The sequence below is a fragment of the Cebus imitator genome, unplaced genomic scaffold (assembly GCF_001604975.1).
Source record: "Cebus imitator isolate Cc_AM_T3 unplaced genomic scaffold, Cebus_imitator-1.0 Scaffold129, whole genome shotgun sequence".
Lineage (NCBI taxonomy): Eukaryota > Metazoa > Chordata > Mammalia > Primates > Cebidae > Cebus > Cebus imitator.
Window position 1 is genome coordinate 4,310,430 of NW_016107444.1, and position 71,452 is coordinate 4,381,881.

General features: G+C 41.3%; 2 protein-coding genes and 2 long non-coding RNA genes across 15 annotated transcripts in view; 2 read left to right on the forward strand and 2 right to left on the reverse strand.

The window, feature by feature from the left end:
* Window positions 1-1,126: 1,126 nt before the first annotated feature.
* On the reverse strand, window positions 1,127-5,134 carry LOC119473036. 2 transcript variants are annotated; one of them, XR_005202206.1, is made up of 2 exons: window positions 4,769-5,134; window positions 1,127-1,671 (listed from the first exon to the last, which is right to left on the reverse strand). It is a non-coding gene; the product is annotated as an uncharacterized LOC119473036 (long non-coding RNA). The 2 variants fall into 2 exon arrangements; XR_005202207.1 differs by lacking the exon at window positions 4,769-5,134 and adding an exon at window positions 4,192-4,760.
* Window positions 2,616-5,218, forward strand: LOC119473035. Its single transcript, XR_005202205.1, has 3 exons — window positions 2,616-3,221; window positions 3,905-3,985; window positions 5,130-5,218. It is a non-coding gene; the product is annotated as an uncharacterized LOC119473035 (long non-coding RNA).
* A 2,411-nt stretch (window positions 5,219-7,629) lies between these two features.
* CTNNB1 (catenin beta 1) lies at window positions 7,630-48,664 on the forward strand. Of its 5 annotated transcripts, XM_037742910.1 has the most exons (17): window positions 7,671-7,871; window positions 32,823-32,883; window positions 32,991-33,122; window positions 33,322-33,549; window positions 33,754-34,007; window positions 34,134-34,372; window positions 34,461-34,662; window positions 35,970-36,114; window positions 41,649-41,752; window positions 41,837-42,175; window positions 42,427-42,585; window positions 44,009-44,128; window positions 44,656-44,806; window positions 44,892-45,013; window positions 46,282-46,342; window positions 47,361-47,581; window positions 47,886-48,123. In XM_037742910.1, the coding sequence occupies exons 4-16, from the start codon at window positions 33,330-33,332 to the stop codon at window positions 47,567-47,569; spliced, it is 2,325 nt and encodes a 774-aa protein (XP_037598838.1). In that variant the 5' UTR covers window positions 7,671-7,871; window positions 32,823-32,883; window positions 32,991-33,122; window positions 33,322-33,329; the 3' UTR covers window positions 47,570-47,581; window positions 47,886-48,123. The 5 variants fall into 5 exon arrangements, with proteins under 5 accessions (XP_017396454.1, XP_017396453.1, XP_017396452.1 ...); XM_017540965.2 differs by lacking the exon at window positions 32,991-33,122 and having other exon boundaries at window positions 7,630-7,871; window positions 48,046-48,664; XM_017540964.2 differs by lacking the exon at window positions 32,991-33,122 and having other exon boundaries at window positions 7,630-7,871.
* Window positions 48,665-54,814: 6,150 nt separating this feature from the next.
* The window catches only part of ULK4 (unc-51 like kinase 4), a 620,462-nt gene continuing 603,824 nt past the window's right edge, over window positions 54,815-71,452 (reverse strand). For 6 of the 7 annotated variants that reach the window (XM_037742908.1, XM_017540957.2, XM_017540958.2 and 3 more), the window contains 2 exons: window positions 57,427-57,512; window positions 54,819-55,023 (listed from right to left, as the gene is read on the reverse strand). In XM_037742908.1, coding sequence (XP_037598836.1) covers window positions 54,960-55,023; window positions 57,427-57,512 — 150 coding nt within the window. In that variant the 3' untranslated portion in view covers window positions 54,819-54,959. Of the gene's footprint in view, window positions 55,024-57,426; window positions 57,513-71,452 lie in introns of all 7 variants that reach the window. The other variant, XM_037742907.1, reaches the window with a different exon arrangement.

Here is a 71,452-nt window from a genome sequence, read left to right on the forward strand (position 1 = left end):
GGCTCCAAGACCCGGTTACCAGCCCTAATCAGTGTTCACGCACTGAAAAATGAGTCTTCCACATTTGTTTGCAAATACTATTGAAAATCAGATGCCACTGAAATTAATAAACATATTTGTTCAAAATCAATACTGAATTTATAGCTTTTTGTCATTATATAGATTTTCAACAAATAGCTGCTAAAAGTACCACTATTATTGAGGTCCTTTGAATCTTTTGACATTGAACAGGCATACTTATTCTCTTTAATTACTTTTTGTTAAAATAGTCTGTGTGTATATATACATGCACACACACACACTGTCTTTTGTGTGTATGTATATGTCAAGAGAAAATGGTGATGCAAGAAACTCCACAAACCTGTATATACTTTAGGTACATTTGCTAGAAAAATGAATGGCAGTTTTTACCAAAGGGAGTTTATTTAAAGTCAGTTAACAGAAAAGATCAAGGTATAATTCCCTACAGGATTCTGCAATAATCAGTAACTATAATAAATCAAGCTCTGGTTTACTTTAAAAAATGAATTTCACAAACTCAGAATAGGTGAAATAATGCTTTAAAGCTAATTATGGGAAAGATTTGAGAGTTTTAGAACAGTGATCTTGAGTGGAGTGACCATAACCCAGAAGGCACATGAGGACCCACCGGAATGAGGGAAAAGTTACTACAACCACTATATTTATTTTTTTAAAAAAGAAGAAGTCAGGCTTCACTGATATTTAATATATGTAATTGGCAGCTGTGCATATATATAATTTTAGTAGATATGTGTCTGCGGGTGCACATACAAAATTATTTTACTAAGAAGACTGTACCATTAAAAATCTTTAGAAATGCTTGTCAGAAGAGAGGCAGCACATAACCCGCAGTATGATGTGATTATTTAGAACAAGACAAAATTTGAATTTTCTTTGTTCTATTACTTAGCTTTCCTATGTAACAAACCACCCCAAAACAAATTGGCTTAAAACAACTACCATTTTTAATTGTTTAGAATCAGCACAATGTCACTTGTACTGACAATCTATGAATAAGGGTTCTGAAAGGTAAATCACGGGAGAAAGGGTTGAAGGAACTGGGATGGGTTTGCTATGAAAAGAGAACACTAATAAGAAAAAGGAGTTTGTGTTAGACATTTACTATCTTTATTTCTTATAGCTTAGTTTCCAATACAATTTATAGTGGACAGAAAAATGTTTTGAATGGATAATCCCTTGAAGCAACAGAAATTAAAGCACTTTTTTTCTTTTCCCAAATCGATTTTATAATTATAGAACTATATGATTTCAGTGAGTTCCATTTGGTAGAATGACACAGTCAGCTGACATGAAAATGACTAGAAATTCCCAGTGGAGATGTGTATATTTCATACTTGTCCACTTTCCTCATTTTTATTATGAAATTGGCCAGTTCTTTCTCCTCTTTTTAAAAGAAAATCAATATGACCTTTACTTCTTTATCTTTTTCCCCCAACTCAAATTCTACAATTGTACATTCAAAACATGAACAGATTTGAAAACAGATTATGAAGAAAAAGCTTTAGTACAAACAAAAGAAAAAGATGGAGTAAAATGCATGTCCATTGCTGCATGGGAAATGGTGTGGCAAACGTGGTACCTCTCCACGGAGAAAGGCACAGGTAGTGACTAAGAAAGTTGCTTGTCCACCTAAAAAGAGGACGCAAAATAAAATATATTTTAAAGAAAATCCATGCAAATACAGTGTCCCTTCTGTGTATGGCTGGAACAGCGCTCTGTTTGAATAATTTTATAGCTTCACCTAGAACTAAAATTTCTGCAAACTTATACCAAAAAATGCTCTTAAAATTTATGCATTGTATAAGCAAATACTGTATTATAAGATTTAGCATTAAATGTTAAGATCATCCAATATAATAAATTTTAATAACCAATAACCTTGAAAATTTGGCCATGATAAAATTTATTTATTTTGCTTTTTAACAAACAAAAAATTAAGACTGCAATACAAACAAAAATGTCGTTTCTTTTGGCAGCATTATTAGAAGAAAAATCGGAAATGACTACATCCTTACCCTAAGAATGTTTTAGCCAAGTAGTTAAAAAAATTTCAATCTGTATGTTCTTCCACTCTTCTAGGCCCAAAGTTAATTTTTACTGAGTGGTACAAAATAGAAAAGGACATTTGCTTCTGGCACTGTGACCTTCTCTAGGCCCTGCCTGCGTTACTCTGATACAACATATTTCTGTCACACACTTGTGATTGATATAACCAGCAACCATTGTCCTTAAACACTCAACTTGACAGCAGGTGAAAGGGAAAAGAAAATTTTCTTTTGCATCAATAAAGAGTGCTACACTATAAACACACTTCATTCTTTGATAAAATGGATGATTTAAAAAATTATTTAGTTAGGTAATTGCTCAACTTATTTTTTTTCCAGCTATACACATGGAAACATCTAATTTTTGCTCTGAAACCAATGAAGCTCAAACATATTGTAAACAACTTAAAATTTTTTAAAAGAAATATATAGCTGATCCATATGTTTTCCAACTAAGCCACAGTATAAAACCTCTATGTTTAAAAATGCCATACCGTCCATAGATACTCACACATACATATACACACCGATGCAACTCCACACTTACCCACTGATGACTGAACCTTTTAGCATGGATTGGTGAAGGGCAGCGGAAAAGAAATGGGGAGAATTTTTTTCTCAATAGGCATGTTTACTAAACAGGACATTTTACCCAGTATTTTGTTTTAGTGTGGGGGGGAATCCTAATTGTATTTAGACTTTATATGGCATGGGTTACTCAGTTCACAGCAGAAGCACCTGCAGCAAATTAATTTGTTGTAGCACATTAATTATCTCATAGCTTCTATTTAGGCCGCAGCTGTTGCTATTATGTTAATAATATTTTTATTACCACTGTATACAACAGGTTATGTCCATAATAGAAATATCTCTTTCTCTCTCTCTTTTTTTGGCATCTCCCCCCCTTGTTGTTTTCATTTTTCTATGTCAGGAGGGGAGACTGAAAGAAATTTAGGCAAATTAAGCCCCAAAGCGCACTATAATTTTCTATTTCTGAACTGATTTGTAAGAGAATGGATAAGTGAAATTAGCAAAGAATCACCCCACACAAAGATGGCGCGTGCAGAATTTGTGAAAGCGAAAAAGAAGACGAAGGAGAAGCAAAGAGGGACGGAACACGGCAGTGCCAGGGTGGTGAGTGTTTGGATGGGGGCGGGGAAAATGCTGCAGTTTTCATGAAATAATAAGGTGGGGGAAAAAGGCATACAAAGAGTAGGTTTTTCATTGTTTGTAAAATATAAACACAGACGAATTCTGTCTCTGGTTTGTTCATGCTTTTCACTCTGCACAGCAGGGATGTTCTTAAGAAGTTGCCCTCTGCGAAATTTCACTAAATGGGAACCGTGGACCCTGCATGATGGGATTATAATCACACCAGCCACTCCTTTTACATAATTTTTTGTTTAAGATCCAGTAAGACTCCCTGTTTTTAATACATATAAAGCAATAGACATGTATATGTCGATAAACTGAGGGTGTGCATCCCTATTGCCTAGTGCAAGCTAAAACAAAAAACCGGTGATATCACATCTACAAATCTCAATGGATTCAAAAACAATATGAAAATTTTTAGCTGACAAGAACATGTCTGCTGCCTGCAGTCCCTGCAATAGCTCACCATGTTGCCTACTAACCAAAAGATCAAAAATTATCGATTTCATGGCGCTGCGAGGTCTGGAAAGAAAAGCTACTTTAAAATTTGCATTGTTTAAGAAATGACTTAAAAGAAAAGAATCATTTTTTTCTGAACATTTTGGAAGGTGAAAATGACTTGTTTTAATCTTATCCATGATTTGCTATAATTCTATTATTTTTAGCAGCTGGAGTCCAGAAATGATTTTTTTTCGGTGAATTTAGGATTTTGCCGCAGTATACATCTGCAGTCCCAGAATCCTCCGGTAAGTTAATCCTTCTTGCGATGGGAAACGCCTTTAGCCTTCTTGTGAATGAAATATCTGCAACCATTTTGAAATTTTTAATAGAGGGGTGTGTGTGTGTGTGTGTGCACGTGCGTGTGTTGCGGGTGTGTGTCTCCGAAGCATGATTTCTTAGAAATGCAGCGGTACTTGTCTGAGTTCTTAGAAACATTGAGAAACGTATATACCTTCATGTTCTTTGCATATCATGGATGAAGTCTCCATTGCTTCTCCTTCACACTTTGCACGGTAGCCATTAAAATATACTTTGTCAGTATGGCAAACCAGTGAAGGCCTCGAGAACACATACCTCCAAACATGTAGGGTGTTCCTGACATAACTGAAGTGACCAGGCCACAGCAACCACCATGGCCACTGCCTCCCGCCACCTTCACCGCCCCTCCCTCGCTCTGCAGTGTACATCAGCTGCAGGCTTCCACAGCGGCTTTCCGCCGAACTTGCCCAGTGGGTTCCTAGATTACTTCTGTGTGCGAGAATAGCCAACCATGTAGTCTGACAAGAGGTATTTACAACTACTTAGCCTGTTCAGCTGGAAAGAAATCAAAAGATAACACCGAACCCTGAGACGATGTATTACAAATCAGAAGTCCCAATCCATAAATAGCCCACTTGATGAACTGCTGAATGAGAAGCTGATCCTGACTACCGTCCAGTGTTTTTACATTCTCATAAGAAATATTCTTAACAAGCCTTCTTAGAGAGTTGGGATTGATTGCTTTTAAATGCACGGAATGTTATTCTTACCTTTCCGCTGGGTGGGGAGCCTTCCGAGGGGATTCGGATGTAGAGTCCAACAGAGACCACACCCTAGGTTCACAGCTTGTTTTCCACCGTTTCTGCTTCTCTTAAAATAGGGTTAACAGTTACAATTTTACATTAATTTAAGAGACCTAATCAAAAGGAGCCAGTCATCCGTTTCCCTCTAAGGGAAGCTCATTGTCTTAGGTGCTCAATAAATGTTTAATTAATGGATTTGATAGAGTTAAGCATCCAAAAAGTGAACGAACCTTCTTTACAATGCTGGCGTGATTCATATTTCTGTTTGAAGTGTGAAATAATCTGGGCTGGTTTTTTGTTTTTGTTTTTTTTTCTCTCTCTCTCAAAGGTAATTCAAAAGCATCTGTTTTAGGGAAGGGATACCTTACATTCAGGTTCGGTCTTCTACTGCATGATATGCCAGTGGCCTGATAGCATGACACGAAATATCTTCTCTCTTAAACTAGCTGGAGACACTTGGTTTCTAAGAATACAGATTAAAAATTAGAACCACTTGTCTGTCGCCATTTCATAAAATTAATTTATGTCAAACCCAGGATGACTGGCTCTAGAATGAAAAGGCAAAAAACAGATAACCAACTGTTTTTTATGAAATGTATTGTCCAAGGTCAATCTTTAAAAAATTATTTAACAAAATTTCTTATTTCACCAAACTCAGGTATTCTGATACTGTATTTTTCCTTGGTTTAATGATAGTATTTGTCTTCATTCCATAGAAGTTATTCATCTCATATTTTTGGTGAGACAACTAGAACAATTTCTGCCTTATGAAACATGCAAATAAAAATTAGGAGCAATGTTAAGTTTAACTTGCTTTAATGTTAGTAAACCAGTAATTCTTCAGTCAACTTATTATGACAGGAAAAACAGCATGTTGCATTGTTGCAAATTTTACCTTTTTAAAAAATAACATGTATTTGTTTATGGTGTCAATAGGGATTAAAAATCCTAATTCTAAATTTAAAGTATTTGTAGAAAAATGATTCCATTATTTTGGTAACGGAACACAGAAACAGAAATATAGAAATGTTTTTTTCCTTTAGATCTTCCAATGGTGCAGATATTTCTTAGCCAATTTCAAGAGTGCCTTATTCAACAACAAAAAACACTGCATATAGAAAAACATTTAAAAAAAACCCTGCAAAAGTGGTGATTCTGTCGTCTGATTTTGAATGTATGACTTTAATCACGTCAATTGCATATTCCTTAACTCTACAAATGACAATTAAAATTAGGAATCAGTATCTGAAAACGCCATTTATACTTCTGACTTTATATTAGAAACATGGCTTTAATGAAATACCTTTTTTGGTTCAATCTTTTTGAATTGTGAGTACAGCCAATAGCTACACTTAATTCTACAGAATTACTAGGGAAGATACTAATGAGAAGGTTTTTCTAGACAATGGATCTCACTGAACGTCATCTCAGTGTGTGGACTTTTTCCAATGCAGTGGCCCACATGTGCTATGGTGACAGACGGCAGTTGGCATTACCATTTATATAGTAAAATATATTTAAGACAAAAATAAAAGTTATTTCAAGAATATGTTGTCCCTGAAACACGAGCTATGCCTTAAACTACCTCCATGAGTGAGTAAGCAAGTGGGTTTCCTGCCTGCATCTATGTGTAAACAGCTATTGTTTGCATGTATTAATTGCGGTCCTGGGATAAAAGCACAGAGGTAACTTTCACTGCTGCTTTTTGTACTCTCTCCAGTGTTTTGGAGGAAAAATAAGCACAAACAATAGACTAGAGAAAGTGAAGCGATCGTCATTGCTGCAGCTTTGACAAATGCCAATTTTGCTGCATTACAATGGGAAATATTTTTCAGCCTATCAAAATTAATTACAAAACGTTTTTGAAAGTCAGTTAAAAAAATTACAGGCTGCCTAATCGATCGCTTTTTCTATAAACATACTTCGATTTCTCAAGTAATACCGTAAAAATCTTCTTCTCCAAAGAAAAATCCCCACAAATAAATCTACTGATACCCAGTGACAAGTGGAACCAGATAAAAATGGAATCTATGAGAATTAACCTAATTGACAGCGCTCTGGAGCGAATCCGTTTCCATTAGCTATTTGTTCACAGTGGGTACTCGGGAGGACTTGTTGAACTGCGGGCTTGGCGCCCACTCTTCGGGGAGTTCACAGCCCTCGCGAGTGGGATCGAGGGCGGCTTGGCCCGGCGGTTCAGGTCGAAACTCAAGCCGAGCCGCCTGCCGAGCCGTGGGACCACCATCCGGAGAGCGGGGGGCCTCCGGGCGCCTGGGACTGGGCCGCCAGCCAGGGCCGGCAGGGAGCGCGCGGCAGACCGCAAGGTCGCGAGGCCCCGTCACCCGCGCCGGGCCGCGAGTCCGCAGACGGGCGCCCAGGAGCGCCCCGAGCCGGGCGGGCGCTGGCCCCGAACTTCCGCCCTCCCGGGACCCGTCCCGTCCGCCCCGCGCAGCCCCCGAGGGCCGGGGCCGAGGAGCCACCTTCCGCAGGCCGCGGGGAAGGCTCTCCGGCTCGGGAGACGCGCGGGGCGGGGGCGTTGGGCTTGGGACGGGGGAGGAGACGGGGCCCCCTTCGCGCACCCAGGCCTGCAGGGGCCTGGCCGCCCCGACGCAGACCCCGGCGCCCTCCGGGGCCGCCCTCAGGTCCCGCGCGCCGGGCAGCCGCCAGCCCGCGCCCCGGGGAGCGTCCGTGGGGAGCGTCCGCGGCGCGCGCGGCCCCCGCCCCGGCCCCGGCCCGGGGCGCCCTCACGGCGGCGCACGGCTGGCGGCGCGGGACTACTTTCCCCCGCCCTCTCGCGCCCCGCCCCGTGTCCTCGCGCGGCGGAACGCTCCGCGCGGCGCCGGCGGCGGCAGGATACAGCGGCTTGCGCGCGACTTATAAGAGCTCCTTGTGCGGCGCCATTTTAACTCTCTCGGTCTGTGGCAGCCGCGGTAGCCCGGCCCCGGGAGCGGAGAGCGAGGGGAGGCGGAGACGGAGGAAGGTCCGAGGAGCAGCCTCAGTCCCCGCCGAGCCGCCACCGCAGGTCGAGGACGGTCGGACTCCCGCGGCGGGAGGAGCCTGTTCCCCTGAGGTGCTTGGGCGCTCCTTTCCTTATCCTTCCGGGGCTGCTCCCGCTTCCTCTCGGAGCCAAACTTCGTCGCTGGCGCGCGCTCCGGGCGGCGAGCTGGGAGCCGGGCCCGGCGCAGCCCGGAGGCCTGGGGTGGGGAGCGGGGGACTCAGGTGGGGGACGGCGGGTGAGGGCCGCGCCCCGGGCGCGGAGGGCGGCGGCCGGGCCCGGGTTCCGGTCGCGCTGCCCCTCGGGGGCCCCGGGGGCATCGCTTGCCGGGGGTGGTGCTGCGGGGTCGCGGCCAGGAGCCCGGATGGCCGGCGGGGTGGGGGTGGGGGTGGGGGGTCTGTGGTTTCTGCCCGGGGCTCCGGCCTTGGCCGAGTTTGGGGGAGGGACCCTGTGCCTCGGGATGCGCCGGGACCGGGGTGGGGGGCGGGGTGGGGACGGGGGGCTCCGCCTTCTCAGCTCCTGCGGCGAGTTGGGGTTCGGGGGCTCAGGCCGGAGCGCCACGCTAAGTTCCATCTGTCCTGGGGATCCGCCGACTGGACTTTCTGTTAAGGTTTCAGAAGAATAGAAGTGTTCATTTTTTTTTTTTTTTTTTTTTTTTTTTGGTAATGCCCTGCCTATGGGAGTTTGAATCGAAGCAACTTTAAACCTTAGAGTTACTAAACTCTGAGTGCGGTCGGTGCGATGCGTCAGTAGGGTGTTGCACGTAAGAAATCCATGTCTTGCACCTATGTTGTAGCGTACCTTGCAGGTGAGTGAAAGCAGTGGATAAAGTAGGGGAGTCTTCTGGATTTATGGTAGTGGGCATGAGACCCTGGTGAAACGCGGGGGTGGAGGAAGGCGAAAGTGATGGCTGTTTGTTAACCACGTTAACTGCAGGATTCAGCCTCTGACTCGGACTGCTTCGAGTATTTTGTTCGTAGAAATAATTTAAATTTATTCAAATAGTTTGATGGCAGCTAAACTTGATTTTTAGAGCACGTTTTCTTTTCAGCGGAGTGAATTTTTCCTTCTCTGCAAAACGGCCAAATGCAATTCAAGCGGTTGAAACTTGTCTCAGTGTTTTGTCTGGAGAGAGGACTTTGAACCGAGACTTTCCGAAGTTAAGTCCCTATAGCCCGCTTCTGAATCTGCCAAGCTGGAAAGCTTTGGCACTGGGTGTAGTTGTTCCCTTCGTTCTGTTCCCGTGTGGAGGGACATTGTCTCATACTTTGTATCTTCCAGACATCTGTGGTCTCCCCCCTCCCCGGCCCCCCCACCCCTCGAGTTTGTGAGTGGTGAATGAAGAAAGACTAGGGCTGCTGGTATGCAGAGGTCGGCAAAAGGAAATCGAGGAGTGGTTTTAGTGAAATGAGAGCTTTGTATCGTGAATAATGGTGGCTTAGGCTAGACATCAACTTGAAGAGACGGCAGCATTTCCTTTGATAATGTCTAGGCTAATGTTTTTCAAATCGCCAAGTTGTAAAGTAGTTTGTCTGGAATTTAGGAAGCCATTTCAGTGTTTGTCACTTGGTGAACGAACATTCAATACCTTCAGATGTCTTCGTGTTGATTTGTATCATCCTAAGAAATATTAAACATAGCCTCAAGTGTTATTTATATTATACTGCTGGTTTACTCTCTGCTTAAATTATTGACATAAATTTCTACTTTGGAGTCTTTTCATTTGAACTAAGGCTGCTGCGACATTTATTTTACTTTTATATTTATATCTTTGAAAAATCTCTGATTAAAAAAGTACCCTTAAGGGTTTGAGGATGTCCTTTCACACCAGACAAAATTTGGTTAATTTGCGCCCAATATTCATTAATTTGACCTAACCTTTGTTCCGAAGGCCATGTACAAGGACAAGGCCCTGAGATTACTGCAACAATAACTTGAAAAACTTTCAGAAGTCTATTCTGTAGGATTAAAGGAATGCTGAAACTATTCAAGTCTGAAGTCCTGGGGGTGGGGAAAAGTAAAAACCTGTGCTAGAGAGCTTAGTATAGCATGTAACTTTAGAGTCCTGAGGAGTCGTCAGTCTCCCACAGACCAGAGCAATCATTTAAAAGTTTTCAGGAAAAACCAACTTTAAAAAAAATAAGGTGGCTAATAAAAAATGAAGCATTTAACAGTGTTCAGGTTTCAGAGTATCGAGGGGTTTTTAAAACTGTTACTGGATTATTTCCTTTGCCAAGATGATGATATAGAAAAGTGTATTGCCAATATTAAAATTTATCAGACTGAGCTTCTTACTGTTCCTGTTGATGACTGGATAAAAATTGGCATAAATGAGGGTCTCTGTGCTTGTTTTCATAACATCACCACCAAGATAGAAAATGAGGAGGCAAGTTTAAGAGTATTTTGAAATGTGTTAGCAAAAAAACTATCGTAGATACCCTTTTTTGTTATAGGGCGTGGTGGAGAGAGGTGCGTGCTAAGTATTGAAACTAGGGATGTGGAGAATTAAAAGTTTCAAAATCATTATTTTGTAATAAGTAGCAGTGAAATTAAAACTCCTGCAATAGACTATATACTCAGTTAAATGAAACTTCAGTGTTATTTAAATGAAATAATACATCTGTCCTATTACAAGATTACTTTATTTCTCTTTGGTAGTTTCCTAGCTGCTGATAACCAATAATTGTAGATGAGTAGGTGGTAAATTTTAAGTTTGTACTTTGAGCTTAGTCGGAAGCATGCTTGACTGCCAACCCAGGGCACAAAGGATGAAGGCTTTTAGAACTGGACAAACGTCTAACAAAAGGTATTTACAACTCTTTTGTAATGTGGCATGTTGATTTGTGACATTGTTTTTGGAAATACTGTGTTAACTTAGTTGTTTTCTTGGAGTCCTCTTTTTATTGGAACTGTGGTATCTACTGTTGAAACTGCTTGACTGAGAACATTCTTATATTGTAAAAGTAAATAGTAAACATAGCCCAGGACTGCTTCTGATTCGTCCATCGTATTTAGCCGTTGCCTCCTACACCCTCATTGAGAAGATACTGATTTGCAGATTCAGTTATTTTTCTTTAACAGACTATGTAATGTTGCAGTTGTGATTGTGATAGGTAAGTGGGCCAATCGGTTAAAATAAATACATACTTCTCAGGTTTCACGAAAGGAAAATAAATGATTGTGTTGATTGGAAAGAGTAGGTGTTAACTCCTATAGTTTTTCATCACTTAAACTCAGGAGAAAGTTATTTATTTCCTCTTTACTTAAGAATGCTGCTTTTGTGTTTCATGCAAGGCTGAGCTTGACTCAGTTTGAAACCTAGGCTCATCTGTTGAGGCCTGAACCCTGCTGTCCTTGAGGTATGCATGTAATTGCTTCCTCCCTAAGGAAAAAGCAGCTCTTGAAAGATAAAGTCAATCACGTTAGGAACTCATTTTTAGGGTTTAACCACTTTTTTTTTTTTTTAAACTTATGGTCATCTTTTTTGTTAAGAGACATTCCCCACTCTCAAAGTTTCCCTCCAGCCTGAAGCAGCAGAGTAAGTAGTGTTGGAGCAGGTTCATTCCATGCTTGGGTCATGTTGAGTGCCCTCCAGTGGATATATTATAATGCTTGTGTTTTTTTTTTTTTTTTTTTTTTTTAAATTCCAGACAAGTTTATGTGGAATTTATTTGTGAATATCTCTGATGAGGGAGAATCGACTAAGAAACCTTTGATTTCTAAAATAATTCCTTCATATCATTACTGCTAATTAAAAGACAGGCTTGAGAAAATGTCATCTCAGCCAATATTTGCAGAAAAGTAGGGAGTTTTTTTAAGGTCACTTTGAATAGGCAGTTCTGCTTAAATATATCATGATAATAAACCTGAATCTCAATGTAGTACTTTAGGAGGTAAAGGATCATAATGTTTAGCTATACTGATGGATTAGAGCAACTGAAATTCTCATAAAAAATTAAGATGTGAATTGTCAATTTGTCTAAAATCAGTCACAGAGTAAAAGATGAGTAAGTGCTCAACTTGATTATATTAGGAAATAGATAGAAATAAAGGTAATTGAGCCAGTGTGTGTGACCTTAGTGACCATCGGGTTGGTCTCATTTGTACATAGTGGTGGGCTATGATGAATTGTGTTTTGCCCTTTCAATCTTTCCATAAAAGCTTTCTCCAGGTTCCTGTTTTAAAGTTCATGGTTTTTCTATTAATAATATTATTTTCTATAAATACTTGTTTCACATCAGAATCTTAATTACCAACCGGAATGAAGCCTATTCTCAATTAGCTTTTGGAAGTCAAATGGTCAGCTTATGGAAATTTTTCAGGATTTAGATTTTTAGAAATTTGTTTTTCAGAATATGTTTCTGGAATGACATTTAAATGTTAGTGTAGGGAGGGAAAATGACAGCTATCAGTGATTGCTTTACTTTGCTTTTGTAATTCAGTGTAATTTTGTGGAAACATTGGTATATGGTTTTTCATTGGTATATTACATTTCAAGAAATGTGTTATTGCTATGTTTAGTTTTTTCTTAACAGGCAAGAACGCCTCAAGTGCTTTATATGAATGATTGTTTCTGGATGGATTAAATATTCCTCCATCAAGGACCATACTTGTAAATTAGTGATTTCCAAGTTGGCGCTTAGTATTTGCAGCGTGTTTAAGCTTCTGTTCTGATTTTTAAAGAGTTTTCTGAGAAATGAGAGTAGGTTTAAAAGTTCTTTGGAAAATCATGTACATTCAGCTTATTGAAAAAAAATTGTTACTGGGGATTTAATTTGTCTCTTGAAATGGGCTACTTGCCTTCATTAATGTAGGACACTACAATTTGTTGTTCAAGATATGTTACCAAGAATAAGATTGCTTTCACAAGCCTTACAGGATTGGTCTTTATAGTGGGAATGGCTACTCAAATGTCTCCAGAGCCACTTAGGTATTGGCTAAATGGGACCATGTGGACTACTACAAATTGGAGTGCAAATGTCCCGTTTAAGCAGCACCAGTCATTGTGTGGGAATGTAGTTTATGTTGCCAGATCATCTGATTTTTTTTTTTTTTTTTCCCCTAAGAGGAGTAGGAAATCCAGATGAATGTACATCCCTTGATTTGCAAGTGTCGGTGAACAAAATTCATATTTTAAGATGATATATTCAGCACAAATTAAATACACTTACTGGCTGAATACTGCAGTAGTCCTATTTGAAGTATGGTATTTTCCTAATGATTCTGTGAAATGACTGGCTCTGTGAATGTACATAGTTTAGCAGATAACATTAAGCTATTAGGTTTGTATTTAGGCACTTGGAAAATACCTTGTGTTGATAACAGATTAGGAACTTAAGAGCAAGATTCATATTACTAACTTATTTGTGAAGACTGGAAAACTCACATTTTTAAAGTTAGGAATTAAGATGGCCTGATTCAAGGAAAAGGGGGAGAAGTAATTTATTACTTGACCATCTTAAATAGAGTTTTTTAAGTGTATTTTTAAGAGGTCTCAAAACTTAATCTGTGAAGGCACTTGAAATGCTGGGCAAATTAAATTCTGTATATACAACTCATGTCAGCCTCAGATATTACTGGTCTTTAAATCATGTCCCTTTTACCAGAAGTTTGCATTTCTAAGCTAAACTGTTACTTTTAGATTAGATCCAAAACTTAAAAACAGTTTAGGTAATTAAAAATTAATTGATATGTTTTACTTAAATTAATGGTGTATGGCTTTTTGGCCAATATAAGTTTATGCAGGCAGTTAAATAGATTTTGGTTAAATCTTTTGCTGCTAACAAGGAATTTCCAGAATTTGAAAAGCGGGGTGGCCGAGTGTGGTGGCTCATGCATGTAATCCCAACACTTTGGGAGGCCGAGGCTGGCGGATCACCTGAGGTCAGGAGTTGGAGACCACCCTGGCAGACATGATAAAACCCTGTCTCTACTAAAAATATGAAAATTAGCCAGGTGTGGTGGCAGACGCCTGTGATCCCATCTCTGGAGGCTGAAGCAGGAAAATCTCTCGAACCCAGGAGGTGGAGGTTGCGGTGAGCTGAGATTGTGCCACTGCACTCCAGTGGGGCAACAGAGGGACACTGTCTCAAAAAAGAAAAGTGGGGTGTTTAGTCTTCAAACTCCATGTTTAAATGGACTAAAAATGCAAATCATAGGCCAGCATTGGTTTAAAAAGCATCATCTGAAAATAGTACTGTATGGTCTGCAGTCATTTTTATTACAGTATGATAGTGTTAAATACAATCAGCTCAGTGAACCTTTCATGAAATGTTAATCCTAGAGGTGCCCTGGCCTATCTCACAATCTCCATGTTACTCTTCATGGAACCACTGTAAAGTTTCTTTTGTAATATCCTAGAAGTTTCCTACCTCTGATATCTTTTGAATTTGTTTTTCAGGCTTTTTTCCTCCCCTCTTGATGAGGTTTTGAGGAGTATGAACAGCTGAATAATGCTTGGGTGAAACCGCTTCATTGTACTTCCATTTTCTCTGCTATTTATTTCCATCTTTTAATTTTTTCACTAATATCTCCACGGTTTTACTCTGATTTAGTAATTCACATGTTACTGGACTAATATTTTCTTTTTAACTGACTTGTAACAGATATGTTAAACCGTTTAAAACTTCAGGAATATATTTAACCTACTTTAGTAGGTTAATTCGTCTTTCAAGTTAATTGATCTATATGGCATATAAACCTTATGATTAATAAATTTAAATGCTGGTAGCTGAGTTGCAAGCCATAGATGTACAAAAAAGCTGAAGGGTTAGGTTAAGCTTCTCTTACAGGGTTTTGTAATCGTGGAAATATATATATGTGGATATATATAGCATACCTTATTGGACATCTGTATAAAAATGTAAGAATTTAAATTTACTGCAGATTTTCTTGGGAGTGCAATTTGAAGATGACCTTAAGTGGTGATAGTAATTTGCTATACTGAGGAATAGTTGTTGCAAACGGCTCCCAATTTTGTGTTACCATGGAGTAAACCGAACAGCTGTAACAGGGATTAGGAACTGCTCACTTTTTTTTTTTTTTTTTTTTTTTTTTTTAGTATAATTAAGTGGTTTTGGGGTAAGGGTGTAGGGACTGAGTGTCTTTGAAGTTTTGCATGTACTGGATGAATGCCACCTGCATAAGGGAGGAAGAAGGGATTCTTGGAAATATTTTTCAACCTGGGTAACTATGGAGGCTTCCAAATGGAGTTCCATTCCCCCCTGTAGGAAAGTGATGAGGCAGACCCTTAAATTTCTTTCTGAGCCACTGAAAGAATGTCCTCAAACTTTGCTTATACTTTATAGTTCATTTAGGTACAAAAGTACAAACTAAATGTTACTCAGGAAACATAGTGCTCTTTAATTACATTATAAATTTAGTATATCAGTTTTCTGGCATTTTGCTGAATTTTGTGAAGTTTGAAGCCCACCTGCTTTGTTAGTTTATGTTTCATGTTGTCCTCTGCTGATCACTGTTTTCCTGCTTTAATTGTGCTGTCATTTTTCCTGGGTTCTGATTGAGAGTGCCAGCCATTCTATTCCCCATAGAATAAGAAATAAGAGGCTAGAAAGTTTAGAGATGAGATGCCTCTGAATGCCAGAAGATCAGGGGTCACCCTTGAGGCAGAGTAATAATAGTTAAAATGGTATTGCTGATAAGTGGATGCTGGGAAATATTAAAATTTGATTTTTTAGAAGAATATTTATTTCTCATGCTTGAAGAATGCCCTGACTGTATGCTAAAGGGCCTTAGGTTTTTCCTCATCACCATTATACCCCAGATTCCATTACATTTGTCTGAAATGTCTAAGACTGAACGGCCGTTTCATACCTTCCCTTTTCTCCTCAGCTTCCCCTCTCTCCCCCATCAGGAGCTAAGTAGGAACTCCTTCACCTTGTTAGCATCAAGCTTCATCAAGGGTCTGTCTTTACATGAAGGAAGAGGTAGTACTGCATTCTGGTCAGGGGCCAATCCTGAGGCTGCCTTTTTCAAGGACATTGTTACTTTAGTTACACTTGCTCTTCTTTGTTAACTCATCCGCCAGACTCTAATCCTGTTGCTTTTTTTGTTCCCCGTCTCCCACCTTTCATCATCTGAAATCCATTCATTGTAACGTCTAGAACTCCCTCATCAGAAAATCCTTTCTATTCTCAATCTGTTGTGTGAATGTTCCTTTCTTTCTTACTCCAACTGTTACCTAGCCTTCTCCCTGAGAATGCTACTTCTCTTGCAGCTCTCTCGAGTGGTGAATTTTTTCCTGCTTGCACACCTTGTAATACTGAACTAAGGTGTGTACACTAAATGTCTGCTTTTGTTCCTCATTGTCAACTTCTTGACCTTTCTTCTTCAAAATTTAAAGCCTTGACTTTCATGTGATCAAATTATACCACCCACTGACCATCTTTATTTCAAGCACTTACAAACGTTCCTGGGTCATTCACATTTTTCCTTGATCACTTTATTAGCTCTTGGCTCATTGTCACTTCTCTTTTATTTCTGTCATAATTCTTGGGGACATCAGTATCCATGTAGAGCAGTACTAGTCAAGACTTGGTCTGGTAACTGTTTGTAACCTGTATGAATTAAGATAAGGAAAAGTTTATGCCAGAATATAAGTCACCTGTGTCACTAAGTTTACGTTTAGTTCAGCTTACTTTTTTTGTAGCAAGATTTTGATGAAGCGGTATGCTGATTTACAATCTGGTACAAACTTTGTTGTAGAAGACGCTTCCAATATCCTGGTCTCTTAGTTCGTTAATTTCCTATCCTCCAGTGATCTTGTTTTCTACCCTAACTACACGTTCCTATTGTCATATCCTGGAATACTTAGTCTTTTATCAGTAAGTGTGCGCCCTTCCCCCAATCTCATTTCAGACACCCCACTTTCTAATTCCTTTAGTGAACGTATCAGCTCCAGCAACCCATCAGTCCCATTGGGACCTACAGTTTATCCACGCTTTTCCCTGTTCCTCATCCTCACTTCTACACAGCTGAAGTTTCATATTGAATTATAATCAATTTCTTATATACATGTTCAACAATCTTGTCCCTCCCTGGCTTCATGCCCAGTGATCCCTAGCATCTATGACCGTGTTCTTTATCCTCTCCCCTGTCACTGTGGATGAACTGTAGCCTTCCAAGATAGGGCCACCCAGTTCATTTGTACACCAGATCCCATCCCCTCTTGCTCTCAAGAATGTTACTGTAGCATCTCTCTTCACTTGTATCAATGGTTTTTCCTATTCTTCTGACTCTTTTTTATGAACAAACATGCCGTTATCCCAGTATAAAAAAAATGTTTCTCCCTGTCTCTCCTTTCTCACCACCTCAGTCTCTGCTTCTCTTTCCAGCAAAATACCTTGAAAAGTTGCTTTATGCACTCCCTTTTTCTTTTGAACCCGTACCAGTGACCACCGTGTTATAAATTTGTAGTTGTCATCTCACTTGATCTATTAGTAGTATTTGGCACCATTGCTACAGTTGCTTGAAATGCCTTTTCATTGGTTTCCAGGCCACCATGTTTGTTAGGAGGTTTTCTTCTTTATTGGCAGTTCCTTCTTTTTTTCTTTTTTTCTGTTATGTCTCTGACCTCTGTTGGAGTGGCCGAAGGTTTAGTTTCTGAATCTCTCCTTTTTTGTTGTGCATATTTACTCCAGTATCATAGCTTCATAAAGATGGTATTTACATCTGTTTGCTAATGACTTCCAAATTGACATCCTTAACCTGATATCCAGCTATTTTTTGGTCAGCATTTTGAATGTCTTAAGAAGCTTCTCAAACTTAATATAGATCTAAAACTGACCTCCCAGTTTTCCCCAAAGCTGCATCTTAGTCTTTTCTGAAATGCAGTTCTGTCTTTCCAGTTACCTAGCTTAAAACCTTGGAGTTGTTAACTGATCTTTCATACCCCATATCTAAATTCTCTCTGCAAACCTTGTCTGTTCTCCCTTCGAAATATAGTCATGTGTCATTTTATGATGGGGATACATTCAGAGAAATGCGTCGTTAGGAGATAATGGTTGTGCGAGCATCGTGGAATATACATAGACAAACCTAGGTTGTTTAGCTCACTAAACATCTAGGCTATATGCTATGGCCAATTACTTTAATGAATACTGTAGGTAATTGTAACATAAAGATAAGGAGTTTTATCTAAACATATTGAAACATAGAAAAAGTACAGTAAACATACGGGTTGGAAAATAAAAAATGGTCCACCTGTATAAGGTATTTATGATGACTGGAGCTTGCAGGACTAGGTGTTGCTCTGGGTGAGTCAGCGAATGACTGGAGTCATTGTGAAAGACGTGGGACATTACTGTACACTAGCGTAGACTTTATAAACATTGTACACTTAGGCTGCACTACATTTTTTTTTAATAGGTTTTAAGAGACTTTTTTCAATAATTAGTTTTAGCTTACTGTCACTTTTTTACTTTATGAATTTTACTTTTTAAAATTTTTTGACACTTGTAATAACACTTAGCTGTTATTACACATGTAAGCTGTTATAACACTCAGCTGTTATTGCATGTACAGCTCTACAAAAAAATTTCCTTTATATCTCTATTCTATAAACTTTTTTCTATTTTTAAAATTATTTTTTAACCTTTACCTTTTTTGCTAAAAACTATGAACACATCAGCCTAGGCCTACAGAGGGTCAGGATCATCAGTATCACTGTATTTCACCTCCACATCTTGTCCTTCTGGAATGTTCTCAGAGGCAGTAACAGAAATGGAGCTGCCGCCTCCTAGGAGAAAAGTCCCTTCTGAAATACCTCTTGAAGGATCTACCCGTGGCTGGCTGTTTTAATAGTTAACTTTTTTTTTTTTAATTTAAAGAAGTAGTGGAAGAAGTGCACTCTAAAATAATACCTGTAATGCAATCATTGTCACTATCAAGTAGAGACAGGGTCTCACTCTGTTGCCAGGGCTGGTCTTGAATTCCTGGCCTCAAGTAATCCTCCCACCTTGGCCTTGCAAAGCACAAGGATTACAGGCATGAGCCACTATGTCTGGCCCGCTGTACTTTTATACAGCTGAAGCGTACAGTAGGTTTGTTTACACCAGCATCACCACAAACACCGTGAGTAGAGCATTGTGCTGCCATGTTATGATGGCTACATCATCACTAGGTGATAGGAATATTTCAGCTCCGTTATAATCTTTTGGGACCACTGTTGTATGTGCAGTTCATCATCAACTGAAGTGTCCTTATGTGGTGCATGTCTGCATATCCAAAAATCTTATTTCTCACTGAAGCCATGCCATGCCATCTTTTGTTTGTATTATTTTTCAGCTTTTATTTTAGTTTTCGGGGTGTGCATGTGCAGGTTTGTTACAAGGGTATATTGTATGATACTAAAGTTTGAGGTACAGTTGAACCAGTCACCCAGGTACTGAGCATAGTACCCAATAGATAACTTGTCTACCCTTCCTCCTCCTCCCCTCCCTGCTCTTGTCCGTGTCTGTTGTATCTTTATGTCCGTGTGTACCCAGTGTTTAGCTCACACTTACAAGTGAGAACATGCGGCATTTGATTTTCTGTTCCTTTGTTGATTTGCTTACAGTAAGTAGTCTCCATCTGCATCCACATTGCTACATAGGACCTGATTTTGTTCTTTTTTTATAGGCTGCATCATGTTCCATGGTGTATATATACCACATTTTCTTTATCCAGCCTGCCGTGGATGGGCATTTGGGTTGATTTTATCTTTGCTGTTATGAATGGCTTTTGTCTGTATTATTGGAAAGGCCTTCTAACTGGTCTCCCTGCTTACACCTTTTTCCCCCTTAAATGTGCTTTCAACATGTAACCAGAATGACCCTTTTTATAATAATAAATCATGTAACTTTTTTGTTCAGAAACTTCCAGGGGCTTAGCATCTCATTCAGTAAAAGCTCAAGCTCCTGTATATTCAGACCACATCCTTCATCACCTGTTAATTTTCTCCTCTCCCTCTTTAGCCTTTTTGTTTTTCCTCAGACTGATCCAGCATTCATGGCTGATGTCAGATATTTTGTCCATTGAAATCTTCCTTGTTTGCTCAGTTGGACTTGGTCATATTATTTTCATTTGTTTGATGTATCTAATCACAATCTAAAAATTTGTCTACTTGCTTATTTTCCCCCCTGTGAGGGCTCTTGCTCTGTTTTTGTATCCCTGGTAGCTGGACAGTATCTGGAACTTAAAAATGCTCGATAAAGTTTTGTTGAATGAATATTCTAGAATCACCCAACCTTTTTTTTTCTTCTTTTCACAGACTGAAAGATACCATCTGTATATGGTTCTACTTTTCACTCTCATCCCAGTTTGTGATGTATTATTCCAATATGTTATTGTTAATATAATTCCAATGAACATGCTCTTGCTGAGTTCACCACTGGACCTACATGTTGGCCAACCAAATGCAGACTTTATAATTTTAGTCTTGATGGACCCCTGCATTTGGCACTTTTCTTACTTTTAGCACAGAACTGTCGAGTAGTCCACACTTTCTGAGACAGTGGAAGTGTTCTGTATCGGTGCTGTTTAGTTGGTAGCAACCAGCTACATGCGCTTATTAAAACTTGAAATGTGGCTGTGTGATTAGTGGCTATTGTATTGATGAGAGTGCACTTTTAGAAACTGCTGTTTTTTCTTACATGGCGCTAGATTTATTATCACAGTCTAATTGTGCAAGCCAGATAGGTAGGACTCATCTTTATTCCTCTTAACTAATTTAATTTTCTCAGCTACTATATCCAGTTCATCCCATCAACAGAGCCTATTGTTTCTACCTTCCAAACATTTCTTTAGCTACTTCTTGTCCCTAGTGCCACCGCCATCTATCAACTGGACTATTGCTGTAGCAGCCTTACTGGTTTCCCATGTATCTTGTTTTCTTCTATTTTTTAAATTATAGCATGAGCTTTTAAAAATGCGAATGATATTATGTTATTCACCTCCTTACAACCTTTCATGACTTTAGTGTCACGTAGAATAGAAAACACTTTTCTTACCAAAGGCTAGAGAGCTCTACATGTTCTGGCTATTTTTAACATCTCACTGCACTCACCCTTTTCCTCTATAATCAGACTACTCTGATCTCAAGGGTTAGTTCTTGAAAGACGATCATGTTCTTTCATGACTTTGGGTTTTTGCACCTTATTTTCTATTTCTGGAATGTTCCTTCTCTGTTCCTTACCTGCTCGCCCTTTTGCATCCTTCTTTAGGTCTCAGCTTACGTGTTACCTTCAAGAAACCTTTGACGACTCTAAGTGCGACTTCCTTCCACTTCTACTGTGTTCCACTCCCTTCTCCCACTTGTTACTTAGTTATATACTGTTTTGTAGTTGTTTATTTGGTTGTCTGTCTCCCTCTCCGGAATGCAGGGACCATTTCTGCATTCTGCACTACTGCACATCCAGAATCTATTACAGATCCTGGCATGTAGCTGATGCATAAATATTTGTTGAATGAAAACTATACATTGTATTATACTATTGGTATTGCTGAAACTATTGTGTAAATAAAGGAGTTGTGGGAAAATTTGATTAACATCATAATCTGACAAATTGAGAAAACAACATATACTAGTGGAGCACTCATGCACAGTTCGAGGTTATGACTCATTTATTGGTGTGTCTCTGGACTCACAATAGAACAAAGATGAGGGAATAGTCCTAAAAGTTGTGTATTGAAATAACGAAAAGCAGTCACATTTTGATAATACAAGCTTCCTAGCTTACTCTTTCTGTCATCTTTTCCTAACTGTAAGAGAGCCTCATAATTATGAGGCCTATTTCTAGAGTAAGGCTGTCAAAAGCAGCAAAATGTCTTTCTGTTTGCAAGTATAAGATAAACTTGACATGTATGGTGGGGGAAGAAGGTTTCACAAGTTTAAGAATCTGTGTTGTCTTAACGAATAGATGCTGCTTTAACTTGGGTTATTTCCTAATGGCACGCGTGAAGTTTGGATCATATGGTTTGATTTTAGCTGTAGTCCTTAGCTACGGGGAGCAGCATCAGCAACCTGTGACACATAAATTAAAAATACAATGCCAGGGCCCTTTCCCAACCCAACCCCTCTGATAGAGAATTTTTTGCTATTTCTAGATGGTCCAGGTTAGTCTGATTAACACCCTTGGTTAAGAACCATTGGAAGGACCTGGTTGCCAGTTTAAGGGGACCTTCAAGCAAGCCTTTAGGTCTTCATAGTTTAAAAAAAAAAAAAAAAAGATTTTTAAAAGTCATGCATATGTTGTGGCTGAATTACGGTTTAGCACATACTGCTTTTAATGGCCTGAAACGGTTTTTCCAAATAAATTGTCTTGGTATAGCTTTCATGTGTGATTTGGTCCAGTTTCATGTTTTTGAAGATACTAATGAAGAAAAGAAAAGTTTGTGATTTCTCTTAGTAACCCACTTAAAAACCTTTTACAGGTCCTCACATTTAGGCTTAATGTACATTATTAAAATGTGAAAATACACGTTCCTTTGTTCTCAGTGAAAGTATGTAACAAATAAATGAGGGGGTGGCAAACTATTGCCCACTGTCTTTTTTTATGGCCTATGAACTAAGAATCATTTTTAGATAGCTTAAAAAAAAAATCAATCAAAAGGATATTTTGTGACGTGAAAATGTTATGAAATTCAAATTTCAGTTCCTGTGAATGAAGTTTTATTGGGACACAGCCATCCATGCTGAGTAGTGTGCATATTGTCTGGCTGCTTTTACTGCAGTAGTAGAGTTGAGTAGTTGTGACAAAGAGTTTATGGCCCACAAAACCTAATTTACTTCCTGATGCTTTTCAGAAAAACTTTTCTGAACCCTGTTCTAGATGATACCCATTGTTCATAAATGAATCTCTCGTGGTTCTGAAGGCATTTAAGAAATCTCTTAAGTTATAAATAATTGTTGTTAGCTCTCTGAACCTCCATATTACATTTTGTGTGTTCTTCTGTCCACTTTGAGCGTTTTCTTTTTAACACATTTAGTTCATCAAATATTTAAGAGCTTAATATATGCGAAGCACTTTAGAAACAGTGAGAAGGTGTTTCTAAAGGTACTGTCTCACCTGTCACAGAGTTCACTCATTGGGCACTTTAAATTTTCTTTTTTAAAAGTCAGCATGCTGGTATAGTGGGGAAGGGAAACTCTTAATAACAAGTGGAGTAGAGAAAGGTTATCATTAAGGGATATAATTTGGAAGTCATTGAGTACCTCCCCATTAATTCTGCCTGTAGCGTGGATGTGGAGATTAACATCTAGAAACTTTTCTTGAAATAAAATCTCCAATTTCTTTGGCATATCCAGTACTGTCTAGCTAGGCACATAGTCAAAGTATGGTATATATAGTGATTCAAATCTCAAGTATTGAAAGAATTTTTGGGGGCTGTAGTCACTGTTGAAAGGATATAGTTCATTTTTTTAAAAAATATAGTTCTTTACTATTAAAGGTGATAGCTTTATATAAAATTGGCTAACCCCTTTCTTTGATTTATCTGCAACATTGACTTACCAGTTGTCTCTAACTTTGGTATGGGGGTGGCAAATATGATTAGATTGAAAGGGTACATGACTGAGCTACAAACAGACCTGGATTTGAATTTTAACTGAATGGCTTATTAGGTAGTCTTCCATTAATATTGCTAGTCAGTTTTCTTGTGATTTTGAGGAATGATATCTTCTTTATGAGGTTGCTAGGGAGATTCAGTGATATAGGCTCAGAACCAAAGTTGCTAGGAATTTAATTATGCTACCTTGTTAAGTATGTCAAAGGCAGAATTCAGCGTTCAGCTGATCTGCAAGGCAGTATCCTAAAATTATGCTGTAAAAGATACTAAGATGGCTGTGACTCAGAAACCTGGTGACTTTATAATGCAGTTGATTCTTAGAATACTGTCACTTTAACAGATTAAGATATAGGAATGAACAAATATTTATTAAATTACTAAAATATGAAATTTATTGATAGATAAAAAGTGACATTTGCTTAAAGATTGAAGAATTTGCAGTACTGTTTCCTTGCTTTAGAAAATACTTTATTTTTGCAATTTGTTTCTGCCTTGAGGCAAAATGGTTGACTGAGTAGTTGCCACATTTCTTTTGTACAAAGTCCATTTCATAGGCCACGTAGCTTTTATGCTTAGAAACATTTCCTTAATGTTATATTTCAGTATTTGGCTAACCTATATAGGATTAAATTATATAACCCTAATATCTATAACCCTAACTTTTTGGACAAATATTATTTCTAATAATACATTTATGTATTTGGTTCTGCAAATATATGCAAAAATATATGTAAAAAGATATACAGATGCCTTGCATGCTTGCTATAGATATATATTTTTTAATGTAGACCTTTTTCATTCTCTTTAATGACTACGTGGTAGTCCACCACCCCCTCTCACCTGGACAACTACAGTAACCTCCTAAATGGTCTTTCTGCTTTGCTACTGTCCCCTGTTGTCTTTTTTCCCTCTTATAGCTGCCAGAGTGAACTTTAGAAAGCCTAAATCATACATTACATTGCTTCACTGGCTTCCCAGTATACTTTGGATTTTATTTTACATCCTAACTGATCCGATTTTCATCTCTCTCTCTTCATGGTTCCCTGCCTTCTAGTTCACTGGTGACCTTTTAATACCTTTACCACATTAAGCTCATTCCTTCATTTTCACTCGTTCTCTGCCCCATCTTTATGTGGCCAGCTGTTCCTCCTCTGATGAAATGTCTCTTCCTCACAGGCCTTCCCTGACCACCTGCTAGAGTGGCACACCTGCCACCTCATAAACTTGTTTATTAGCAGTTCTCACTCTAAATTTTCTTTGTTTTTATTGCTTAATTCCCTAACAGTAGACTATAAGCTTCACTATACGTATGACCTTGACTCTCTTACTCATTGTAATGCCAGTAATATAAAGGGTGTTTAAAATTTGTTCTGTGGGTGAATATATTCCATTTAATGGATAAATTATTTTTTATTCAGTCCCATGTTGATGGCTATTTGAATAATTTCCATCTTTTTCTCTATGAATGCTTCAGTGTACAGAACTCGTGGCATGGTTTTGGCAGTATTCTCACAGAATACGTTTCTGTTATAAAAATTGAATTTTTAAGTCAAAGGGTAGTTAGACTTACATTTAATGTATAGTGCCAGCTTACTATCAAAAGTTTCTGCTAGTTTAACCATATTTTTAATTAGCAGTAGATATTATCAGTCTTTTCAGCCTTTGCCATTCTGATAAGCAAAAAGTAAATGGGTTTAATTTTGTATATATTCATTGCTCACTTTTTGTTTTTCCTTTGAAACGCCATTTTTTGCTCTTTCCCTGCAGTGTAATTCTTTTTTCTGTATTGACTTGTTCCCAGTTTTTTGTGTACTATGGATATTAGCCTTTAGTTATGTTACACATGTTCTAGTATGTCATTTTTTGATTATATGTGGTGATTTGTTGCTCAGATTTTAAAAACTCCACACACAAGTTATCTTATGTTCCCTTTTTGGTTTTAATTTCAGCTCATGCTTAATCAGTTAATCAATTGGGCATGGTTTTATTATTATTTATACACATATTTTATCTCTTTATTTTTTACATGTAAATAGTGAATATAGGTTTAATTTTAATGTAAAATAAGGATGAAAAAATGATAGTTGGAATTACAAGCCCATTTCTCCTAATACTTTTAATCAAGTAATCCACTAATTGAAATATTACCTTCTTCATTTATGAAATTGCCACGTTACATCTGGGTGTTTTTCTGCCTACTGCAGTCTCTTACCCATTTCTTCCCAATAATACAATACTTGAATTCCTGTGGTTGTTGATTTATGATGTTATCTTAGTAATGTGATTGAACTGGTTCCTTCTTATAGTTCTTCTGAAATCAAGACAAGAACAAGACATATCTTCGCATTTACTCTTGTATATATCTCATTTTACTGTTACGAATGAAATCTCTTTGTCCTATTTTTGTACAGGAAAATAGTTTTTGTATGCACTTGTGATGGCCACTTATATTAAAAATTTAGTTAAACTAGAGTTGTTTTCTGTTCAGCCTTGTCAGACTATAAAATCCACATAAAATGGGTATAAAAGTGTCTCAGGAATGTTAACTGGTATCCTAAAGTTTAAAAGTATTTAGCCAATCATTTTGTGAAGTTGGGAGAAACAGGAGTTTCAGTGGAGAGATGTAGTGGAAACACTGTCTCACATACCTGCAATCTTTATCTTTGTAAAATAGACCTGTAGCCTTGTTAGCGTTTGTGACTGCTACCTTTTCAAGCAGATGGTAGTATTTTATCCTGGTATTTGAGACTTGAGTTAGTAATGTTTAAGCTGATCTACCAGAAGTGTACATAAAATACTAATGTCTCTTTTAGTTACCACCATTTTAATTGTTTTTTTAAAAAATTAAGTACAAAGAGTTTTATTTTCAAATTACATTTGGGCTTTAAATTATTTTATCTGAAATGCTATTTTCTTAATTCAGTTTTTGCTATACAAGATAACAGAACACCTGTATACTCACTTCCCAGATTAACAGATAGTTTTGCTGTATTTGTTTGATTTTTCTTTTCTAAACAAAACCAAAAAACTGCTAAAGAATCGAAGTCTTTTTTTTTTTTTTTTTTTGGAGACAGGATTTCACACCAGTTGCCCAGGCTAGAGTGCAGTGGCGTGATCATGGCTCACTGCAGCCTCAACTTTCTGGCCTCATATGATTCTCTCACCTCAGCCTCCCAAGTAGTTGGGACTACAGGGGCATGTGCCACCACACCCAGCCAATTTTTTTAGTAAGTTAAAAAAATAACGTTAGTAGTTTTAGTAGAGTCAGGGTTTTGCCCTGTTGCCCAGGCTGGTCTTGAACTCCTAGACTCAAGCAATCCATCTGCCTTGGCCTCCCAAAGCGTTGGGATTACAGTTGTGAGCCACCGCCCCTGGCTGAATTGCAGCCATCTCTAGTACTTTTTTCCATCCTATTCCCTTTGCTGAACCCAGGCCTACTCTGTTGATACCCTACTATTAAGAAGCTAGTGTATATTCTTTGTATACTTTTACTTCATAAATTATATGAAGCATTGTTTTGTTTTTTAACTTAATCGGTATAAAATTATATTTTGGAGATTATAGAAAATGTGCCTGTGAGATAAAGCCTACTCAGGATGTGTCTTAAAGGAGATAGCTGTCAGTCTTTTTGGCTGCTTATGTAAATATAAGTTGGAGGAAAATGACCTGCTTTTTGTGATAATTTGTTCTTGGAGATGGAGTGAAAGATTGAAGGACCAGTACTGTTTATTTTAGGATTATGTTACTGACCAAAGATGGTGTATGGAGTTACTCATTGGTGAGACTAACAGTAAATCAACATGCAAAGGGTATTCCCATAATCTAATTATTTTAAATAGTAAAATTATATTCTAAGACATACTGTTGGCCTAAGTGTGCTATATCAATGAATGTTCAAGGGTCTTTTTATGTATAATGTATACATGTACTTCACAAAAATATAAAAGGATGACATTAAAAATCTGGCAGGACAAAAGGCTACATTACATGTAGTAAATAAGCATTTAAACTTTTCAGAATTTAGAAAACCTTGTAGGATGGGTGGGTAATGGTATGTATGTTAGGTGTGTGGACATGTCTATTAAAAGTTGTGTGAGATAACAGCCGATGCTGACCAGTCTTTGGTAAGATGGCCACTTGTTCAATACGTTCTGCGAAAATTATGTTAGTTTATGCTCTGTCAGTATTTTGGAGCTGTGCATGAAGGGACTTAAAAAATTCTTACCCTTTAACTCAGTAATACTATTTCTAGAACTCGTGGTGAAGGAATTAAGCGAATTATTTATATGCAGAGGTGTTTATTGCAGCATTGTTGGAATACACAAAATGGAAGAACAAGCTAAGAATGGAGGAGATATGCTTATAGTATAGACATACGATACAATCCAGATGGTATTTTAGAATAGTCTTCATAAGGAATTGATTTTTATATTTTTATTTTTAAAAATACATAGCAGTAAATTTAATATGCCAAATATACCAAAATGTCATCATTTACTGTGTGGTGGATTCATATGCTGGAGATGATAACTAAAAATTCTAATTTATACTGAGCATATATTACTTTATGGCTGAGGTAGGAAAACAGTTATGAAGAAATGAAGAGATCATTCTGTAAACATCCTAATTTTTCCCAGCCATAAAGAGATTTTATATGTTTATTTTTTCCTTTACCTCCTGTCTCCTACCTGAGAAGATTTCATATTTCTAATAGCCATTTGTGTACCTATTTAAAGACAATACCAAAGGCATACATTTTAGCATTCAGAGGAGCAAGGGTCATTTGATGTTCAGTGCTTATTGGCCATTCTAGGATGACAAGACACTTCGAGAACACACACACACCCCAGGATGGCAAGACATCTTGAGAACACACACACATACCCCAGGATGACGAGACACCTTGAAAGAGCACACGCATGCATGCTCGCGCGCGCGTGCACCCCTCCCTAATGAGACACCTTGAGAGAGAAACACATGCGCGTGCGCGCACACACACACACACACACACACACACACACACACACCCCCTCCCTGAAGAAAGCTGTGAAGGAAGAAAGCAGAAAGGAAACTGGAGTGAGTTGTAACTTAAAATGTTAGTGTTGGATGAAATGTGCTAACACAGGAAAATTTGAGGAAACTGCATACATTTACTAGCTGGCAAAGTATTACTGGTGACAGTTAATGAAAATGCATATGCATGTGTTTTTAGATTTACAAATTAAATTTTACTAAGAACTTTTAAAAAACCCCTGGAGATTTATCAAAAGTTTATCGTGCTTATACAATAGAGTAGTACTTTCTAACTTTAAAATGGAATAATTCTTTGGATCTTGATTATTGTTAAAGTGAATTATGAATTGCTAGTATAAAACTGTGGTTTTAAAATATGTGTGCTTTATTTTTATGTAGCAGATTTACTCCTAGTTAATAATACTCAAACGTCTTGAAAACAAAGGTCATTAAGATAATTCTTTCCTGATGGGAAGAGGAAATATAACTTTAGTGTGAAATCTATTATATATTAGTTGTGTCAAGATTTTTGCCATTGACTTTGACAGGAGACATTTATAGGGTTAAAATCAGAAATAGCAAGATTACTTTTGAAGTATCCTTTATAAATTATGTAGTTGGAAAGAGTATCATGTTCATATTGCCAAAATACGATGCATGGATGCATCAGACTGAATGGAAAATACAGAGAGGTTGGGCAGTCCCATCTTTGTCAGAACATCACTTGGTGATGCTAAAGCTGTCAGAACACAACAGCATTCTCATGTAGCCTGTAGCTTAATGATCATCTGTCTTGAAACATTTAGTGTAGTACTTACACAAACCTAGATGCCATAGTGTACGGCACACCTAGCCTATGTGGTATAGTCTGTTGTTCCTAGGTTATAAACCTGTACAGCATGTTACTGTAGGCAGTTGAAACAGTGGTATTTGTGTATCCTTTTTTTTTTTTTTTTTTAAAGAGACAGGGTCTTGCTTGTTGCCCAGGCTGGATGCAGTGGTGTGATCATAGTTCACTGTAACCTGGAACTCCTAGGATCAGTGATCCTCCTTGCCTAAGCCTCCCGAGTGTTTAGGACTACAGACACAAACTACCACACCTGGCTAATCTTAAAATTTTTTTTTGTAGAGATGGAATTTCACTGTGTTGCCCAATCTGGTCTTGGAACTCTTGTGCTGCAGCAATCCACCCGCCTCCCAACGTGCTAGAATTATAAGCCACTTCGCCTGGCTTGTTTGCCTAAACATAGTAAAGATCTAGTAAAAATACAGAATTACAATCTTACAGGGCCACTGTAGGATATGCAGTCCATCTTGACTGAAACGTCATTATGTGGTGTATGATTGTACTTCATAATTTTTAAGCACTCCTCCCTCTTGATTGGTACTTAGTGGATTTTTATCATTTTTCTTTCTTGATAAGTCTTTCTGAAATGCCTACTAGTTGGACCTTTGATCTCCTGAATCGATCATTATTTCTCTTGTATTTTTTGTCTTTGGCATTTTTTTTTGTACTCTAGGAAGTTTTCTCAACTTTAGTTTCTATTCAATTTTTTTTTTTTTTTAATTCAGTCTTTATGGAGATACTAAATTGTTCTGTTTCACTCTCTACCATACTCCTAAAAGTTTCATCTCAGTTTCTGTGGAGTTAATTTTTCTGTTGCTTTTTAAAAAACATTTTCCTGAAGTGATTGATAAGTTTTAGCTAATTGGGAGCGCTAGAATTGGGACCTTAATGGTTGGCAGGGTGTGGTGGAGGAGAAGCCAGCCTTAGTCTGAAGGCTCAGGCCAGAAAAAGGAGGAGGAAGGCTTTCCTTTTCATTTCAGGAGCAGTGTTCTGCCCTAGTTCTTGCTGGGTAATCTGTTTGATTTCTTTAGTGGTTAATGCTCAGATTTTTAGTATATTTGGATCTGCCTCCAGAGCAGGTACAAGGGTGAGAGGGTCTTTGCTGTTGCCTAATTAGATCCCCGTTTCTACCCTTTGTTGAAGAGCAAGATGAATTTTTATTTATGTTGCATAAATTTTAAAAGCTAAAAAATATATATGTAATGTTGGGAAGTCCCAGTGTACAAATGACTGTTGTAAATTTGGAACATGACCTTGATTTTTTTCCATTATAAAAATGAAATCATTGTAAGTCATGGTCAGGTTACTAATGTCAGCCTGTACAAACAGAGTTTACCCAGTGTTGTGGGTAAGTGTTTTGTCTTTGCAGCAACAACAAGGAGAAACACTTCTGTAAAGTTCTTGGAAGCCAGTGTATCAGAGCACTTCTTAAATAGCTATATAGCCCATAGACATGACCGGTTGGTTTCTGAGGCTGTTGGCATTGGCCAAAGGACAAGCTCGGTGTAGAACATGTTTTGAGTCTCCTTTTGCAGAAATATATTGTAGGTTGGAGTGGGGAACCAATTTTTTAGAAGGGTGGTGAAGTAGTTAAATAGCCACTCTTAAAGACAGGCAAAAGATAGACACTAAGGCTGGGCGTGGTAGCTCACATCTGTAATCCTGGGACTTTGGGAGGTCAAGACAGGAGGATTACTTGAGACCAGGAGTTCTGAGACCAGCCTGGGCACCATAGTGTGACTCCATCTCAAAAAAAAAAAAAAAAAAAAAAAAAAGCTAGGCCTGGTGGCACAGGCATGTAGTCCCAGCTACTCCGGAGGCTGAGGTGGGTGGGAGGATTGCATTAGCTTAGGAGTTCAAGGCTGTAGCGTTCTATGATCATGCCACTGCACTCCAGCCTAGGTGACAGGGCAGGACCCTGTCTAAAAAAAAAGAAAATGGAAGCTAAAACACAGCCTCAGTGTGCAGAGAACTAAGGTGCCTTCCAGCATAGTATTTTCAGTGTGGTCTGCAGATAACTTGCCTGCATCCTAGAATGTTCATCAAAAATGGAGATTTCTATGCTTCACTCCAGTCCTATTAAAGCAAAACATGAAACACATACTCCTGCTTAGCAAATTATCCTAAAATATAAGATTCTTAAGGACTGAATCACCTTTACTATTTCCTGTCCTTCATTTCGCATCATATGTAAATTGTCAGTTGTTTCTACCATGGACACTGAAACAACTGTCTACAACTCTTGTCAGATGTAGATGTCAAATGATCCTGGTGACTGTAAAAATCGAGTAGTAAAAGAGCAGTTTTAGAAATGATAATAAACACATGCTGTTTTACATAGAGAAAATAGGACACAACAAGGAGCTTCCTTCTTCATTAAACATTGACACGTCTTTGTGCATTCATTGAAAACAAAGTCTGGACGTCGTCGCTCACGCGTGTAATCCTAGCACTTGGTAGGCTGAGGCAGGCGGATCACCTGACGTTAGGCATTTGAGACCAGCCTCACCAACGTGGCGAAATCATGTCTCTACTAAAAATACAAAAATTAGCCGGACATGGTGGCGGGTACCTGCAGTCCCAGCTACTGGGGAGGCTGAAACAGGAGAATAGCTTGAACCTGGGAGGCAGAGGTTGTAGTGAGCTGAGATTACACCATTGCACTCCAGCCTGGGGAACACACCAAAACTGTCCCAATATGTTAGTTTGTAGTTCAAGATGAATTTGTTTGGGACAGATTCTGTAATAAAGGAAATTTTGTTATTAGAAATACCTAGAGGCCCGAAAGTCCTTAAACTGTTCTCATTTGTAAATAATTCCCTGTGTGATACAGTGTTTTTTTCTGAATGTTGCATAATAAAGTCAAAATATATAAATTAGATGTTAAGATTTATATATATGATATTAATTTTTTAAATATTGATCAAAATAATACTTATCCCTGTTGGTGGTAATTGTATTTATAATAAATCATTGTTGTAAATTTGAACTTAGTAAAATTTCACTAATAAAGGTGCTTTTGTATTGCAAACTTTCATTTGAAAATTAATTTTTCTTTGTACTAAAAACCTTAAAATTTACTAGTCAACAAAATTTGCTTTATGAGAAATAATTTTTGATGGCACGATATCAGAAAACAACTAACTTGTTAATGAAAATGTGGTGTTTTAAAAATCCCATTGGACCTCTGTTATCCAAAGGGGGATCTGTGAATTTTTCCATGAAAGGTTACAAAAGGAGAGACCTTTAAGAATTCGGAGAGCAGCTGATTTTTGAATAGTTTTTTCCTCCTCCCTAGATTTTATTATTACAACTTTGTGCTTTCTCATCACCAACCTGAATATCTGTAACTTAAATTTCAACTATTAATAAAAAGACATGTTTGGTAAGGAGGAGTTTTCACTGAAGTTCAACAGTGATGGAGCTGTGGTTGAAGTGTCTGGAGAAGACCTTGAGGTCTGCATTTCACTAAAAAACCTGGTAAATGAGGACGTGGGGTGTTTTTGTGGGCATAGTAAGACATTTAGCAGGTATCCCAGTGAATTAGGAGTATCAATCAAACTAAATTTAAATCCTAATGACTTTTGATTAACTTTTTTTAGGGTATCTGAAGTATACCATACAACTGTTTTGAAAATCCAGCGTGGACAATGGCTACTCAAGGTTTGTGTCATAAATCTTTAGTTACTGAATTGGGGCTCTGCTTCGTTGCCATTAAGCCAGTCTGGCTGAGATCCCCCTGCTTTCCTCTCTCCCTGCTTACTTGTCAGGCTACCTTTTGCTCCATTTTCTGCTCACTCCTCCTAATGGCTTGGTGAAATAGCAAACAAGCCACCAGCAGGAATCTAGTCTGGATGACTGCTTCTGGACCCTGGATGCAGTACCATTCTTCCACTGATTCAGTGAGTAACTGTTAGGTGGTCCCCAAAGGACTTAGGTATTTCATCACTGAGCTAACCCTGGCTGTCATTCTGCTTTTCTTGGCTGTTTTTCAGATTTGACTTTATTTCTAAAAATATTTCAATGGGTCATATCACAGATTCTTTTTTAAAAAATTAACATTTCCAATGTACTAATGGCAATACTATTTCATATTTGTAGCTGATTTGATGGAGTTGGACATGGCCATGGAACCAGACAGAAAAGCAGCCGTTAGTCACTGGCAGCAACAGTCCTACCTGGACTCTGGGATCCATTCTGGCGCCACCACCACAGCTCCTTCTCTGAGTGGTAAAGGCAATCCTGAGGAAGAGGATGTGGATACCTCCCAAGTCCTATATGAGTGGGAACAGGGCTTTTCTCAGTCCTTCACTCAAGAACAAGTAGCTGGTAGAGTATTATTTTTCATTGCCTTTCTGAAAGTCAGAATGCAGTTTTGAGAGCTAAATAGTTAAGTTAGTATATCACAGTTTAAATAAAATATGGTGGTGAAGAAAAAGGAGTAATTGCAATGTTGCTTTTACCATTTAGGATAGCAGATACTTAGATAAATGCTGACCTGTGGATAGTGAGTGTTGAACTAACCTTTTGCAGATATTGATGGACAGTATGCAATGACTCGAGCTCAGAGGGTACGAGCTGCCATGTTCCCTGAGACGTTAGATGAGGGCATGCAGATCCCATCTACACAGTTTGATGCTGCTCATCCCACCAATGTCCAGCGTTTGGCTGAACCATCACAGATGCTGAAACATGCAGTTGTAAACTTGATTAACTATCAAGATGATGCAGAACTTGCCACACGTGCAATCCCTGAACTGACAAAACTGCTAAATGATGAGGACCAGGTAAGCAGTGACATGGCTACCTTTTTAGTCTGCTTTGAAGGAAATGCTCAAGGGGAGTAGTTTCAGAATGTCTACCCAATACCAGTACTTGAAAACTAATGATGTTTCTTAATTCCTTTATTATAGGTGGTGGTTAATAAGGCTGCAGTTATGGTCCATCAGCTTTCTAAAAAGGAAGCTTCCAGACATGCTATCATGCGTTCTCCTCAGATGGTGTCTGCTATTGTACGTACCATGCAGAATACAAATGATGTAGAAACAGCTCGTTGTACTGCTGGGACCTTGCATAACCTTTCCCATCATCGGGAAGGCTTGCTGGCCATCTTTAAATCTGGAGGCATTCCTGCCCTGGTGAAAATGCTTGGGTAAGAAAACATTGTCAGAATGCTTGAAGCTAAAAAGTAGAGGAGTATAGTCACAGTATTTCTCATGAGGCTTGTTTCTTCTTCCCAGTTCACCAGTGGATTCTGTGTTGTTTTATGCTATTACAACTCTCCACAACCTTTTATTACACCAAGAAGGAGCCAAAATGGCAGTGCGTTTAGCCGGTGGGCTGCAGAAAATGGTTGCCTTGCTCAACAAAACAAATGTTAAATTCTTGGCTATTACAACAGACTGCCTCCAAATTTTAGCTTATGGCAACCAAGAAAGCAAGGTAAGAGAATTGTTCTTTATGTGGTTTTCGTGGAGCATCAGAGACTGACAGTGTCATATCATTCCATGCAGTGTTCCTAACCTTTTTGGCGTCAGACACCAGTTCCGTGAAAAACATTTTCTCCATGAATGGGGTGTGGGGATGGTTTCTGGATGACACTGTTCCACCTCAGTTCATCGGGCGTTAGATTCTCATAAGGAATGTGCAGCCTATATCCCTCACGTGTGCAGTTCACATTAGGGTTTCCGCTCCTACGAGACTCTTAGGCTGCAGCTGATCTCACAGGAGGTGGAGCTGGGTAATGCCCACCCACCTCCTGCTGTGCAGCCCAGCTCATTTCTATTTTAAATTTTTGAGTTTTCATATGTAAAGCACTGTGCTAAGTAGTAGGGATATGATAGGCCACCTTCTCTTCACACTTTTGTTCCTAGGTGAGATGTAGATGTTGGAAATAATAACCTAATAAATATTTAATTTATGTAGTGGGAAGAAGTGGGGCTATGAGAGCATGTAACAAGTGAAACAGACCCTCTTTTTCAGGGTTCAAGGAGGCCTCTTGGAGGAAGTGATAGTTGAGTTCAGTGTTCAAGAATGAGAAGGGATTCACTAGGTGAAGGTTAGGCAAGAAAACGGCATCTTTGAAACGAAGGAAGGAGATGGAAAGTTTTGAGAATTTAAGAAATACTAAGAGTAAGGAGGAAGAGAGGCTTGAGGTGAGGCTATTGAGATAGACTCAGCAGGTCTCAGGGCTTTCTAGAACATGTTTAAAAGCACAGTAGGAAATTTCAGAATCATGACATGATGAAATTTGTTTTTAGAAAATTGGGACAGTGTCAAGAAGGGAGGATATAAGGGAATGAAAGGGCAAGAGTGAATGATCCTTTTAAGGTATCTCTTTTTAAGGTGGATATAATTAGGAAAATTAAAGGGCCAATTGATTAGGAGTTTTAAGTACCAGTTCTGGTTCAAATTTCAGTGAATCAGTTTTGAGGGCATTATTGTTGCATACCAACATGGTTTCTAAATTATTTTTGTTTTTCTATGAGCAGTGTGGGAAGAAAGAAATTGGACCAAAACTGATAACATTCTTGGGAGGACTGGGATGTCTGACTTTGAGTGGGATGCTTTAAAGGGACAAGTTGGATAGGGCCCCAGTATGGGGATCTGAGTGATGGGGTCCAGGAATACAGTTAGGTCCAATGGCAGGCTGGCTGAAATTCTTGTATAATAAAATAGGTTGGTAATACGGCTTTTCTCAGACATTTGATCAAGATTCCATGACCAACAGTATATGTACATCTTTCTAGCTGATTATACTGGCCAGTGGTGGACCCCAAGCTTTAGTAAATATAATGAGGACCTACACTTATGAAAAACTACTGTGGACCACAAGCAGAGTGCTGAAGGTGCTATCTGTCTGCTCTAGTAATAAGCCGGCTATTGTAGAAGCTGGTAAGTATATGTATCTATTCTGAGTCTTGTGTATAGTGTCTGCAGTTCTGTTTAGATTACTTTTCTTAGAAAAAGGTGATAGAACTTTAACGACTGAAAATAGATGATCTTACTCAGTTTGCAGCCAAGATTACATTTAAAGTACGTGTCATCTGGATTGTAGCTAAATATTTAAGACTAGGTAGAGTTCTTATCCATCAAAAATTAATGGCACATATTTTGCTTTATAAAATTTGTTTGTAATTTGTTTTGAGTAAACCTAAGATTTGCTAACAGACCTATGAAATAGGAGAAATGACAAATTCTAATATAGTACAATTTTATGTAGTGAAATGATTGCTTTATTACTAGATGCCCAGGAGCAGTTTTTTTTTTCTTTTTTTTTTTTTTTTTAACTTTTAGGTTTTTTTTATAGGTAAATTGCATGTCATGGGTTTGGTGTGCAGATTATTTTGTCACCAAGATGATAAGTATTGTACCCAATAGGTAGTTTTTCAATTCTTTACCTCCCACCCTTAAGTAGGCCCCAGTGTCTGTTGTTCCCTTTTTTGTGTCCATGTGTGCTCAATGTTTACCTTCCACTTAATAAGTGAGAACATGTGGTATTTGGTTTTCTGTTCCCATGTTGGTTTGCTTAGGATAATGGCCTCCGGCTCCATCCATGTTGCTGCAGTAGACATTGTGTTCTTTTTTTTACGACTGCATAGTATTCCACAGTATATATGTACCACATTTTCTTTATATAGTGTACCATTGATGGGCATTTAGGTTGATTTCCATGTCTTTGCTATTGTGAATAATGCTGCGATGAACATATGCGTGCATGTGTCTTTATGGTAGAAAGATTTCTTTCTCTTTGGGTGTATACCTAATAGGATTGCTGGGTTGAATGGTAATTCTGTCTTAAGCTTTTTGAGAAAACACCAAATTGCTTTCCACAGTGGCTGAACTAATTTACTTCCCACCAGCGGTGTATAAGCATTCTCTTTTTCTCAGCATCCTTGCCAGCATCTGTTACTTTTTGACTTTTTATTAGTAGCTTCTGGTGTGAGACATTATCTCATTGTGGTTTAGATTTGCATTTTTCTAATGATCAGTGATGCTGAGCTTTTCTTTGTATGCTTGTTGGCCACTTGTGTGTCATCTCTTGAAAAGTATTCATGTCCTTTGTCCACTTTTTAATGGAGTTGCTTCTGTTTTTCTTGTTAAGTTTATTGTAAACTCTCGATATTAGACCTTTGTCAGATGCATAGTCGGCAAATACTTTCTTTCATTCTGTAGGTTGCCTGTTTACTCCGTTGATTTCTTTTGGTGTTCTGAGCTCTTTCTACTGTCCCATTTGTCAGTTTTTGTTTTTGTTGCAGTTGCTCTTGGCATCTTCGTCATGAAATCTTTGCTAGGTCCTATGTGCAGAATGGTATTTCTTAGGTTATCTTCCAGGGTTTTTATAGTTTTAGGTTTTATATTTAAGTCTTTAATCCATTCTGAGTTGATTTTTGTATATGGTAAAAGAAGGGGTGCAGTTTCAATCTTGCATGTGGCTAGCTCGTTATCCCAACACCATTTACTGAACAGGGAGCCTTTTCTCCATTGCTTTTGTTGACTTGTTAGGTGTGCTGCCTTACTTCTGGGCTCTCTGTTGTGTTCCACTGGTCTGTGTGTCTGCTTTTATACCAGTACCATGCTGTGACTGTAACCTTATCTTAATAGTTTGAAGTTGGGTAAAATGATGCCTCCAGGTTTGTTCTTTTTGCTTGGGATTGCTTTGGCTATTCAGGCTCTTTTTTGATTTCATATGAATTTTTAAATTTTTTTTTTTTTTTTTTAAATTCTGTGAGGAATGCCATTGGTAGTGTGATAGGAATAGTATTGAATCTGTGAATTGCTTTGGGTAGTGTGGTCATTTAACAATATTGATTCTTCCTATCCATGACATAGAACGTTTTTTCATTTGTTGGTGTCATCCCTGATTTCTTTGAGCAGTGCTTTGTAATTCTCATTGTAGAGATCTTTCACCTCACTGGTTGCTGTATTCCTAGGTATTTTATTCTTTTTGTGGCTGTCGTAAATGGGATTGCATTGTTGATTTTAGCTTCCAGCTTGGATGTGGTTGGTGTATAAACATGCTTCTGACTTTTGTACATTGATTTTTATATCCTGAAACTTCGATGAAGTTTATTGGATCAAGGATTTTTTTAGTCAGAGATTATGGGGTTTTCTAGGTATAGAATCATATTATTTGCAAAGAGACTTCCTATTTGAATGTATTTTCTTTCCTTCTCTTGTCTGATTATATGCAGTGTTTTGCCCTGATATTCCGTATTCTCAGTTAATAGATGGTCTAAGTTTGAAAAACAGGTTTTTTTCTATTCTAAGTATTTTTTAGGAGTAAACTTGTATGTGGTAGTTTATATCTTGTGTATGTTGGCAATTGGGGAAAATAGATGGTTTGTACTAGGGCCTCTTGTGTTGGGGGTGTGTGTGTGGAAAATAGTTACTCTTTAGCTACCTAGCATTTTTTATCCTTTCACTAACCCACTGACAACATTTACCCAGAATTTCAAAACAAGCCTCAAATCAATATTGAAAGAGGGAAAAATATGAAGGCATTTAATGGAAGAAAATGTTGGGAGTAAAGTATAGGGCTAGCAACATGCATTTTTCCCACTTACTGAGAGTAATTTTACTTGGGAATTTATAAGACATTATGATTGCTCCAGGTAACTGCTGGCACTGGAACCATAGGCTTGGGAATAATCAAATGTGGCTGAGTTCATATTAGAATGAGGGGATGTAAATTATGTCAGCTGTTTCAGCAGTAACCCGTAGTGTACGCTGAAAATACAGATTTTTAGATTTATTTAATCAGAATCCCTGGAGTGTTCATTTTGACATCAAGTCTCATACTGTTTATATGAAGTGACTGGAAGGTCTATAGACAGCTGGACATGTGTGGGACTGGAAGCCCAGGAATCTTCAGGTTCTTCCGGGTTAGTCTTACATTCAGAAATGGAATAGGCACATGGTATACATGGGTAACACAACAGATAGGGTCCCTGTGCTTATTCTTACTGTCTTGTGGAGGTGACAAAAATATTTTAAAATATGTAGTATTCATAAATTAGAATGAATGTTATGAGAGAAATGAACAGCAAATAGCGGTAAGAATTAGTCAGGGAGGGGACCTGGCTGATGAGACGAGCAGGAAGGGGCCTCCTTGAAAAAGGGATGTTAAATGGGACTGCAGGATGAGAAGGAACCTATCTCTTGTCTGTATGAGAAGTTAGGGTTAAATGCTTTCCAGGTAGAGAAAAGGAACACCACGTGTTATGTCTTAGAACAGGGGTGTCCAGTTTTTTGGCTTTCCTGGGCCACATTGGAAGAAGAATTGTCATGGGCTACACATAAAATACACTAATGATAGCTGATGAGCTAAAACCAAAAAAAATTGCAAAAGAATCTCATAATGTTTTAAGAAAGTTACAAATTTGTGTTGGCTGCATTCAAAGCTGTCCTGGACCATGTGGCCCATGGACTGCAGGTTGGACAAGCTTGCCTTAGAAGGAAAGAGATTGTGGAGATCCAGGTGATAAAGTCTACACCAGCAGAACTTAGTAAGTAATGAGGCGGATGGCCTGGTATGAGATGAGGTTAAGGTTAGGTAAGCAGAGCCATAACATTCAGGACTTCTAGGTTTCTGTAAGATATTTACTATTCATGGAGTTTATTCAGGCCTTATTCCTGCTTTGGAGCCATAGATGCAGAATACTTTGGTCAGTTTGGAAGGCTAGGTGTGGTTCAAATTCTAAACAATTCCTCAACGTTATACTAAAGAATTGTCTACTATCTCAAAAAGATGCTGAGACACTTTTGACGGTTGTTTATCAATGGCAAAGCACCACAGTGATGTGTTTAAAATACTAATAGTCGCTTTGTATAAATTAACAGTTTAAATGACCAAAAGCTAGAAGACGAGACGGCTGAGATGTTACAGGTTTTTAGGAATGAAATAGCTTGGTTTTAGAACTATACAGCAAAGGAGAAATGCCCGAGACATCTGAAAGAATCATAGAATGTAATAATACAGGAGCTAAGGGAGCAACCAAAAATGGTTTGTGGAGGGGACATTGGTGCCATGAAGACAAATGGAACCTTCAGAAGGCATCCTTAATTTTTGAACATAATAATTTAAGAAGCTGACTTAAAGTGACTTAAAAGGTCAGTAGGTAGCTGGAAATGTATGAACACAAGAGAGGCAGGCTAGAGACTGGAAGTTTCCCTCTTAGTGTATAGGGATAAGGGCAGCAGGGAAGGGGAGGTAGAGGTACCCCAGAGTCATCTGCATGGGACTTTTTTTACCCTAGAACTGCAGAATGTATGTGTTTTAAAAGTCTCCGTAGGCCGTTCTGATGGACATCTTGGGTTAAAATCCATTCTTTTAAAGTTAATGGTTATATAAAGGGAGGGAAAGAAGGTAGTCATTTCACAAATACTGAGCATCAGTCATACACAGGTCATTCTGTTGGCAGCGGGAGCGACTGTGAGAAAGGAACCCAATAGAAATGATCTTTGTCTTGTAGGGAAAGTTGACTGACTTACAGTCATGATAAACACTATGAAGGAGAAGTTCAAGGTATCGTAAGAATTATAGCAAATAGACCTCATTTGAAGAAATAAAACAGACCTAAAAGATGAAAAAGGAGATGAGGAAAAGTATCTCTTAGTACATTCAGAAGTGATTTAAGTTGAAGATGGATGGGTAAAGTTAATCTAGTATGTGGGCATTGGGCTTTCATATATCCTCCTTTTCCAGAATAAATGTCCCTCATTTAAGGGTCCTAAAGGATGGAAGGTTGTGAACCTTGGGAACACATGTTTTGTAGTCAGTGAATTGTATAAAGTCCCTGGCAGTAAGTGTTTTCATGCCGTCTTTCTGGATTCTTCTTACCCCAGGAATTTACCTGCTTCTTTAGTCAGATTTGATCTTCATGTGAGGTGAACTAATTACTTAAAATTGTAGCTGTACTCCATTGTCTTACTTTTCTCCATAGTACTTTAATACCATCTGACATACTCCGTATGGTTTTAATTTATCAATTGTGTATTTGTTTGTCTGCGTCTTCAACTAGATCATAAATTCTGAGGGTAGGAACTTTTGAATATTTTTGCTCAGTGGTGTATCTCCAGCGCAGAACAGGACCTGGTACTGAATAAATATTTTTGAAATGATTGAATGGATGAAAAGAAATAAGTAATAGGAATATTACCTAAGGAGGACAGTGGAGATAACAAAGGCTTTTTCTGCTTAGGAAAGCAATGGTAGCTATTTGACAGTTTGTCACTAGTGAGGTGAACTGGCAAAGCGAGGGAAACTGAGCAACATTCTAGAAAATGAGAGGACATAAAGTACTTAGGTGAAAGGAAGGTAACTCTGGAAATGAAGAGGGACACCTTCTAAGACTAGAAAAGATATTTAGGGTTGATAGGAACTTCTAGCTAACGACTGTTGCTTTATATCCTTTTTAATTTTCTAGGTGGAATGCAAGCTTTAGGGCTTCACCTGACAGATCCAAGTCAACGTCTTGTTCAGAACTGTCTTTGGACTCTCAGGAATCTTTCAGATGCTGCAACTAAACAGGTAAATTCTGAGTAAACTGGTGCCGTGGGAATAGAGTCAAGATGAGTATGTACTTGCACTGACCATGTGTTTCTATCTCCATAGGAAGGGATGGAAGGTCTCCTTGGGACTCTTGTTCAGCTTCTGGGTTCAGATGATATAAATGTGGTCACCTGTGCGGCTGGAATTCTTTCTAACCTCACTTGCAATAATTATAAGAATAAGATGATGGTCTGCCAAGTGGGTGGTATAGAGGCTCTTGTGCGTACTGTCCTTCGGGCTGGTGACAGGGAGGACATCACTGAGCCTGCCATCTGTGCTCTTCGCCATTTGACCAGCCGACACCAAGAAGCAGAGATGGCTCAGAATGCAGTTCGCCTTCACTATGGACTCCCAGTTGTGGTTAAGCTCCTACACCCACCATCCCATTGGCCTCTGATAAAGGTACATTGTCAAAGTAGAATTTACCTTTGTTGCAGAATTGAAAATGAAGCACCTTTAGCTATTAGATGGCTGTCCAACCGTAGTGATCAATAAATAGGAATTGTATTCCTCGGTAAGTAGGGAGGATTCTGAAATGTTTGTGTGGTCACAGCCACCTTCAGTTGTTACGAGTAGACTTAGTGTGGTGGGAATTGTTGGCCAAGAAAATGATTTTGTTGAGTTGTATGCCAATTCTTCCTTCTGTTTTTCAGGCTACCGTTGGATTGATTCGAAATCTTGCCCTTTGTCCAGCAAATCATGCTCCTTTGCGTGAGCAGGGTGCCATTCCACGACTAGTTCAGTTGCTTGTTCGTGCACATCAGGACACCCAGCGCCGTACATCCATGGGTGGGACACAGCAGCAATTTGTGGTAGGTGATACCTAGCTATCTAAAAGGAGTACATAAATCCAAACGCTCCTGAACTTCTTTCGTCATTGGTCCCCCCACCCCTCTTCCTCCCTCAAAAAAACTGGCACATTTCTGTGGCTGCAGAGAAGATAAGGCATAGTATGGCCCCAGTGATAGTTCCTTGGACACATCCTTCACATGGTCAGTCTTAAAAAGGTTGAGTTACTGTGGGGTTAGGCGTTTCATGCAGTGTTCTTATTTAATCTACACAAAGGCACACTTTTTTAAGAAGAGGTAGAGTCCAGGTCTAATTTCAGATCTTCTTATCCCTTGCCTCATCATGAATTTTAACTATAAATATTTAGCAGTCTGTTTTATTTTTTCTGTGAGAGGGTTAAACTTTTTACATAGACCGAAGAATCTAGTATTGACATTATTTCAAAAATAAGTAGTACCATTTCTGGACTCTTACCCACAATAATCTCAGTCTCAAGCTTTGATATTAAGTTTGAGTCTTAAAAATAGCTTCATTAAAAGTATAAAGACACTTCTGATTTCTCAAGCCTTTAAAACCTTATTTAATTAGGTTAGTTTAGAAAACAAAGATGTAGCCTACCAGCTGTTGGGAATCTTGTTTTGCTGGTTGCTCTGCGGATGTTACTGACACTGGGCTTTTGCTTTCTTCATTTATTACTGTTTGTATTGGCCCATCTCCATGGGGTGACTTCATAGAATGTTGAGGGGCACTTTTTAAAATCTCTTTTCTAGGAAGAAAGGAGTTTTTGTGTACTTGTAAGAATCAAATTATTTATAAAAGCTGCTAAATGTAGCAGAATCATAACCCCTTTTAAAAGTCAAATACAGAAACAGGAGAAACAGATGGTACTTGCATATTGCCAAAGCTGACTTCCTTCTCCTGTACATGAGGCTGGCAGCTGAAGTGTCTTGGAAGAGTGAGGAGTGGATTTTTTGCTGGCAACTCAGTTAGTTTTAGCTGTTGGTGCTAAAACTTGGCAAAGTTTTTACCAAATACATGGAAGATGTACAAAAATAGAGGAGGGATGTAAAAGAAAAACGTTGATATAGTCTGAGCATTACTTTCTCATCTTGTCTTTTTACATACCTTTTACCAAGAGTAGTTGGTGCCCTCACTGTAGGAAAGTTGTCTTTTGGATTCAGTGCTATATGGGAAGCTCCGTTGTACTGTGTATGGGGGGGGGGGTGCAAGTTGGAATTAGTGCTACCAGGAGGCCTCTTTTCAGTGACATTCAACCTAATGGAATCCTCCTTCATTTCTGAACTAATTGCAAGTTATGGTGAACTTCAGGTATATAATGTAAATAACTGTAGTCTAATAATTGTTTCTCAGAATGCAAAGCCTTTCAAGTTCAGAAACTTTACAGAGGAGAATGCTCTATTTGTTAACCCTGTTTTCTTCTGGTAGGAGGGAGTCCGCATGGAAGAAATAGTTGAAGGTTGTACCGGAGCCCTTCATATCCTAGCTCGGGATGTTCACAACCGAATTGTCATCAGAGGACTGAATACCATTCCATTGTTTGTGCAGGTATGTTGGTTTTAAGTGACATGTTCTGTGTTTTATGTCCATACAATTTCCAGATTGTAATGATTAATAAAATTTCAGAAAACTAGGGACCAAAATAGGGGCACCAACATTTAATTTTATGAAAATTCCCTTCATTGTTTTTTGGTCAGTGGGAGAAACATTGAGACCAGAGCCTCAAGACGAGGGAGGAGACTTCACATTTCACTTTTACAGGTGCCTAGTTTTAGATAGGGGAGAGCTGGCCTGGGCTCCTAGGGCAGGACATAGGCCCCAAACCAATTCTGGGGTTTTCCAAATCTCAGATGAATCAGAGTTGCCTCTGAAGAAAAGTTTCATGACTAAAAAAATATTTTAAACATCTAATGCTCTATAATATGTTTAAACCCCCTAGGACATAAAATTCAGAGAATATTATTTACTACACTGTGAGTGCCTCTTGCATTCTGAATTGGGAATGTTTGTGCCACAGGGGGGTGCTTGCCATGTTTTAGCTTTAGATTCAATTACGTTTTGTGTTTTCTCCTCAGCTGCTTTATTCTCCCATCGAAAATATCCAAAGAGTAGCTGCAGGGGTCCTCTGTGAACTTGCTCAGGACAAGGAAGCTGCAGAAGCTATTGAGGCTGAGGGGGCCACAGCTCCTCTGACAGAGTTACTTCACTCTAGGAATGAAGGTGTGGGTAAGTAAAAAGGAACCAAAGCTTTTAGCAGATGTGTACACTGAAGTCTCAGTTTTTCCTCAAGAGCCTTTTCCTTGTTTCTCAGCGACGTATGCAGCTGCTGTTTTGTTCCGAATGTCTGAGGACAAGCCACAAGATTACAAGAAACGGCTTTCAGTTGAGCTGACCAGTTCTCTCTTCAGAACAGAGCCAATGGCTTGGAATGAGGTAGGGAAATGTGAGCAGTTATCTGGTAGTTTCCTAGAGCGGGAAAGGCAGCTTGTTCTTTCCTCTCAAAACACTTAGTACACATTCATTTGCATTGACTATTTACCTGGCTTGAGTATTCTTTATGCTGTCTAGCAACTGCTCTGAGGAAGAACTATAATACAAGCTGTTAAAGAGCCTATTCAGAATCATTACAAACAAGTTGTGCTATTAAAATTACAGTTCATAAGAAAGATGAAAAATGTTAGCAGATTAAAGATTGTTCAAAAGGGTGTAAGGAAGGAGGCAGTGTTAAACACTGTTAGAAGTCAGTTTATCAGTATTTTTTTACTAAACTTTAATGAAACCTTTTAACTTGATTTTCTATGAGTCTATCTTTAGTATTTGTCCTCTTTAGGGGTGTTGATTGAAACATTGTTTCTAATAGAACCAGAACCACCTGGAAGTTTCTTTTGTCCACTCTATAGTGATCAGTAATGGAACACAGTCCTAGTCATACAGTGGATTATATTTGTTGAGTGGAAAGAGAGATTGTTAGGTTTAAAACGATGCAGCTCTTGAGGCCAGGACTTTAAGACCAGCCTGGGCAACATAGTAAAACCCCATCTCTACAAAAAAATTAAAAAATTAGTTGTTTATGGAGATGGATACCTATAGTCCTAGCTACAGGGGAGGCTGGAGCAGGAGGATTGCTTGAACCCAGGGGTTAAGAGGCTGCACTCAGTGACAGAGCCAGACTCCAACTCAAAAAAAAAAAAAAAAAAATGCAGAGCGGATTACCAGTGAGTAGTGTGTTACTTGGGTTTTTAATACACGTCTTATTAACATGTTCCAACTTGAGCTCTTAACTTTCCCCACCTGCCCCCTTCCACAAACCTGTCTTCTCTGTCTCAGTTAATACCAGTTTTGTCCAGCTGCTCAGGCTAAAACTTTGAACACATCCTGTCTGTCAGCAGCTCCTGCTGGGGGAGGCATTTTTGCCTGCTGTTTTTTAACTGCTATATCTCCAGCATGTATAACAGTGCCTGGCACATAGTGGGTGCTTAATATATACTTGTTGAAAGATCAAGTCAGTGAGTGTTTTTAATATGAGGTGCAAAGAGAAAAAAATGTATCTTTGAGGGGTGGAGTTTTGAAGAACTTCAATTTCTAAGTATTTCTGTAATGTTAGAGTTACTTGTTCCTTTTGCAATCTGAAAATAGTTTAAAAAAAATGCGAGTGTACTTTTACTTTCTATTCTTCCTTGCCTTGTGCCTATTTTATCTAGACTGCTGATCTTGGACTTGATATTGGTGCCCAGGGAGAACCCCTTGGATATCGCCAGGATGGTATGTGTCTCATATTCCTTGATTAACTCCAGATCAAGATAAAGTTCTAAAGCCTTACCAGAAGAGCCACTTTGCTCATCTGGGAAACCAGTGCTGGCAAAAAAGTAGTGGCTTCCATTAAAAGCAGTTCTTAAATTCCACAGTCAGCAACAGTTTCTAATGGAGCACAGGGGATTGAGAGCCACACACTGAGCAGCAGTAGGACTACACCCCAAATACACGCTGCTGCCAGGCCTCTGCGGTGCAGGGTACGGCAGTTTACCTGGCTCTTTATTCTGTCTTTGGCCAGAGGACTCACAATACCTTTATCTACAGCCTACCCAAGGAAGAAAGGCTCCAATCTGGGGTGGGGTTTTACACAGTTGCATTATCAGGGTTTTCTTGAAAAGTTAATTCAGATCTGGATAATGAACATGGAGGAGGGGGTAGACCACTAACAACTATGTTGGATTTATAACCTTATCTGCTTCTGCCTAATTATGAAAACACTAAAGCGCAGGATTCTTGCTGTGACAAATACATGTCAACCCTAAGATAAAATATGTTGAGGTTTAATTGAAATGGCGCCTTGAGTTTCTTTAGTACGTTTGTGAGAGTCACTTGGACTTTTCATCAGATAGATTACACCTGCCAGACCTCATTATCTATTGTCTTGATCCTCTTCCCATGACTTCTCACTGCCTAGGTGGTCACACAGAGGTAGAGCATTGCTGTTCCTCCTTGGGAAGCCCAAGTTTGATGGGTAAATGGAGAGTGTCCAGGGTTAGACTGATGGTGTGACTTGGCCCTGCTGGTGTGCCGCTCTGATAGAAACAGACGTTATTTGTGTAGTCTCATGGGTGGCCCAGCACTGAGTCATTACTTGGCTAAAGAAAGCTATAAGTTGAAAGAGGCTAGAAAGCGTTGTTTTCTGACAAGTTTGCTGCTAAACTTTGGATGCCCTAACTTCAGTGTTAACGTCTGTGTATACTGTTTCTCTCCTCTCTCTGGCCTGTTTTGTTATACCTGATTCTTCTAGACCCTAGCTATCGTTCTTTTCACTCTGGTGGATATGGCCAGGATGCCTTGGGTATGGACCCCATGATGGAGCATGAGATGGGTGGCCACCACCCTGGTGCTGACTATCCCGTTGATGGGCTGCCAGATCTGGGGCATGCCCAGGACCTCATGGATGGGCTGCCTCCAGGTGACAGCAATCAGCTGGCCTGGTTTGATACTGACCTGTAAATCATCCTTTAGGTAAGAAGTTTTAAAAAGCCAGTTGGGTGAAATACTTTTACTCTGCCTACAGAACTTCAGAAAGACTTGGTTGGTAGGGTGGGAGTGGTTTAGGCTATTTGTAAATCTGCCATAAAAACAGGTATATACTTTGAAAGGAGATGTCTTGGAACATTGGAATGTTCTCAGATTTCTGGTTGTTATGTGATCATGTGTGGAAGTTATTAACTTTAATGTTTTTTGCCACAGCTTTTGCAACTTAATACTCAAATGAGTAACATTTGCTGTTTTAAACATTAATAGCAGCCTTTCTCTCTTTATACAGCTGTATTGTCTGAACTTGCATTGTGATTGGCCTGTAGAGTTGCTGAGAGGGCTCGAGGGGTGGGGCTGGTATCTCAGAAAGTGCCTGACACACTAACCAAGCTGAGTTTCCTATGGGAACAATTGAAGTAAACTTTTTGTTCTGGTCCTTTTTGGTCGAGGAGTAACAATACAAATGGATTTTGGGAGTGACTCAAGAAGTGAAGAATGCACAAGAATGGATCACAAGATGGAATTTATCAAACCCTAGCCTTGCTTGTTAAAATTTTTTTTTAAAAAAATATCTGTAATGGTACTGACTTTGCTTGCTTTGAAGTAGCTCTTTTTATTTTATTTTTTTGTTTTTGCAGTAACTGTTAGTTTTTTAAGTCTCTCGTAGTGTTAAGTTATAGTGAATACTGCTACAGCAATTTCTAATTTTTAAGAATTGAGTAATGGTGTAGAACACTAATTCATAATCACTCTAATTGTAATCTGAATAAAGTGTAACATTGTGTAGCCTTTTTGTATAAAATAGACAAATAGAAAATGGTCCAATTAGTTTCCTTTTTAATATGCTTAAATAAGCAGGTGGATCTATTATTTCATGTTTTTGATCAAAAACTTTATTTGGGATATGTATGGGTAGGGTAAATCAGTAAGGTGTTATTTGGAACCTTGTTTGTTTTGGACAGTTTACCAGTTGCCTTTTATCCCAAAGTTGTAACCTGCTGTGATACGATGCTTCAAGAGAAAATGCGGTTATAAAAAATGGTTCAGAATTAAACTTTTAATTCATTCGATTGTGTCATTTTTTTTTCTTGTCATTAAATGGTTTGTGACAGTGGTTACTTTATCCACCCTAGCTCCGTGCTGAGGAAGATACATAGTGAAGTAATTTGTTGTAGATAGAGAGGGCCTGCCTTCTCTAGGTGAGATTTGCCAAGTTTCTTTAGCATTTGGCCCGGGTTACATTGCACCCCACAAAAAAAGGGTTTCCGCCTTGCACACTGATTAATTCTGGGCTTCTGTGAGAGAAAGCCAGACTGTGTCTAGCCCAGTCCCCTTCAGATAGTATTTCATTATTACCTAAAAGGAATGAAACTAACTACCTGGATTTGGACTTGAAGCACCTTCACACGAGTGTGACTCACTGGGAGAGAGAGGGGAATTCCTTCAGCTCCACTTTGAACTAATCGTTAAATAGGTTGAAGTGTTGACATTTATCTGAACATAGTCAGAACCAGAATGAGCCTTTCACACTGCCTGCCTGCCAGATGGTCCTGTCATCCCAGGGGTAGGTCTGACAAGCTTAGTTCATCTCTTCAAGTAGACCTGTTAAGACTTGTGTTTGGGCTTTTAAAAAGTGAAAGTGTTTTGTCTTTAGGGAGAGCTGTTTGATTTACTGTTTTTATTTCGATAGTGACTATTATGAGAGAAACATATTCGGTTCCTTTTTGTTAAAAAATCAGCTTCATCAGAGGAGGACTTTTTGTGACTGCCCTCAGTTTGCAAAAACAAGTTCTTCATTGTGCTCTAAAATGTAATTAATTAGGGTTTGAAAAGAAACATTCACATAGCTGATGAGGTGGTAGGGCTCAGGTTCTGTCTCTGGTGTAATAAACCAACCAGTATTTCAGGAAGCCTAGAGCTGTTGGGAGGTTAACACAGTGAAGATCTTTATGTTAAAAGCTGAATTCACTAAAGAGTCATCGCAGGGTGTTTAACGACCTTTTTAAAACCAGAAAACGTTTTCAAAGCTTTGCTAATTCATTATATTTTTGAAGTTTGAAAACTTACTGTGCGAGTTGATCCGGTTCAGCAAGGTGGTTCTGGAATTTAAAAGTACCAAGGGTGAAGAACAGCCAAGACGCTTAGGACAAATAGTAGGAGTATTTGCTCTAGCAGCTGTCAAGGCCTACCAACTTAATAGTTAAAGGTAGGTAACCCTGTTAGAGGAATAGGGGTAGAAATAATAGAGATTAATACAGACTAATACCTAGGCACCTAAAGACTCTTGAGACAGCACTGGAGATCAGTGTGGGAAGAGAGTGACTTTCTCATAAAGGTGTATAACAGCCATTGGAATAAAACAAATCAATACAGAAAAACATCCATGACCAGCAGAAGATTTTAAATGAAGGCAGTATTACTGATTTTCCTTTTGCCTCAGCCTCCAGTAAGGCTTGGTAGGGCACCATATGACAGTCTACACTGGACACCCATGTGTCCAACAATCTCTGTTCACCCAAGGGACACTGCAGTAAGAAACGACAACTCCAAACAGTGATGTCAGTGTAGTACATGTGTATCTCAAATGTAATACTTAACAAAAGCAAGTCACAGATGCTTGCTGTAGAACTCCATTGATCTTCACTGATTCAAAAAGAAGGACAAGCTATTTTAGGGAAAATATCCACAGACAAAAAGCAAGGAGAAGATGAGATGACTAGAAATCAAAACAATGTACCTGAAAATGGAGGTGCACAGGATGCTGGCAAGGCGGCCACCGTTCCTCTTCAGTAGTGGTGAAGACAGGTCATTTTCAATACTAGAGGTGAGGAGGAAAAGGCCTAGATGGAGTGCTGCTTACCTACCTGCATTTCCAGGTACCGGAGGTGAAAATGACGAACATGGTCGTTGAGAACAGGAGGGCTTTCCAGCCTGAGTCTTCTTTATTCACTTGTGCTGTATTTATGAGACGGCCTTGAGAATTAAGACACTTGGTCCCATTGCAGCGATCACTATTGAACTAAAAAAGGAAGCTTTTTCTATGTTGGAGCAGGTGTTACAGGTGTGAGGCTTTGAAATCTGATGATCTGAATCCTTAACAATGAAAGATCTTAACACTCTAACTCTTGGTTGCTATAAGAAAAAGATGTAAATTGTGCTGTTTCGTTTGTAAAGCAAAGAATGCTGAGTTGATCTGCAGTTCTATTAAGTGAGAACCTGCCTTTCTTTGTCTTGAGCAAATCACCCACCGAAGTGCAATTATGAAATGATGGGGACTACAGGGGCAGGCAGGGCAGTTCTCCCTTTTTCCATATTTAGCAGCCTCATTCGTGGAATTCTGTATCATATCCATTCCACCACTTGAGACTCCAGTAAGCGTAGAGGGAGGTGACAGGCTTCAGAGTTCAGGTTGTGGGGGAAGGTCAGGGCTCAGAACAGGAACAGGGGTATACAGGAAGGTAAAGGAGAAACCCTACCCCTATGCATCTCCAAGGTAGGTTTTGGCATGAGCAGGGGAAATGTCTGTGTCCATTAACCTAATTTCCACGTTAGACTGAGAGCCATTGTATGACAAGGCACTTCTCAGAATTATTTGAAGTATACTCACAAGAAGTATGTACAAGGAATTCACTGCAGCACTAATCAGAGATAGCAACCCAAATACCTATCAAAAGGGAACTAACAAGCAAATTTTGGTGCATCTATTTATTTGGTGGACCACTATGCAGTCAAAAGGGAAAAACTGCTCAGCACATAAAGCTGTGTTTTGGTATAAAATGGTCTTCAAAATACATATTAAGAGAAAAAGCAAGGGGCAGAGTTTACAGCTGCTGACATACAGGTGAAAATGGGTGGGTACAGAATCTTTCTGTGAGACATGCACAGACCATCCCTGGATGCAGAACAAAGACCCTGGTGGCAGGAGACAGAGAGGGAAAGACTCTGCCGTCTTTCAGGTGTTTTCACCAGGCTTCTGGATTGAATAGTACCATTCAAGTGTCACTATTAATTAAAAAGCCTAATGAATACATTTGTCCACTGCCTCAACATCATCGAGCCTCTGCTGGGGGAGGCCAGAGGCTGGATTTTAAGGGCCAGCTCAAAAGTCCGTGTTCTAGGCCCAGTTTCTTGCTCCCACACACCCCTTCTCAACCCCACTGAAGCCTGGGGCCGAGGCTGCCTATCTTTGCCTGGTCCCCCCGGCTCCACTCCAGACACTCTCCCAAGAGGCCAAGCCCTTCTTGTAGCTTTCTTGTAGCCTCTTCCTTCCTTTCCTACTAATTGCTACCTTAGCTCCTTGTATGTGTAAGATTTATTCCTACATTGCGTTTTTCTGTTGTCGGGGGGAAATAGGGCATCTGCATCAATTGGAGCAAGGAGAGACATGGGGAAGGAGAGTGCTCTCTCATCACCTGGTCTTAGAGCCAGCGCCACCAGAGCCCCCTTTTTCTATCTGGAACACGGGAGTGCCTGCCTGCCCTGCCCTGTGTTGACAGAACCGACCTGAAAACCTCATTAGCTCGTAGGAGAAACTGCAAAGAACCATAAGACTACGTTCTGTTGCTGCATTCCACTGGCTCACCTCCTTACGTGCCATGAGTGAGGATCAGCGGCTCTCAGGACACCTGCGAGCAGTTACTCCAAATGGTGCTGCCTGGTGGGACAGCTCAGTGGGCATCCACACTCAGCTGTAAGTGAAGGCAAAGTCTTGGAACTTTGGATCCGCTGTTAGTAGAGGGAGAGGAGGAAGTCCCGTATGCAGCCACTCACCTGGGCCGCTTGTGCCCTACTGCTTGTCACCCCCTTTGTCTCTCAAATCTGTGACAGTGACACCATCCATCCTTGAAGAAAGCCAGTGGGTTGCGGCCAGTTAGCAAATAGCTAAGTTTGGGGATGGAGGGGAGGAGAGGGTTAGTAGGTACCTCGGTCTGGGCCCCTTGCCACTGCCAGAATCCTAAGAGCTGAGGGGTCAGGGGCTAGCTCTGTTCTCAGAATGGAGCCACTTGGGAATGTCAAATACTAAGGGACAGGTCAGGGGGAGCAGGGAAGGGTTACTGCTCTAAGCCGCCCTCTGCCCAGCTGGGCTGCTCATACCCTGACCTGGGGACTCAAAGGGACCTGGGCTGCTGCTTTCTGTGGGCACCTTCCTCCAGGATGCAGCCTCACCAGGGCACAAGGCTTGGCATGGACTAGCTTCAGTGACCCGACAGCTTTGGCAGGGCAGTGGCTCTGCTTTTGACCGTCATCTCCTTGTCCTCGCCTACCCAGATAAGCTTTTCCCCAAACAGGCACACGGGGGCTCAGGGCCGGGAGTGGTCCACTGAGCAGAATGGTTCTGGAATAGTAAGTTTCCTGTCCTACGTTAAACAGCAAAGACTTCCTTGCTCAAGTGAAAAGGGGAAAGAAGGAAGAAGAATCTTCCCTTGCTCTGAAATAGCTTGAGAGGACTCCAGATCCAGAACCCCAGGGAAGTTCCCTGCAAGAACTAAAGAAGGGAGAGGGCAAAGAAAACAGACCTGAACCTGTTCCTGCATCCGGCAGGCAAAGCCACTGGACCAAGCATCTGGCTGCTCCATCAGCTATCCCCCACTCAATCGCAGGCAAGCCCAGCCAGGCCAGGGCCACATGGGCACACACAGCTGGAGATGAGCACACTGCCAGGGAGGACCTGAACAGTGATGCCTGCTCACCACGGCAGCAAGTAGGCTCTGCGCGTCAAATGAAGCTGCCTGGTCCTGGGTCACGCTCAGAGGACACACGCTCATGTCCCAATTCGTCACAGCTCGAGCTCTGTGCACCTCAGTAAGGGATGACGGTATGGAGTCAGAGTCCTGGATTCAGCCAAGCTGTGGGCCTTAGGCAAGTGGAAATGGCTCCTCTGAGTCTGTTTTCTCGTCGATGAAAGGAAACTTCGAAGGCCTGCTTTGCAGGTTGTGGTGGGGATGACATGACGTAGCTGGCATTCCTTTGGTGCGGCTGTGCACAGAACCGTTTTCATTGTAAAGCAATGAAACTATATCTGCACTACAACACAGGGATGATGTCTGCCTGTGTTCACAGAGCTGCCCCGAGAACCTCATTAAGGAAGGAGGTGCTGATGAGGATGCTTCTGGCTGGCCTGCAATGAAATGCTTCACAATGCAAACAACAGTTCTGTGCACAAATGCATCAAAGGGAATGTCAAACGGAAACTGTCCAACTACCCAGATTACTGTGTCAAAGAGGCTGGGCTGTTGGTGCCAGCTTCCTGAGGGGCAGCAGAGGGGCCATCCATGGGTCGGCATGGCCACTGCCTGGGATGGAACCCATCTGAGCATGTTAGAGGGCAAATCCCCTAAGCAGAAGCACCAGGGCACTGGAGCTGGGAGGACGGTTGGCAGCCACTGATTTAGTCTAGCCTTTTCATTTTGCAGATGGGGAAAATGGGGCCCCAGAAAGGCCAAGGCATGACCTCAACTTACCCATCTGGTTGGAGCTGCCCAGGGCCCACCTCTACCTACGCAGTCCAGATTCAAGAGTGAGCCTGTCCACTACAGCAGTCCCAGGTTACTTCCGCAGTGTCCACCAAATATTGTCGAGGGCTTGACCGCATCTTACATAGGAGGTTCTAAGGCGTACGTGTGGGGGAACACGAGGCAGAAGCCGGAGAGGTTTTGGGGATATGGGATTAGGTGGCAGAAGCCGAGGAGAATGATTCTACTCTGACGCCAGCATCCCATTGGGATGGGCAAACCTTCAGGGAAACCACTGTTCTTGAGCATTTTGCGTTCCTTCAGGCAAACTTTTCACCATCTGTGCTGGTCAGTGAGTCTTACCCGTCCTCCCCAGAGTTCTTGGAATCAGTTTCTCCTGAAATGAACAAAGCCAGGCAGGTAAAGGGAGGAAGACAAGAGGTTCAGAGATTAGCTTCCAAAGGCTTGCTCTGGAGCTGGGTGGGAGAGCGTTCCCGCCTGGTCCTGCCCTTCTGCTCTTCCCGGCGGAGGAGAGGGGCTCACAGATGCCGGCAGGCTGAGGACCGTGCTTCTCATCACTGCTTCCTTACCACAGGCAGTGCCAGCCTTAGACGAGGCCCCCCTGGCCCACACACAGGGAAAGAACATTTCCAAGGACAGCTAACAAACCTGGGCTTCCCTGACGCATTCCACAGGAACCAAGGAAGTCGATTTGGAGTCGCTTTTCTGGGCCCTGGGGTTAGTGAGCACTTCGGCCAGCAGGTTTTGGGTGCAGCTGACTTTTATTAGGTACAAATACAGCTGTGGGGGATGCGGCAAAGGTGTCTGGGAGCCGACCTCACTTGTGCCTCTGAGGGCTGGGGCCACGGGGGGGTTCCTGCTGGGTGGGCTCCTGCTCGGTGCTCTCTCGCCTAGCGTCCAACAGCTTGGAGGATTTCCAGGGCCAAGGGAGCCGCCATGCTGTCGGGAAGTGAACTGTGAGAAAAACCAAAATAGGAACACTTACAAGGCATCTCTAAGGTAAAATACACCCCTTCAAAGGGGCCAGCCTCTTCTGCACCTGAGTATTTGATGGACCAGCCACAGCGTGCTCTTGGGAGGCTGAGGCAGAAAAGCCTGGCCCACAGTCCCGGTGGGGCTCAGAACTGGCCATGCCACCACCCCCGAGCTATTTCTGAGCTCCCAGCCCTGGCCACCACTCACGATCTGAGCCATCTCTGCCAGAAACACTGCCCCTGAGCCACTGAGCCATAGGCAGCCAGACTCCACCAGGCCTGGGGCCCTCATGGGCCTGCCCAGCTCCCGCCTGGAGCGGCCTGTGTGTGCCAGACCCACCCCACGCATGAAGCCTCCTGCTCCGCTGTCCCTTCCAGCCAATCAGCCAGGAGCTTTCTTACTCTTGTAAGCGTGACTGCAATTAAGAGCTTAACATGGGAACTTTGTTACTGCAGCAAATGGAGACACATTTAAACCTGTCTAACCACCGTTAGCAAAGACAAGACTGACACCAGCAACCCTGGAAGTGTACAATTAGCTTGTGGCATACTCTTGACTGCACAGAAATACAGCTGTTACCACATAAATGGCTGGGGGGGGGGGGCACTGCATAAAAGACATGGGTGGCAGTGGGACGGGCCGACCCGGAGACCGTGCCATGCATTCCTGCTCTGGTCATCAAAGCCCCTGTGGGACAGCAGGAATCCGTTTGAACTTGGCCCGCCCCTGGCTGACGCAGGCTGGACTAGTACGGCCATGCTGCCCACCCGCACAAAGCAGGCCCGGTGAGGCTGGCAAGGAGGGCAGAAACTGCTGGCAGAGCAGTGCTGGGGCTGAGGGCAACGCCATCCGCTCATTCTTGGCCAACAAGAAAACCATTTCTGGTTAGGCCATCTGAACGAAGGCCAAACGAGACCCCTTTGGAGGAGCAGCTTCCCACCCAACACAAGATCTGCCTGCTGTAGACATTTCGACGCTGTAGTGCACAGAACTGAGCGTGGGGTGACAGACCACCGCCTCCCGGAGCACTGAACTTTGTTTTGACACATTTGGTCCAAATTGGGGTCCAGCATGAGGATGTGCCATTTTTGGCCAAAAGGCAGTTGGGGGTCCCTACTAGGAGGCGTCCCACAGTGCAGGTGCCTGTAGAGCGACCGGGCTCTCTCCAGCTGCTGCCACACTGCACTCTCTGTGGCTCTCTCTGTGGCCTCTTCAGCGTAAGTCTGTCTAGGTGGCTTCATAATGGCATTTTGCACAAGGCCAGGATCTGATGGCATGTGCTCACAGGAGGCCCGTAGGCCAGTCCCGGGGTCGCCGTCCACGCCTTACATGGTAGGGGCTCAGCAAGGTGCAAAGGGGCCCTTGACAGCAAAGTCCGTCTCTCCTGCTCCTCACCTCACGGCAAGTCATGAAGAACTTACTTGTATGGTCTACACTGAAGAGGAAAGGGGTAGGTTACCCTCCCCCCGGCCCCAATCCAGGATTAAGTGAAAAAGGCTGGTTACAACTGAGCCTTCTCTGCAAACTCACCTTCTTAGCCACACTTCAGCCACTTATTTTTCTTCAAATTAATAACAAACCCAAAGTACACCAGGAAGCAGATTTCACAGAAACATGTAGTTCTAAAAACAGAATCTGCCAGGAAATGGGAGGAGCATTCCAGGTCCAGTGAAGGTCAGGGACCCCGTAAGAGGCGGGTCCTCCCCAGGGTGGGGAACGCTCCACTGAGCGCAGGCTCTCTGCAGGCTGGCTGGGATACCACCTCCTGCGTTCACAGCGTGTACCATGCTCCTGGGTGACAGGCCTATTCGGTCTGTTCTAGACACACTGGACAGCCACGGTGGGAGGCTGGCCTAGCCCCATGCTGTCTGCAGCTGGTGTTGAATACTCGGTTCCGTGTGGGGCTCTGAGCTGCCGGCTGGGGTTGCAGAGCAGGCTAAGCTGTCACGGCTGCCCCAGCCCTGCCTGGGCCTTGAGTCCTCCGCCAGGCAGTGATGAGGACGCCCGGCTGGTGCTGATGGCGCACGTGTGCACAGCCCAGGGCTGCCTTTCTCATGTGTTCCTTGCACCTCCCACTTGGTCATCCACTCGACCTCCTGGGTGCCTCAACGTGGGGTGCAGTTTTCGCTGGCCGGACTCAGACTTTCTCTCCGCCTGCGATCCCTGTGCCCCCACCTTCCCCACCGTGACGGGATTCCCAGTGGGTGGAGGGGTAGAGCTTCCCTTCCCACAAGGGCAAGGGTCTTGGTGGACAGCGATGGGCCGGAAGGCGCTGGTCCCTGGTGTGGAGGGACATGGGTGGGGGAGCGGGGAAAGGAACGGCTGAGAGTGTGCTGACCTGGGGTGACCACACTGATCCACGGATCCTCCCGGCCCACTTACCCAGGCCCGGGGGCCAGCCGCTCCAGGGCCTGCAGGAGGCTGTCCGCGTTCTTGAGGCTCTCCAAGTGCTTCTCATTGGAGGTGACCTATAGGCACGGGAGGGCGAAGACAGTGGTCAGCGGATGTGTCCCTGACTCGGGCCCTGTTGCTGGGCACCCAGAGTGTCAGGTCTGCATGGTGCCCTGGCTGCCTGAGGCATCGGCGGGTGTCCCTGAGCTTGTCTGTAACCCCCTGTGCCTACCCTCCCCCAAAGAGTGCTGCTGACCAAGGGGAGAGAGGCAGGACCCCGCCTGGGGAAGGCACAGGCGTCTGCTGGGGCAGGAGAAGGCCAGTTCGGGGCAGGGTGCCTCCCGTGGATCTCAGGGAAAGAACCCCAGAACCTGAACTTTCCAGTTAAAGCAAAACTCCGTTGTCTGTGCTGGGGTTGGGAGGCCTGACCAGCAGCTGCGAATGCTCTGTTTCACATGGGCAAAAGGATGCCCAGAAGGTGCCTGGGGACCTGGGGGAGAGGCACAAGTAACTCAACCCCAGGAAGTGTGCCCACGCTAATCGCCGCAGTCCCGGGAGGAAAACACTTGGGCGTCCCTGACTCTGTAGCACCCATTTGCAGAATCATAAACTCTCGGGGCTGGAAGAGGCTCAGGTGGGGATTTGTCCAACTCTGGCACCCAGAGACCTCACAATTCAGCCCCTCTGTAAAATGAGTCCATGTCCCGAAAGGCACAGAGAGAAGGCTGTGGTTCTACTAATGGACTTGTTCTTCTGAATTCACCGTGGCCTCCCACTGTTTCTTCGTTAACATTTCTTGTAATAAACACTTGTATGGCACTTCATATTTCAGAAGCCTGCTTCCTGTGTGTCAACTCATTTATTCTTCTCAACAGCCTACCTTACAAGGTAAGAATAGGTCATGTTTTATTCACGAGGTAACCAAGGCTTAGTGAAATTAAGGGGCTGCTACGGGAGTCCACATGAAACCAGATTCTCCCCGCCACGAAGCTGGAACCAGGATGGCTTCAGCTGACTTTGATCATAGCAACCAAGGCTGGATTATTGTCTCCTTAGATCTGAAGAGGCTGAGCATTTTTTTTTTTTTTTTTTTTTTTTTTTGGGAGACGGAGTCTCTCTCTGTCACCCAGGCTGGAGTGCAGTGGCGTGATCTCAGCTCACTGCAACCTCCGCCTCCAGGGTTCAAGCAATTCTCCTGCCTCAGCCTCTTGAGTAGCTGGGATTATAGGCAGGTGCCACCAAGCCTGGCTGATTTTTGTATTTTTAGTAGAGATGGGTTTTCACCGTGTTGGCCAGGCTGGTCTCAAACTCCTGACTTCGTGATCTCCCTGCCTCAGCTCCCAAAGTGCTGGGATTACAGGCAGAGCCACCACACCTGGCCTTGAGGCTGAACAATTTTTAACCAATCAATCATGATAGAGAGGTCACGGGGTAACTAAACCTTAACATGAACTCTGGATTACATATGAATGCATTCACACATACACTGAGATCCTCTCCCACTTCCTGAGTGTGCCGGCAAACAGCTGCCGGTTCAACTGCATCAGGTGTGATTTCTGCAAAGATTTACACCTCAGAAGAGCTGCATGTAAATTTGTTCTAAAATTGCACCCAACTTGATGTGTTCAAAAGGTTCAAAAGGCTTAAAAACGTCAGCTGTAGTTCAATTATGTCTGAAGTATACACAAACTTGCGCTGAAGGTACACTCCACATCAGGGGTCTTCAGCGAAGATTCCCACCTGATTTTTCTCAGAGCTGCCTCAAACAGATCAGCTGACTGCACCCATGCTCACTGCCCCCGACCAGCCCTGCCATGAGACTGTGTGCAGAGGCTGCGCTCCAAGGAAATCACCCACAAGTGGCAAATACATGGCAAGACCACTTCCACCCACAAGGCTGGTTAGAAGGTGCAAACAGAAAACTACAGTGACAGTCACGTTATCAAAGGAAGAGCCCAAAACAGTATCACGTGCAGCTGACAAAGACAGACATAAACAAAGCCAACTGAAAACTATATGGTTTGGCCAATTACCTGACTCTTCTTAATAACATCAGCTGTTGTTCTGTATATAAGGATGAGTTAATTCGAAAATAAAGATTTAAAAGTATATCAATCAGAGGTTCCAGTTCTGGGTAAGACAGAGAAAACACATGACACTCTTTCTCTGGATGCAACTATCAAACATGAACAAAATCCACAGCATGGCTATTTGAGAACATGGAAAAGCAAACAGCAATAGGAAAATAGGAGAGGACACTGAATTCAAAGCATCACCAAACTGGCAGTGAGTTTATTTACCACTTCTTTCTCAGCCTGCATGCAACAAACACAAACCCCAAATGTTCTAGGAGACACTCAGCTTGAGGAATGGAGCAGGAAAATCCCCAAAACCCTACAGAGTAGATGAAACACCCCCCCAAGATGTTTTTAGCCCTTTTTTTCTCCATCCTCGTGTTCCAGGCCATTCTGTGATGGCAGCGGTGGCAGTGGTGGCAGAGGTGGCAGCAGCAGTAGCCAGCAAGAAGAGCCACCAGCCAGAACTCTGTTCTCTCTCTGTTCTCCTAGTGTTTGGCCTGGATATGGCACAATCATGGAACTTTAGGCCAGACAGAAAATGAGAAGCCCAGGGAACCAGAAAGTACTGGGAAGAGAATGAATCAAGAAGAGCCTGAGGAAGGCACTCCATAAAACGGTTTGTGAACTCCTGGCCTCACCCCCAACCTGTGTATTCATGGAACTGATCCCAATAGCATGCCGCCGACTTGAAGAACTGAGGTAACAGATATATCTCTACCCACATCCCAGACTGACCCCTGGGGAGGGACACACCAGACAGATGCACATAGCACTGCAAAGCCTTTGAAACTAATATGATGCTGAAATTACAATTCCAACCTGCAGCCTAAACCTAACCAGCATGAGAGCTTGCTAAAACAAAAATATCAATTTTCTCTGTAGTATTTAACAAGACAGAGCCTCATAATATAATATTTTAAATGACCAGGATATGATTCAAAATTACTTGGCAAAAGCAACCATAAAATCTCAGCTGACATGAAAAAAGACAACAGAGGACAACAAATAAAATGACGCATGTTGGAGTTATCTGACAAAGACTTCAAACTGCTATTAAAAAATGCTAAAAACAATCAATCACTAACACTCTTGAAACAAGTATTACAGTAGAATGTATCAGTAAAAAAGGAGAAGTTATAAAGAAGAACCAAATAATAATTTTATAACTAAAAACACAATAACCAAAATTTAAAGTCCTGGCCAAGCACGGTGGCTCAAACCTGTAATCCCAGCATTTTGGGAGGCTGAGGCGGGTAGATCACAAGGTCAGGAGATCAAGACCATCCTGGCCAACATGATGAAACCCCATCTGTACTGAAAACATAAAAATTAGCCAGTCGTGGTGGCGTGCACCTGTAGTCTCGGCTACTCAGGAGGCTAAGGCAGGAGAATTGTTTGAACCTGGGAGGTGAAGGTTGCAGTGAGCTAAAATCACGCCATTGCATTCCAGCCTGAGCAAAAAGCCTGAGACTCCATCTCAAAAAAAAAAAAAAAAAAAATTTAAGGTTCTCACTAGATGGACTCAGTAGCAGAATGGAGACAGCAGGAGGAATGAGTCAGTAAACTTGAAGATAGATCAGTAGAAATTATCCAATCTCAGCAGCACAGACTGGAAAAAAAAAAAAAGACTGAGAACACAAATGAACAGCACTTCAGGGACCTATGAGACAATAACAAGAAGTTTGTATCACTGGAGTTCCAGAATGAGAGGACAGAGAATAAACTAAAACAACTGCAAAGTGTGCTGAAAGAAAGCAATCTACAGATTCAAGAAACAGCATAAACCCCAAACAAGATAAACCCAAAGAAATGCACATCCAAACCCATCAAAATCAAACCTGCTGCAGGCAAAGGATCTTGAAAGGAGGCAGAAAAAAAAATGGATACATTACCTATAGGGTAACAATAATGTGAATTACTGTGAATTTCTCATCTGAAACTACTGAAGGCAGAAGATTTTAAGGTGCTAAACACATGAAATACCAAACGAGTTATAAACCTAGAAGATATTCAGAAACGATATCATGGTTTCAAAATATTATTTAGGAATGAAGGTAAAATACAGGCATTCTCAGATGAATGAAAACTAATAGAAGCAGAGCTGCTCTAAAAAATTTACTAAAGGAAATTCTTCAGAGAGAAAGGAACTAATCCAGAAGGAAACCTGAAACATCAAGAATGAAGGAAGAGCAACAAAAATGGTAAGTATAACAGGATATTATCTTTCTTTAAAAGCTGTTTGACTATAGAAAAAAATACATATTGTATTGATGGAGGTTTCAATGTATGCAGTTGTAATATATAAGACAGCTGGAACATAAGATGGGGGAGGGCAAAGGAACCTACATGGTGGTAAGGCTTTTATGTTCCATTTGAAGGAGTAAAATATTGTCATATGTAGACTCTGAAAGGTTAAGTATAACTCTAAGGGCAACCACTTTAAAAAATTACACAAAGAGATGTGGTAAAAAGAAAACACCCACAATAGATAAATTAAAATTTAATATTAAAAATGTTCAAATAGTGGAAAGAAAGCAGGAAAAGGAAAAGTGAGAAAATAAAAGCACTGCACCTAATTAGAAATCAAATAGAAAGGCAGACCAAGTCACAACACACCAAGAATTACATTACATGTAAATGGTCTAAATGCAGCAAGGAAGAAAGTTCCTGGATGATTTTTAGAAATGACTCAACCATATATTGTCTGTAAGAATCCTAATTCAAATATAATGAGATACTGGTTTAAAGCAAGAGGATGAAAAACAATACCATGCACACATTAATCGAAAGAAAGCTACAGTCTCTACAGTAATGTCAGCCAAAGCAGACTTCACAGCAAAGAAAATAACCAGGGATGTATTTTGATTAAAGGGTTTTATAACCAAGTAGACATAACAATAAATGTGTATACATCTAACAAAAGAAATTACACATACACAAAGCAAAAACTGATACAACTGAAAAGGAAAACAGACAAATCCACAATCATAGTTGGAAATTTCAAAACTCCTCTCATGATAGGAAATAGGATGAGGAGACAAAAATCAGCAAAGATGCAGAAAAACTGAGGAACCCCGTCCGCCACCTGGATCCTATTAACATATGTAGATTACTGAATCTGTCAACAACAGCGTTCATTGTTCGTATTGCAAGAATCCAGGAATACTTACCAATGTATACAGTATTCCATGTCATAAAACATATCTTAACACACTAACACATTTAAAACCACCAAAATCATATAAAATGTATTATCTGACCATAATGGAATTAAACTGGAAATTAATAACCAAGATAACAAGAATATTTATAGTCACTTGGAATTAAACAGCACACTCCTAAATAATCCAGGGGTTAAAGAGGACATTCCAATAAAAATTAGAAAACAATCTTAGCTGAATGAAAATGACCTTGATACAACATGTCAACATCTGGAAGGGGCTAAAGCAGTGCTTAGAGGGAAATTTATAGTACTAAATACTTATTTTAGGAAAAAAGAAATGTTCCAAATCAATAATTTAAGGTTCTGCATCAAGAAACTAGGAAAAAACGGCTGGGTGCGGTGGCTCACGCCTATAATCCCAGCACTTTGGGAGGCCGAGGAGGGCAGATCATTTGAGGTCAGGAGATTGAGACCAGCCTGGCCAACATGGTGAAACCCTGTCTCTACTAAAAATACAAAAACTAGCCAGGTGTGGTGGCAGGCACCTGTAATCCCAGCTACTCAGGAGGCTGAGGCAGGAGAATTGCTTGAACCCAGGAGGCAGAGGTTGCAGTGAGCAGAGATTGTGCCACTGCACTCCAGCCTGGGCAACAGAGCGAGATTCCATCTCCAAAAAAAAAAAAAAACAAACAAACCAAAAAAAAAAAAAAAAAGAAAGAAAGAAACTAGGAAAAAAGAAGCAAAACAAACACAAACTGGGAAGAAATCAAGAGCAGAAATCAAGAGAACTGTGGTAAATGTAGGCCCTAAAATATCAATACTTACATTAAATGTAGATTTACCAAATGCCCCAAGTAAAAAATTAAGATTTCAAGCTTTATATAAACAAAATAAAATACATCTCATATATAATTATATGCATCGATAACATAAATTATAGCTATATACACACATACATAACTACAACACTTTCTATATAAGTTATATGTATATTACTTATGAGAAACATATTTTAAATATAAGGGCCCCAAGACCAGGTGTGGGGGCTCACATCTGTAATCCCAGCACTCTGGGAGGCTGAGGCGGGCAGATCACCTGAGGTCAGGGGTTTGAGACCAGCCTGCCTAACATGGAGAAACCCCATTTCTACTAAAAATACAAAAAATTAGCCAGGTGTGGTGGCACACGCGTGTAATCCCAGCTATTTGGGAGGCTAAGGCAGGAGAATCGCTTGAACCCAAGAGGCTGCAGTAAGCCAAGATTGCACCAGTGCACTTCAGCTTGGGTAACAAGAGTGAAACTCCATCTCAAAAAATAAAAATAAAAAATATATAAAAATTATATAATTTTAATACATATAAAAAATGTATATACAGCACCAAACAGTTGAAGGTTAAAGAATGGAAAAAGACATGACATGCTAACAGTAACCCAAGAAAGTTGGCATAGCGAACACCAGATAAAGCAGACTTTAAGGCAGTAATCATAATGAGAGATAAGGAAGGATATTTCATATTTATAAGAAAATAAATTGGCCAGGAAGATACAGCAATTCTAAATTTCTATGCTCATAATCACAGCCTCAAAATGCATCAAACAAACAACAGTGACAGAATCAAAGTGAGAATTAGATAAACCCACAATCATGGGGAGACAGTTTTCGGTCTCTTCCAGCAATGTGCATACAAAAACCAGAGGGGAGACAGAGTACCAGAACTGACCTAACTGACATAGACAAGAAATTCACCTAAAAGCTGCAGAATACATACTCTTTTCAAGCGCATATGGAAAATTTCCAAAATGTACCACCTGCTGGGTCGTAATCCAAGTTCTGACAAATTTCAAATCTGAGAAAATATGTCAATATTTTAAACAATTCAAAATAAACAATTTCAAATCTGATAAAGTATATCAGGATTTGTATGATAAACTATAAAATGCCGATGAAGGAAAATAAAGAAATGGCTATACTATGTTCAAGGATTGGAGGGCTGAATATAATAAAGATTTCTCCCAAAATATAGGTCTAATGAAATTCCTTCAAAATATGAGCAGGAATCTTTTTAATGTAGAACAACTAAGTCTATTACTTCTTGACCTTTTGGCTAAGATCAAATGAAGAATAACTGACTCCAAAATTTTCATGGAAAGGCAAAGGAGCCAGAAGAGCTAAAATAATTTTGAAAGAGCAGAATAAAGTTTAAGGAGCCATACTACCCAACTTTAAGAGGTTCTACATGATCACGGCAGCCCTCACGGTGTGTACTGGCAGAAGGTCAGACACAGACAATGGAATAGACAAGGGCGCCCAGAAACAGAACTGCACAAATATTGTTAAAATTTTGACAAAGGTGCAAAGTAAATTCAAGGAGGGAAGAATGGTGTTTTGAACAAGCAGTGCTGGAACAAATGGATGTGCGCATATACGTACACCTCAACCTAGACACATTTTACATCTTATGTAAAACGTAGTTTTAAGTGGATGATGGATCTAAATATAAAATGTAAAGCTAGATAACTTCTAGAAGAAAATATAGAAGAAATTCTGTGACCTTGGGTTTGGTGATGAGTTTTTAACATAAAAACATAATCCCATAAAAATTATAAATTGGACTTTATCAACATTAAAAACTTTATTTTTTGAAAACACTGATAATGAAAACATAAGCCACAGAGGTGGAGAAAATATTTGCAACTTACATATCTGATAAAGGACTTGTATCAAGAACATGAAAGTAACTCTTTAACAAAATTTCTTTCTTTTTTTTTTTAACAGGGTCTCACTCTGTTGCCCAGGCTGGAGCGCAGCGGTGTGGTGACAGCTCACTGTAGCCTCGTACTCCTGGGCTCAAGTGATCTTCTTGCCTTGGCCTCTCAATTCTCACCTTGGCTGGGATTACAGACGTGAGCCACCACGCCTGGCCAAAAAGAACTCTTCACATTCAATAATAAAAGGACAACCAGCCTAGTTTTTAAAATGAGTTAAAAATCTGAATAGACACATCACCAAGGAAGACATGTGGGTGGCAAACGAGAAAAGGTAACAACATCGTTTGTCATTAGGGAAATGCACACTGAAACTGCAGTGCAATAGCACTGCATACCTATTAGAATGGCTGAAATTCATAAAACTGACAGTAACAATGTTGATGCATAATAATAGCCATTCTCATTTATTGCTGGTGTGAATGCAAAACGGAACAGGGCTTTGGAAGATAATGTGGCAATTTCTTATAAAACTACACATACGGGCCAGGCTCAGTGGCAAACACCTGTAATCCCGACAGTTTGGGAGGCTAAGGCTGGTGAATCACTTGAGGCCAAGAGTTCAAGACCAGCTGCAGCAACAAAGTGAGACCTTGTCGCTACAAAAAAATAAATAAGGCCAGGCACGATGGCTCACACCTGTAATCCCAGCACTTTGGGAGGCCGAGGTAGGCGGATCACCTAAGGTCAGGAGTTTGAGACCAATCTGGCCAACATGGTGAAACCCCATCTCTACTAAAAATACAAAAATTAGCTGGGCAGGGTGACAGGTGTCTGTAATTCCAGCTATTCAGGAATCGCTTGAGCCTGGGAGGTAGAGGTTGCCATGAGCCAAAATCGTGCCACTGCACTCCAGCTTGGACAACAGAGTGAGACTTCATCTCTAAATAAATGAATAAATAATAAATAATAATTAGCTGGGTGTGGCGGTGTAGACCTGTGGTCCCAGCTACTTGGGAGGCTGAAGTGGGGGTAACTGCTTGAGCCTGGGAGGTCAAGGCTTCGGTGAGACTTCATCAAGCCGCTGCACTCCAGTCTGGGTGACAGAGCAAGACCATGTCTCAAAAAAAAAATTAAACATAGCCCTACCGTATAGCCGAACAACTGTACTCTTGGATATTTATCCAAGTGAACTGAAAATTTATGTCCACACAAAAACCCGTGTTCAAAATCCTTCACACTTTTATTCATAAGCACTAAAATGTAGATGGAACCACGTTGTCCTTCCACAGCGAAATGGAGAAGCCAGGAAACCACGTGTGCATCGCTTGAAGATAATCAATCAGCAGAGTCTGGGTTGGCTTTAGAGTGAGATATTAGCAAAAATAAGTCTGAGTAATTTTTGAAAAATTATGTGACCTTCAGTTTGGTGACGAGTTTGCTAAATTATTGTAAACCATGACACCAAGCCGTTTTCTATAGCTGGTAATGCCCGTGATATGAGGATTTCAAGTGGTTCTGAAATGAATGATCCTTGGGAGGGGGCTTCCAGCTCCCAGAGCTGCGTGTCCTCTTAGGCCACGGAAGGTTATAAACTGAGATGGGAACCAGCCTTCTTTTAGAAACAGAGATTCCACTGTATCTACCGGACTGTGTGGCCTTTACACTTCTATTTTCTCAGTACTTACATTTTCTTCAAAAACCAAATTATGGGTCTACCCAAAAGTCATCCTGCCCACTCCTCTTATAGCTACCTAAGCAGAGAATGTTCTGGGCAAACTGAAACCCACAAAGAAATCTCTCCATTTTGAAGGAATTAGGAGTAAACGTGACCCTTGTCCACTGTGGTGCCGAATTCATGACTAAGAGACTATCGGAGAGCTTATCCTGGCTGTGGTTACAGAAGTCACGAAAAGGTACTGCAGTGAGTCTAAGAAAACAGCGTGAAGCGTGTAAGCTCAATACCTTCTACCCGAAGGTACTCTTCGCATTGCTCGCGGTCAGTTAGCCAAGACAGGCAAAAGGAATTTTATTTTGCAATAATGTACTACAGCAGAGGTTCCAGGACTTCCGAGTCCATGAGTGGATTTCAGTATTTCAAAACATCGAATAGCAGCATCCATTTCCCAGAAACAAAGTCACGCCGGCCTCACACTTCTCCGCTTTCTGATGAAAATGCGTCAGCCAAGTCTGGAGCGCTAGTCCTTATCTCATGCTGCTGCGACATCTGCCTGGGTAACCAAATGGCTAAAATCCATCAAAATGGAAACGTGGATTATACTAAATACAGAAAGTTCACCTGGTGGACAGGTATTGTTCAAAACATGGGTCTTTAAAGGAAAAATCATACAGGAATTTGCAATTTGAGCTCAGAATGAAGATAAACTTGGAAAGACAATTCCTGTATATCTGTTGTAAAAAAATATATATATACGTACATATATATATAATCAGTTAACACACTTTTGGTAAACACATAATTTTATGCACCCTCTGCTACGGTCACTTTAACACTGCACTGTGTCAATCCAGCATTTGCCCAAACACTGAGAGGAGGTGTTAGTGTCCTGCAGAATCATCCTCAAATTCCCCGCCAGGCTCAGGAATTGTAAGGCAGTGGCCTTCTACACAGCACCCTGCAGGACAGACTTCGGGCTGGCTCTTCTCTGGATTTCCACTTCCCCAAATGCAGACTAGCAAGGGAGCCATCGCATACCCCCGACAATGGCAGGAACCTGCAGCTGGCAGCCTCTTGAGTTCGCAGGAGAGGTTGAGAGAACAGAGAAAACAATGGTGTGTCCCAGGCCACGTGGCCGGTGAGGGACAAGGCCAGGCCTGTGCTGATCCTCCTCATCGAAGGCCTCAAAAAACACGCAAACCAGAATTCTCTATTTTCCATCGCCACTGGCACGTCGGGGATTGATGCTCACCAACATTTCTGCTCACAGCACCCTCCTCCTAAAGCTCGTCAGAGGCTCCCGTGCCGGCTTCTGTACTCGCACCTGTTTTCTGGAGTGGGGAGGCATGTGGCTGTAGCTGGGTCAGGTCCGGGCAGGCTGCAGTGCTTTGTTAATGAGTGAGCGTCGAATTCGTCTGTATCTGCAGTGATCTTGAACGTGTGTGGCAAAGGGAAGTCAAGTTAACTTCAGCTTTCTAATCATGAGTTCCTCTCAACAGGCCCGGGCAGCGCTGGCATCAGGAGATGGGGCGGACGCCGCGGGACGGCCCAGGTGCTGCTTGCTGCTTGTTATTACAGACACACGCTTCACACAGGGGAGGATTATTTTAATTCCGTGGCCCTCAGATCTCATAAATACAAGTAAAAACAAGCAGGTAACTGTGACAACTTTACTTCAGAGAGTTTACATTTCAAAAATAACCCCTTCGTTCTGTTCTCTTAGCGTATACTTTGCCTTCTCTTCAGCTGGGTTTTCAGGCCACGTCAAAGCCACCTTATCCCACCTGCACGTGGAGACAGGCACCCCCTTGCCACCTGACGCCAGGACAGAGTCTGGAGGAGAACCTCTCGTGGGTGTGATGCAATCCAGCAGGCCCGCCTTCACTCTCTGCTGTTGCAGTGTGCATTCTGGGTCCTTCCAGAAACGTCTTGGGCTGCTGCCAGGGTCCTACCTTTCGTATTCAGATTAAAGCAAGACTACATTAGCACATCCTGCTCTGCGTCCAGGCCCGTGCACATCTTCCGTGCAGTGCTGAGTGCGCTGAGGCCGGATGGCCTCCAGCTGCCTCACAGCATCTGTGCCTTCCCTGGGGTCCATTCCGAAACTTCTCGTGCCTCAGCAAAAGCAAGTGAGGCCCGTTCTGTCCAGGGTTACTGAGCAGGGCATGGTCTGAGAGAGATCAAGAGGTGTCCCTGAGGACACCTGTCAGTGCACCTGCTGATCACCAAGGGTAAGGGGGTAACTGCTGGAGCTCAAAGGAAGAGGTGGACCCAGTCACAAAGCCTTGCTCACCTAGATTTAACCCAGTTCCCCAAGAATGAGGTTCTCTGGAGGGTGACGGAGACATTGCACTAAACGCCTGGAGCAGTGCCACAGCATAAGCAACGCCATGATTCTGTCCAGGAGGCCGGCAGCGTGGGGCAGCCTTTCGCCGTCGGCATGAGGCACAGCTTAGCCCTCGTCCAGGAGGCCCCGGCGTACTGAGGCCTGAGAAGTGCCGGCATCTGGAATGCCGGTTCCTCACGGTGAAGGAAGCTGGGAGAGGAGAGGAGGAAAATGGCAGATGACCTCTGTTCAGCGGCACCAATGAGTCGCCACGTGGTGAACTCCAGACAAGCCAGGGCATTAGGAGACATGTGGGGGCAAAGTCGACAGAACCCAGATTTCAGGCAGACACCGCCGGGCTTCACTTTTACCTACAGGATTAAATGGGTCCAAAAGCCTTGGAGTAAAAATGGCTTGAGACTGGCGGCAAGAAAGGAAACTAACATTCCTGAGCATCTACTATATTCAGGGAGGTAAGTGCTTTCAAACATGTTATTTTCCTCTTGACAACCTGAAAAACAAGTATCAACTACGCTCACTTCACAGAGGAGGAAACGAAGGCTGGGCGGACTCGGTGGAGAGGTGAGCCGGCAGGTGGCGGCTGGGTGGGCATGCCGAGTAAGCCACGCATTGACCACCCTCTTGCAGGACCCCTTCTGAGGGAACGGGGGTCTGCCTCCTTCACCATACGAAACAGAACTCCTGAGATTCCCGTCAGAAACAAAGTAACTCAAGTACGCTTCAAAGAGGAGGAGAAAAGGAGCTTCCACAATGGGCATCGCCGTTCCAGTCTCAGATTCAGAAGGGGATGGGTTCATCGACGATTGTTAGCAATCTCTTCAACAGATTCTACGAGATGAGCCTTTTATCTTTCCGTAAGTTTTAAGATATGGTGAAACTGTTACCTCTGTGAGTGAAGTCTTCAGCCTCCCCCGAAACTCATGTTACAGCTGGAAGAAACAGTCAGTCAGTTACAGGGCCGTGATTTCTGCCCTTAATGACACGCTCTAGTGGGCAAAAACACTGCTGCGACAGTGGATCCACAGCGTGGGAGGGAGACCCGATCGCCACGGGCCTCAGAGAAGCCACCATGAAGAACTCCAGAGGCATCAAGCTGGGATTTATAAGGCAGGACAGAAGGCCTCAGGGACGCCGGGACACGACAGGTCCAGGTGGCCAGGCCTGGAGAGCAGAGGCAGGGCTGACACTGCAGAATCCTCAGCCTGGGCTGGGCACCGAGCCTCAGTCAGGGGGGCTGGTAAGGGACCATCTCAGACCCAGGCCACGGGGGGCCACGGCCAGCCAACGTGTGAAGCCGAGGTGGCCAGCTCTCAGAATGATGTGCGTGCTTCCTCGGACAGGGTCAGCCACCTCTGTGAGATGCATCCTCACCTCGGGCTCCTGCTGAGCACGAGTCAGCGCCAGGCTGAGCAGGGAGGGGCACCACGCAAGCAGTCACTCGCTCTGTCCTTCAAACTTCACCTTGCACTTCTGTGGCTCTCTAATGAAACATTAGGGGCCGCTGAAATTCCTTCAACTTGATAGAATTAGGAGGAAAATAAAATGGAAAATTAAAGCACATCTGGTTTACATTATTAAAGCCGTCAGGTACCAATTAATCAAAATTTAGGCCTGCCATTGACTGCCGCACAGCTGAAAATTCCCATGCGGGCTGTTATTTTTGTTGAGGGACTTGATCAAATACCAACTCCGTTTGGAAACATTTCATAATGACCATTTTGAGAAAACAGCGCCTTTGCCAGATCTCACCCTTCCCTCCCTAAAGGCAGGGATACAGCTTCGAGGACACTGTTTGCAAAGCCTTTGAGACTCTGGCTCCAGAAGGGAATCATCATGAAATCTGTGGGTTTTTACCTCACAGAGACAGGTCAGCTAACCCAAAAGCATCCGTTCTGCACAGCTTGGTGGTGACAAGTATCTACGTGTGTGGTGGGGTTGGAAGACTCCCAGGAGGCGTCTGCTGGCCCACCCCTTCCCGCCCCCCCGCCCGCTCTGGGTGAATCAGAGGACCACACAGGACCCAGCAGAACGTGTCTGCACAGGAA

What these genes read in the sequence shown, in the direction of transcription:
- CTNNB1 (XM_017540963.2), top strand. An exon ending in ATGGCAACCAAGAAAGCAAG is followed by an intron (nt 34,663 to 35,969) that starts GTAAGAGAATTG and finishes ACATCTTTCTAG; the next exon opens with CTGATTATACTGGCCAGTGG. An exon ending in CCCATTGGCCTCTGATAAAG is followed by an intron (nt 42,176 to 42,426) that starts GTACATTGTCAA and finishes TCTGTTTTTCAG; the next exon opens with GCTACCGTTGGATTGATTCG.